We start from the raw sequence: 71,347 nt of genomic DNA, 5'->3' as shown, positions 1-71,347 counted from the left end.
GTTACATAAATTAGATTTTTTTTAGATACATTATTTCAATGGCAAAACAACCAATTTAAAAAGTGACGTATGTTGGTGGTTGTTTAGTAGTGGAAATGCAGAAAATTTGTACTCGGACAAACAAAACACCAATGTTATAAGCGAATCCGATTACCGCTACTAGGAAAACTAATTATTTAAGGTTCATTATCACAACAAGAACAAAGTTTAAATAATGTTTGGATATTTTTGTATACAGTGACGTCGAATAAACAGTGGGGATCGAACATATCGTTTTGGCGCACCGAGTAAAATTTTGTTAGTCCTTTCGTGGCACGGTATCAGCAGACAGCTGATAAGTACCGACGGTATTCGGTACCTGCTGCTATTTTTGCCGGTACAATTTCTTTGATATAGGAACAGTGAAGATTTAGCTGGTTTGTGCTGGTTTGGTAATCCAGAATTTGTTCCTTCCGGAATCATTAATAGGACACAATGACAGGTATTAACTAGTATAATTTTTAATCTACACCGAGTTTCAATTTAATTAATTATGGAAAAAATGTTGATTGTCAGGAGAATTCACTGTCATGCATAATATTTACTATTCTTCAGGCTTGGTGAATGACACACACATAATAATGCAGAAGCTTTTGAATATTCATACAGTTTGTGTGTTATCATTTATTAAACCAGGTAAATAAATACTAAATTTTTTTTTTTTTTGTATATCGTTAGAATTAAATCTATTTCAGTTTTAAAAAACTCTGTTATTAACATTTTTAAGTGACATATATTATGAAATGGTTCATATAAAATGTGATTGTATAGTATTACCAGTACAGAGTAATAAGCACGTTCTAATCTAGATTGGCCACTAATTTCACTCATTATGTTTTGTGGTTTGACTTTAGTGCAAATCATTCGATATGAATTATTTTACATGGACTTAACAACAATACAAAATTTTTAAAAATAATTTTCTGAGCACAGTTAAATTACAATTGAGGTCTTAAATAAGTAATTAAATGTTTAATTAGTTAATAATTACCTATGGTCTTAATTAGTTACACTGTTTGCTTAAGTTTAAATTTTAATGGAAACGAGGACAACCAATATTAGTCCAAAGTAAATTTGTATACGACAATATAATGATGTAACATAACCACTACGATCATAATAATTACAAAAATTTGTCGGGAAGCTTCATCCTACTTGGGTTAATGCAATAACTGACTGGAACAAATATCAAAACTGTAAAAAAAAACAATTTTTAATTAATCATAATACACTTCGTGTTACTGATCGTAAATTGCTCATTTATTATTTTCCTCGCCTACAGATGGTTTAAAATTCAATAAATCCAAATCAAAATCATTCCCCAATTCGAATCAGGTATGAAATTGAAACACTAGTAAAAAAGATGAGACCACCTTGAAGAGCCTTTGTTTTTATTATTACAGACCGTGTTTACCAGACACGTGCTTTATAACTGGAGTAATAAGCACCTTGAATTCTTACGTAATTATGACTTTTGTTACCTGCAGAATATAAATTATAGGGATAAAACTTTATCTGACTTTATCTACTCTATATGCCGGGGGCTTGTATGTCTAGATTTTTGATAACCTATTTAGTTCAGTTATCTAAGTTAATTTGCGTGCGCGTATCCAAAAACTTTCCGTTCTGTGGGTTCCATGAAAATTTAATGAGATTATGTGTAATTACCTTTAACGACGAAAAGCGAAACCTAATTCAGTATTAACCGGTAGTTATTGCTTGGAACGGATACATTTATGTATGAGTACAAATGTGGCTGAAACATTCATGTATTAAACTAGTGTGCTTATATTTGTCAATAAGTAGGGAACAATGTTATTAACACTAAATTCTCGTCAAGTTTTGAAATCCTATAAAAAAGTTGTGACTACTAGGTCTGAATTATAACCACCATTAGCTATTTGAAAACACACACATAAAATTTAAGTACCTACTACTAAAAATCACACACATCTTTAAGGAATGTTGTTTAAATATTAAATCAATCCTTAAATTTTTCCATCTAAACATTAAACTACATTTTTGTCCATCCAGTAGAAATTATTACAAAGTGTGAATCAAGCAAACTAATCGCATAGGTTTGCTTTAATGTCAGATCACAGTCTCAAAAAGTATGTCATTAACTTGTTTACATATTACAAGTGAATTCCAAACAGAAGCGCTGTAGTACTATCAACAAATCCCGGCTGACTGAAATTAACCATTAATCATCAGTTTTAATATTGTTGCAGCAGCATTTTTGTTACGGTGGCACAAATCTAAATGTTTATATTGACTGGCAGTGCACAACTAGAAATTCGTTACGAACTTTTGCTTTTTTCTCCTTTTACAGTCAAAAAACCCAATAGTTTTAAAATAAATTTTGATGCCCATGCTATTTTATTTATACTTTGTGATGATATAGTTCAAAGGTTTCTTTAACGTGGCTTCTTGTATAATTTTTGCTTTTGAGTTCTACAAACGACAAACTTTGTACTATTAACCTCCTTTATCTGTCTGTCAAGAGAAATGGCCAATAAAGGAAGTAAAAAGATTTTTAGTACAAACACAAATGTCTATAATCCTTAAAGCGTTAATGATTCTTATTTTATGGTGGTAAATGTAGATATTCTGGTTAAGCAAATACATTACCTTTTCACTTACACCTAGGTACTCTCTTATGCATGTCAAAATTCTAATTTGAAGTGAAATTCTGTTAATAAAAACTGTTGGAGGATAATCGAGTATGTTTTTGTTTGCCTATACATTAGAAACAGATGCTGTTTGGTTAATTATCTGTTTTACTACCATTAACCTTTTGTTTAGATGACACATTTTTAAATATTTTTATTAACTAGCAGCAACACAAATATATTTATTTTATAAACTTTACGATAATTATTGCTTCTTGATTAACAGTTAAACATTGAATCTGAGTTTTGGTCAAATTCAAAATTATTTCTTAATGTCTGGCAAGTGATATGGCACAATGTATCACAATGTTTTACAATAAAAACACGTAATCAATCTGGCTTAGGTAAAAATAAATTGAATTTTCATTAGATCTCATGTTTGTTTAATAAATAAACGTTGACCTATTGAGAAAATCCATTTTATATGGAAACCTAACCGACAGAAGTCGTATTGAATTAATAATTTAATTTAAATTCAACAGGAAATTGTAAAACAGGAAAGTCATTTTGAATTACTATGGGTTTGTATAGACTGATTGTTGAAATGTCTTGAAAAAATCATTTTCTATGGCAACTCAAAACAAAACCCTTGTGTTGATTTAATATATGAAACGAAGAGAAAAACTGCTGTTCAAAAAAAATTACATTGACGAACTGAAGAAAGGTTATTTTTCAATTTTAAGTGTTTCCTTAGACCTAGATCTGAATTTGACGAAGGTTAAATACTATGATCAACCAAAAATTTCCGGAAAAGAAAGACTATATGCTAAACAACTTATTAAACCTTGCCATAACTATTAACCTTTTGCTCAACACATCCTACTATAATAATATGAGAACCAATGCGTAATTTACCTTCACGTGTAGGATTTTGCAAACTAGTTTTTGTTTTTATTGGCGTTTAAATATAAAACTACCATTTAATTTGTTTAAGGTTTTTAGGACTACCTGATTAATTCAAGTTATCAATATCGTGTTTATTAAAATTGACAAAAAAAGTACATTTCACCTGTCTTAATAACTGACCATCTAAAATACTGTTTTAATGACTTTATTAACGTTAATTAAAGTTGACTCCAAAGCCAGATATAACTGTTACATTTCTCTGTATTTCAAATACGAATTCTAGTTCTAGTTAAAAATCTCTCGATAACTCGACTATAATGATTATCCATTAAGCAAGTTTTAACAATAAACAAGACAAAAGTCCTTTCTTGGTGACCCGTAAACAATATTGACTGTACAATTTAAATTGTAAGTATTTGTGGTAATGCATCTATTTCCATATAAGCATCCGAGTTTAAAGGCATCATCAATATTTCCCAACAAATTCTAATCAAAATTCCTTCAATGGCTCAATGTCAGCAAGTGGCACATATACACACATACAGATGATTGGACAAAATCATGATTCAGGTGTGACGAGGCAGTAAAATTACATAACGTCGTTTTTTTTGCTAAATTACACTTATTCTAGGCCAGGGTCAGCAACGATGAGGCAGCAGGTCGCAAAGGTTGCGGTCAGTTTTACATGTGTAACGAAAAACAAAAATATACGTAAAATCAAAGGTATATTTAGTTCCTAAATGTGTTTGGTTATTGTGGGAAGTTAGCACTAATTTAGATTTATACCTCCTACTGGAATTAGAATTATACCCGGAATAGTCATGATTAACAATCTAAACTTTGGAAACCAGTAGGTGTGTATACCGTACATTTCAAAGTATATTATATCTTTGGTTCGTATTGTATTAGCATTGTAGAGTTAATAAAAGTTGGCAATAAAACTGATTCATTTCTTAACCATAAGAGCACTTTACTTGCAGCAGAATATTAAAATCTTTACATTGGCAAATCCACAGCAGTATCAGAAATCGTTGGAATTCTGCCAAATCGCCTGTCAACAATTTGGCAAAAGTTTTAATAGCCCATTTAGTAAATTGATACTTTTATGACCACATTCTGTCGAAAATCAGAAAGAAAAATCATTGATTACTGACGACTGTTTTTCAAATGGTCATCAAAATGCAAATCATTTTAACGAGAAATTGCAACTTATATTTCAATCAAAAAGACAAACATTTATTCTAGTCATTAGCGTAAAATTCCAGCTTTCTAATTGATGACATCAATTAAAAAATAATTATACCTTAACTGTGTATTTGACCTAATGTTTCCATGTAGGTATTTATTATTACTTTAGAAAATTGTTATTGTTGTCCTATATTTTTTATATCTCAAAAAAGCTACGATTATTTTAATTATTTAACCAAAAACACTAATTTAAAGATATTTGCCTTTATGACTGTTATTAAATAGTTTTAATTTTTAGGCAATAAATTTTCTTTTTTATTTTCTTTTAACATTAAATAATAGCAATAAAACAATGTTATAGTTACAATAACTTTAAATAATTTGACTGTTACAAATGACATACACACAATATCATTCATTATTAAATAACAATCGTCAAACAAGGAAAGTCTCGTGCACATATTATGAATTAAAAATTAGTTAAAATGTGGTGCTATAATTATGGTGAACAAGTACACCTGTCCGTTTTATGTATTTTATTAAAACGACATATTTGATCTATTAATTATACAGAAAAAACTTTCTTGTTTAGCAAGTGTTCATTATGATGATTTTCGAGTTTTATTCCAAGCACACGTGGCCTAGGTGTTTCTCATTTCACGATCTACTACAAAAATGCTAGGTCAAGTTAATTAATTTACCAGTAAATTTTCGTAATCTTCGACATGTATTACCCATTGTAGATTGAATTTGGCTTCCTTGCCTTAGACGTTTTGAAGGTAGGTCAACAATAGTATTGCGCCTAACGTCGCCGACCTTCACTGATTTCATATACCTATTATTCTAATTTGTCTTTAGAATCTCTAACTGCTGATTAATTTTTGTTTATGGGAAATAACAACTTATTTATGATATTAATTTGAATTAAAATACTGATTTATCACTGGTGGTAGCATAAATAAGTTCTCTCTTTGAGATGTAGTAATTCTGTAGTAGTGTCAACACTACTGATTTAGGAATATATCCATTAAGCATACATGTATACCTAAAGTGTTTGTGCCATGTGAGTCATGAAGCAAATCATTGTGAAATCAATGATTATTATTTCACTATACAAAGACAGTGATGAAATATTCACACATCTTCAATAATACTACACTATAGTAGATAATAAAAGTAATTTGAATCTTTGTAAAGAAAAACCCAGTGTCAGTTAACTTCTGGGATTTTATTAGCACTTAAAATTCCTCTACTTACAGCAAACAAAAAGCTTTTTCACCTGAACAAGTCTTTGTAATTCTCTAAACACTTCGATGGGGATTTTCAGTACGTGCGGTCAATATATTCAGTTGTCCACCAGACATTTGGTCAATATACATACCCATTAGCTGCTCATAAATGTGTGCTATTAGAGCATTAAGTACTGGTCATTAAAACCAGACGGACACAAATAAGTTCTTACAACTTGGATACTGAAGAAGTGATTTACATAAAACTTGCGACACGTTACCATCAACAAAAGGAAAAGTACTTGAAGATCCATTAATTTTTAACGGAATTTCAGTTTCACAAGTCTGATCCAAATTCCTATTAAATGATATAATAATGAACGGCTTGGTTGATCCAAACAAGTTGTTAGTGAAAAATGGGTCGACGAAATATTTATTACGAGCTTGATATAGATTGCGTGCACATTCAGACAAAAGTAAAAAAAGTTGGAATTGACCAAAGTGTAAGCAACTTTTTATTATTTAATAAGTCATTTCCAAATAAGTTTTTTTCTTATATTACATTTAATGAAAACATAACAATATTATTGCAAAAAACTCAGTTTATCTTTTCTTTCTTATTTTTTTTTTCTGTTTCAGATATACACAACATGACTGCCGCAACTAGTAACTTCTCAAATAGTGGACTTTTCAATCTTAAGCCAGGTATAAACGATATAAGAAAATAAGTCATCATGTCTGAATCTTGAATTTTATAAATATAATCGAGATTTAGGTATTAACTTGACAATTAAAACTTCGTATTGTAAAAATCCTATACTAACTGATCATCGTTCAATTTCAGATTCTAGAACTGCTGATTGGCCTTTAGTAGCAAATCCATTGTACACATTAGGATTATGTCTTTCATATGTATATATAGCAAAGGTAAGTTGTTGTAGTTTCTATTGTACTTGTATTCTTCTGTTGTACTTGTATTGTCATGTCAAAAACGTTCTCACAAACTAAAGAAAAAAAGAAATATTTGCTCAATAAATTTGCGTCCTTTCCCATATATTCGTGATTTTCGTGCTGTTTATATTTATGCGGGTGTATTTCCGCTTGAATATCATACATTTTTATGCCGAATACTGGAAAAAAGGCAATATGTTAATTCCGGTTTAATTTATGACCATGACAAGATCAGTACGTGTCAGTACCTACATGTTTAGAAACGTTTATTTGCTAATAAATAACATCAAAACGGCACTAGAAACTTTCCACCATTCATGCGAAATTCGTATCAAAAAAATGTTGAGCTTAACTGGTTATTATCATGCAAAATTGTTTGTTTACCTGTAGATAGGTGATTTATTATCGATACATTTTCTGTATCTAAAGTTCAATAAAGCACGATGGGTGTCATAAATTAATTCTCAATTACATTAATTTTAAAGGAATAGTTAAATTTGACTAATGATTGATTTTTTTGCAGTTCCTAGGTCCAAAAATAATGGAGAACAGAAAACCATTCCAATTGAAAAACACATTAATTTTCTACAATCTCTTCCAAGTAATTTTTAGTGTCTGGTTATTTTATGAAGTAAGTATATTTTATTATTTGTTGCTTAATTTATAATTATTATTATAAACTTAAACTCTAGATTGGTATGAGTGGTTGGTTTACCGGAGAATATAGTTTCAAATGTCAGCCAGTGGATTATTCAAATAAACCTTCAACGATACGAGTAAGTTACTTCGCAAAAATTAAATTTAAACTCAATTCAAGTAAACTATATTTACAGATGGTTAATGCATCATGGTGGTACTTTTTCTCAAAATTCACTGAGTTTGCTGATACTGTAAGTCTTCACATACACTATAATTAATTAAATTATTTAATTTGAATTATTATTTGCAGCTATTTTTCGTCTTAAGAAAAAAGTTTGATCATATCAGCACTTTGCATGTGATCCATCACGGAATTATGCCCATGTCAGTATGGTTCGGAGTAAAATACTGTCCAGGTAGGAATGCGGATTTGCATTTATATTCACGTAAACAAAACAGTTGAAATGAATTTGGTTAAAGAACACATTAAAATATTGAAAATAACTAATAATTTTCGTTCTGTATTTATACATATACTAATGTTTCCATTAAAATTACACTCACATCATTTTGTTTTTGTTTAAAAGAGTGTCCTAGACCGTCACGCAACTTGGTAATTTTCATACATATAATTTTATAAAAGTGTTTTTTTTTATTGAAGGACAATAATTTTGATATTATGCACAATACCTGATTTGGTTTCCTCTTTTAGGTGGGCATAGCACATTCTTTGGTTTGCTGAACACGTTTGTTCATATTGTGATGTACTTCTATTACTTCCTCACTGCCCTTGGGCCTCAAGTACAAAAATACTTATGGTGGAAGAAGTATCTTACCACCCTTCAAATGGTAAGTTACTACTTTAGTTTGAATTCAATACCTAATAATTCACTTTTTCTACATATCAGCATTTTTTACGTTCAGGCACTATAATCAATTTATGACTGCAATACAGTAATCTATACATAAATTTATCACAGATTACCTGACTTTAAGGTATTAAAGCCACATATACAACTGCCACCTGTATCAACGCTACTGCTTTCATATTGCATAATCCAAATATTAATCAATTAATTGCTGTGAATATTCTACAATTTTTTTCTAGTCCTAATTTTCTGAATTGAATTTTTCAGGTCCAATTCGTTGCAATCATGGTCCACGCATTCCAACTACTTTTCATCGACTGCAACTATCCCAAAGTGTTCGCTTGGTGGATCGGATCTCACGCCGTTCTCTTCTTCTTCCTCTTCAAAGACTTCTACCAAAAGTCCTACAAGAACGCACAGAAAGCTTTAAAAGAAAAAGCTCGGGCTAAGGAAGCCAACAGACTAAATGGCGCTCTTCCCCAGCAAAACGGAGGCTCAAAGTTAAACGGGGTAGTAAAAGATGCTAGCGATTACTATGTGAATGGTGTGAACGGATCCAGTCAGCTACATCAGCGATTAAAAGACCAATGACCTGGTGTTTCGTATTCTTAGCGATCAAAGACTATACGTTTAAATTATATGGGTGGTTATAAGCTAATTAGGGAATCCATATAAGTACCTGCGATATAGGGGTGTAAGTTGCAAAAAGTGCAATAGTAATGCTGCTGAGCTATTTTTAAGCAGCGAAAGAGTCGTTTTTATATTTGTTAGTACTTCCTAGATTGTCACACTTAAGCTTGGGAGAGAAACTTGTAAATCACATGCCGGAATTACAACAAGCAGATGAACTTGAACAATCTAAAAATTACATACAACGATTATTATAAATCTCGGTCAAGGGCGAACCAGGCATGACCTCGACAAACGTATCAAAATTGCACCTTGAAACTCTAATATTAATTACCCTGGACCTTAAGCCCCCTTGGCAATCCAGTCATGAGTAATAATGTATCAAATTCCATAAATCCAAACACTTAGTAACATATGCGGAAATGAATCTAGTCTAGTAATTACTTATTACCCTTGTTTTTAAGATGTTAAATCGCTATTATGGAATCCTTATAGACACGGACGGTGTAGGTGGTTTTTATTGAGGCCAAACTATTTTGGGAGTAGAAAGTAAAGCCATTGCTCAATTTTTGTATTTATTAGGAAGCAATATGAGATATTGTTGTATTAAAAAAATTGTTTATTATCGGACAAAGTAGCTCGAAAATACCATTGTAGGTGTATAAACAAGTTTCGGTTAGCTAATTAATGAATTAATATTAGTGTTCGGTACCGGTGCCTTTTAAAGTTTTCATACTTCTGAAACTTTATGTTTTTTTTTAATAAGTAATTAACACCTGTAAATAATTAAAATAAAACCAACACAAACTAGACATGTAACAAAAAGTACACTTTATTAGAAGAAAGTGTAAATATGCGATTTTTAGGGATATTCCAAGATTTTAGATTGTTTTTGCATTCATGTAAAATTTTAGCACACCAAAACATTGGTTCAGTATTAACTTAAAATTCACAAATCTGAATGCCAGTAGTACTGTAGGCTTACCGATGCATTTGGACGTCAAAACTTTTGATACCGAAAGCCAATTATAGATCTGATTACCAATCAGATTAATATGTATCAGAAATGCTGTGATAGTTTACGTCTGAATGCAATCAAAACTTAGATCGCGTTTTAAAAACTGTAAAGTTCTATGAACGTTAAGTTACATAAATAATATATTTCCAAAATTATTGTCATTGCGACCGTGACACTAACAAAGTTATGTTGTTACATTTTTTAACTATTTTTAATAAATAAAAATTATTAAAGAAGTGTATGATATTTTTATTTAAAATTGTGTTTATTAAGATACCTCTAAAGAGTCACACTCATAATCATCAAGGGAAAATGATGACCCAAAATAAGTCTTGATAAAGTATATATTTACATAAAACATCCACCAAATACCATCTTCCTAGTAAAGCCAATATACATATTACAAATTAGATCACAGACGAGCACCTATGGCAAAAATCATTGACATAATAATGTAGGTATAATAGAAAAATTGAGTGAATTGTTACCTCACCCATTTTACTTTGAGTTTTGCCATATATCATAACTATTTATTTATAGTATTGTGGTATTACCAGTAATTTGTAACGTAAAAATAAGCAAGTAATAAAATATGTTTTATTAGAAGGCTTTCTATTATTCACATAAAAATACTTTCCAAATTGGTGATAGGAAATCTGACTTACCTACATTTCATTGTTGCAACAATATTCATTACCAACTTGAAATAATAAACTAAATAAATAAGACATATAATGTAAATGCTTGGCTTATGGTCAACTCTCTTAGTACAGTAGAAAATTAAAACTGTGCAAACTCAAACATTCAGGAATGAGACTTAACAACTTTAGAGTAAAAGAAGGCACACACAGACCCTCTAATATTCTCCCAATCCCCGGTATATCTAGCCGTTCTTTCATCGTTTAATTCGGCCCAGGTACCATTCAAATTGCCGTGAGCAAAATAATGACCATGCTCCATAGTGCCACGATGTTCTGCCACTGAATATAACGTGTACTCACAGTTTCCAAAAACAAAATTAAAGTCAAAAACTACACAAACGTTATTTTTTCTAGATTCTTGGTACTCATCTTGATAGTACCGTTTCAGTACTATAACAAGAATTTCTGGAGCAACAACTACTTCTTTTATGTTTACCACACCCAAGTTTTGACATTTAGAACATTTATAGTCCAGGATTTGATTATCTTCCATATACTCATTAATTAAATTTTTTAGGTAAACCGTTCTTAATCCTGGTCGATATGGTACAGGTAGCATCAAAGTGTTATCAGTTTCATATGAATCAGCAGTAGAATGACAAGTCTGGCATATTTTAGTTGATTTAAACTGGTGATAAAACAAATCTACCCAAAGTGATGTACGACCTTGCAACTGATTGTACCACGCCTTCTCCCTTTCGATCATTACCGATGTTTTTTTAATATCGTAGGCAAAATCATCGTTCAAGTGACTGAAAAGAAACAGAAAGAATTCCATGCAATCTTCATGGTTTCCTTTTTTGTACACAGGTTCCAGCTTGCATACAACGTCATAGAATTCACTAGGTCTGTACACTTTCTTGTCCATTTCAGTGCCTTCGCACAATGTTTTAATTACTGAAGCAAATTCATTAATTATTTGCGGAGTTTTTCTAGTTATACGATTAGTGTAGTTAGAGTGGAGGAAGTTTCTGATGCCTGGAATACACTTAAGGCATTGCAGGATTGTGTTCATGTAGCAGGTGTTTTTTATATTTACTAAACCACACCATCCACCAAAAGTGTATGAAACCTAAAACAAAAACATAACAGATTAAAAAAAGATTATAAAACTTGAACTTATTACAAACTACTGTCAAATAAAATACCTTCAAAGGTTTGATATCCCTTCTAATTGTTGGTGGTCTAGGTAAAACACTCCTCTTCAGATCATACTCTGGCTTATACCCAATATTGTCTCCAATGAAATTCTCCTTATTTTCACTTGAAATCGCCATATTCTTTTTATTCCTTGCCTCCATAAGCAGCTTAAGTCGTTCCTCCTCAATTTTACTTTTAAAATCATATGTTGGTTCTTCTTTATAGAAGTTTACAGAAGATGTACTTAAATCGGCACCTCCACCTTTAGGGGATATTGGCCTGAGATCATCTGATGAAGATGTACTGCTAGAAATTTCGTCTTCTTGGAATTTTCCGCTTTCCGGCTCCTCCTCCATGATTTCCTCATTATTAGTTGACTCTTCCAGTTGTTCTAAAGTGAACTGTTTTAGTGGCATTATAGACACATTTTCCTCAGGTTCTGGATAACTGATATTATCAAGTTCTAACAGTTCATCAATGTCTTCATTGCTCCTTATAAAGTTAACATGAACATTTGTTACAGATCCTGGGTAACTCTCCAAAAATTCTTTAAACCCTCCATTAATTATTACAGGATGTTGCTTGTATTTGCGTAGGCAATCCCATTCAACAACAGAATCTTTTAAATATTTTAACTTTGAACTAGTAATATTTTCGGTACTGGAATTCCAGTCAATAAATACTATAGCATCAAAGCTATCACGTTTGTTCCAAATTTTTTGAGTTTCATCTTTCAGTTTCTGTCCCAAAACATTTGCAGACAGCCCTGGTACTATAAGATCCTCTGGAATGTTTATAATATTTTCAAACTTTATCTTAGATTCTGAGTATTCATTAGCAGGGCGTATATCAACAATTAGGATGTTGGCATTTTCTTGAATTGCTAAATACAATTCCTTTACATATACAAACTCTGTTGGAAACAGTTGTTGTTTTTCAGGAATTATGTCAGACTTAATCAGCTCAGTTGAAGGCTTTGCTGAGACTCCATTATTATCAAATGATTTCTTCAGAGCCCTTAAGTTTTCAAGCTCATATCTTTTTTCTAGAATTTGTTCCAATTCCTCAAATTTATTATTGACTCTGGACTGTTCAGATAAAAACATAATTTTGTAGAATCTTTCATCTCCAATAGAACATAGAGTTTTAATAACAAACAAGAAACGTAAACAAAAAATGTAACATTTCTCTTGATCAGAATTTTCGCGCAATATTTGATGATATAAATTTTTTACAGCCTTTTCTAGCAGTTTTGGGTTTTTACCCAAATAATCAAATTTGGCAACACGTTTCAGGTCTTCTAGATTTTTAGCTATATGTAAGTCAGTGACTCCTTCCATTGTGATTGAGTTGCAGAACTAAAAACAAAGAAAATGTACTAGTGACTGCTGGACAGTGGATCTTGCAAAGTAAAACTGAAAGTGTCAATGTAAATATACAAAAGTTGTATAAATGAGTTGTAAGTACCACTTAAGTTTCTGACATACAAAACAAAGTACTGAAGATGACTCAGTATGGTTTCAGAGACTAATAAAACAATGTCAAAGACCTCAGAAGTTACAACTTCTGAGACTGCTATCTGCAAGAATCTATTTCTACATGCTCAGAGATAATTAAAGGAATAACTGACCAGGTATTTCTGAACTATAGGTTATCATGTTAGAACTGATATCAGTGCAGAAACTTGCCAGTTTTTAACATTTAACTACTAGCTGGAAAGGTATTCAAACAAGAGCTATGGAGTATTAAATACATTATCAAACATTCTTCGGTCCCTACCTGATTTTATTAGAGTTGCAGGCTAGTCTATGATAAATGTTTCATTAAATCTCTGGCTCAAAACTTTATAAAACTGAAAAACAATCCAGTTTTCACTATATGAGAATTTGTTTTTATTTTTTACATTGATGACATGGGAAAAAGTAAGGTTAGATTCATTGGTTGTAAAATGAAAATGACATTGACAAGTTATTAAATATCATTTGGGTAATAAGACTGAACGTTCGTGCTTTATCATGTGACACGGGTCTTCAACGCTATATAGTGTCACGTGATAAATTGTAAGTTAAATAGTTGACGATTTTGACATTTTAGTAACCAATCAAAACGAGTCCGACTGTGCGATTCGGATTCCGACCAAAACCAAACCAAAACCAACCGACGTTCTTTTGTTTTTGCGCAAGGAAGCTTGTTGCCGCGTGAGGAATTTGCCCCAAAAATTTTTTCAAAACTAATTTTTGCGGCATGGCCGAATCCATTGAGGATCTGTTTGATTGTTTCGATCAGGCCGAAGAATCGAGCCCCACAAAGGATGAAGACAAATCTACAGATAATGGCGAAGCGGAGGAAAGGTTGGTACAAAGGTTCCTAACCTCAAGCGCGTTAATATGGTGGTTTTTTTTGCACAGAATTTCAGAGGTCAACGTAAAAAGTGTTAAACGAGAGAACGAGGAAACTGATCCAGTAGCAACCAAAAGAGTGAAACACGATGATGTGAATGTGGAGGACATCAAGTAAGTTGTTTTTTCTTCATTTTTAGTAGCAATAAATTCCATAATATCCAATCACCATTGTCCTTCTCACCTCTTCACCTTCTCTTTGTATTTATTATTGTTAATGTAAAATGCAAATGATTTCCTTTGCAATGTCACTGAAGATTCTGAGTGTTTACTAATGTCAGGAGTATACAAAAAAGTTAGTAGATTAAGTCCAGAATGTGAGGCAGAAAAGTAACATTGTGGGCCTGCATTCTAACTTTGTTTTTTGGTTTTAAGGCTACCAAATAGTCTATTCAATTTTGGCACAAATATTTAAGCCAATGCCATTCCACAAAGTTCCTCATTTTTCAAAGGAAATTAACTATTTGAAATGAGATGACTCCAAGCACTAAATGTACCAATGAAAAACATTATGAAATCTATATTATTTAAGTTAAAGTATTTTGGTAATAATATACTAATAAATCCCATAAACACATTGAAAATAAAAAAAGAGGTAAATGGTTCTTACACATTTAAATTAATACCAAAATTATGACATACATTTATCTTAACTAAGTATAATATATTTACTATATAATGCAAATGATGAGATATAAAAGATGGTATGTTCAATTCTTCAATATAATTGTCTAAACATTAATAATGAAAACTTAATCTATGACTTCACCTTTATGTGTGTACTGTTTATAATTATAACTCCAAAAAATCTTTATGGCTAATAAAATAATATTGCTGTTAAGTGTACAAATACAAATAATGTTAATTTTTGGATGAACTGAATGTAACAATAAATTATTATACCATTTACTAGCAGGTTGAAGTTTTGATGCCATTTTATGGTATTTTTCCTTAAAGGGACTGTAATGGTTTTGTTCACAGCATTTCCACGAATGTTTATTATTTATATATTTTCATGATAAGATCAAGTAACAATAAAGTGTTGGTATAAAATATCAATGACTAATTTGGGGAGAACTATGATACATATTTTTGAGTACAGTAAATTAATTGTATTGAGACAATTAATTGATTGTAATATGAACAATTCCATTCTTAGTATGTCAAGCCAAGCTTATTAAGGAATCAGCAATTTTGTGTAACTATGATTAACTGGACTATACCTGCTCCTATTTTGTTATATTCTTTTGCTTTTGTGACTGTCCTATTCACACAAATGAGTTGTTTAATTTTACATCTCTAAATTCTCCTAAAAGTGACTTTGGTGTCTTTTCACAGTTTTGAGGAACTAAAAAATCGTATAGTGGTTCACAGTATTGATACCCTTGGTTCTTGTACTCATGAGGTGGCTTGTCCACCAGGACAGGCTTATAGGCCATTGCAACCCAGAGAAGGAGAACCAGCTAAAGTGTATCCATTTACTTTAGATCCTTTTCAAACAGAGTCTATTTTATGTGTGGACAATAACCAGTCAGTTTTAGTGTCTGCACATACTTCAGCTGGAAAAACTGTAATTGCTGAGTAAGTATTCATTTATACAGTAATTGTCAGAGTTATTCAATGCTGTGTGTTGTCAATGCTACTACTAATATATTTATTTTGTTGAATATGTTAAATAAGCAAAATTTAATGGTGGTGATATACATATTTTAGATATGCTGTAGCTAAATCTTTAAAAAATAAACAAAGAGTAATTTACACCACTCCCATTAAAGCCTTATCAAACCAGAAATATCGTGAATTTCTTGAGGAATTTAAAGACGTAGGTTTGGTAACTGGAGATGTGACCATCAATCCTAGTGCCTCATGTCTCATAATGACTACTGAGGTTTGTTTTACTTCAATATCACCATTTGTAAACTACAAGCTTTTTGGTAATTTTAGATTCTAAGAAACATGTTGTATAGAGGATCAGAAATTATGAGAGAAGTTGGTTGGGTAGTATTTGATGAAATCCATTATATGCGCGATAAAGAGAGAGGAGTTGTGTGGGAAGAAACGTTGATTTTGTTGCCTCATAATGTTCATTTTGTTTTTCTCTCTGCTACAATTCCAAATGCTAGACAATTTGTAGAATGGGTAGCACATTTACATCAACAACCTTGTCATGTGGTTTATACTGATTACAGGCCTACTCCTCTACAACATTTTATTTATCCTGCTGGGGGAAGTGGTATTCACATGGTTGTTGATGAATCGGTAAGAAAAACATTAATAAAGTCTATGTTTTAATAGTGTTTAAATGGTCAATGCAAATATGTTATCATTTATTTTGTTTTTCACATTTTTTGCAGTTAGTAATTGTTTGTTTTTTAAGAACAAGTCACTGAACTCAGACAAATGTCATTATTTTTGTTATGAATAACTTACAAAAAAAAATATTGTGTACTATACTAAATGTAAATGAGCTGTTGAAATTTTTGATTTGTTTAAGGGAGTATTTAAAGACGACAGTTTTAATGCTGCAATGGCAGTTTTACAAAACTCAGGCGATGCCGCCAAAGGTGATTTAAAAGGACGAAAAGGGGGAATTGCGGGCAAAGATCCTACCCAATCTGACATTTTTAAAGTTGTTAAAATGGTTATGGAAAGAAACTTCGCTCCGGTCATTGTTTTTAGTTTCAGTAAAAAAGAATGTGAATTGTATGCCATGCAAATGACAAAACTTGATTTTAATACGAGTGAGTTGGTCTTTGAAGTAATTTCTGAGCAAAATTTACGGATTGTTTGAACTTCAGCTGCGGAAAAACAATTGGTTGACGAAGTTTTTAATAACGCAATGGACGTACTGTCCGATGAAGATCGACATTTACCTCAAGTTGAAAATATACTCCCGCTTCTTAGGCGAGGTATTGGAATTCATCATGGAGGTTTACTGCCAATTTTAAAAGAAACTATAGAAATTATGTTTGGAGAGGGACTGATTAAAGCATTGTTTGCCACTGAAACTTTTGCTATGGGGTTAAATATGCCTGCTAGAACTGTGTTATTCACTGGGATGAAAAAATTTGATGGGCGCGAATTACGATGGGTTAGTTAAGTAGTTTTGACAATCAAGTCAAAATATAACTGATTTAATTTAAAGATTACTTCTGGAGAATATATTCAAATGTCTGGTCGAGCTGGTAGGAGAGGTTTGGACGACAAGGGTATTGTAATCTTAATGGTTGATGAAAAAGTACCCCCTTCCATTGGTAGAGATATTGTAAAAGGTCTACCAGATCCCATAAATTCAGCTTTCCACTTAACATACAACATGGTTTTGAATTTATTAAGAGTGGAAGAAATTAATCCTGAATACATGCTTGAAAGATCATTCTATCAGTTTCAAAACCAGACAAGTATTCCACATTTACACGAAGGTAATGGTTTTTTTAAACTCTGTAAAACAAGCTAATTTAAATGTCACTTTTAGATTATCTTAAAAAACTAGCATTTTATAACACATTTGATATCAAAAACGAGGAAGAACTCGCCAGTTATTACGCAATTAGACGAGAACTGGACGTTTTAGCGGTCGAGTTCAGAACTTACCTTACCAAGTCTCAATACTTGATACCGTATATGCAACCAGGTCGTCTGATTAAAGTAAGCTATTGACCACATTACTATTTAAAGAGTTGTTTATTGGGTTGTTCTTAGATTAAAACACAAGAAGCTGAATACGATTGGGGGGCAGTAGTAAATTTTAAAAAGACTCAGGAATTTCAAACCACTAGGAGAGGAGGCAAAACGAAAACTAAAGCAATTACCAAAGTTTTATTGGACGTTTTGTTGAATGTGATTCCTGAAGGCGGTGAAAATGATAACATTATACCCAAACCCTGTTTAGATGGGCAAGTAAGTCAGTATTTTTACTTCAATGCCATTTCAAGTAGATTTCTAGTTAAAATAACGATTATTTCGGTTGTTATTAAAACGTAAAACGTTAAACGTTTGTTTATAAAATTATAAAAACAAATGTTTTTGTTTGTTTTAGAAAGGAGAAGTTGAAATAGTATGCGTTGATTCAAAATTCGTTACGCATATATCGCAGGTTCGTTTGTTCTGTCCTCCAGATTTGCGATCGAAAGATGCTAGAAAAGGCATGTTTAAAGCTATAAAAGAAGTAAAAAAGCGTTTCCCAGAAGGTCCTCCATTATTGGACCCTGTTAAAGACATGAAAATTGAGGAACCCAGTTTCTTGGGCTTAGTAAAACGAATTGAATCGTTGGAAAAAAGGTACGAGGTAATTTTAAAACCCAACGTAATAGTAATTGTATTATTTCTCATTAGGTTATATGAGCATCCTCTACACGGCAGCGAAATTTTGGACACAGAATACGAAAAGTATGACAGAAAATTGTTAGCAGAAACAGACTTGGCTGACGCAAAAAGAAAATTATTGGAAGCCAAATCAATTTTACAATTAGACGAATTGAAGTGTCGTAAACGTGTTTTGAGACGTTTAGAGTACTGCACGAACACTGACGTAATCCAAGTGAAAGGAAGAGTAGCCTGCGAACTAAGCAGGTAAGTTTTAAAACTATTTTTTGCGTTCGTTTTAAGTGAAAAAGTTGAGAAAACCATAACCAAACATTACGGGATTTTATTGTAGCGCGGACGAATTACTTATCACAGAAATGTTGTGTAATGGTCTTTTCGGTAATTTAACTCCTCAACAGGCGTGCGCTTTGTTGAGTTGTTTTGTTTGTGATGAACGAAGTAACGAAAGTCCAAAATTATCAGAAGAGTTATCCGGTCCGTTAAGACAAATGCAGGTATGTTGATTATTTTTTGTTGGAACAGAAATCCTTGCTACTTTCGATCAGAAATTAACAATCGACCTTTTTATTAGGATTTGGCACGAAGAATAGCTAAAGTAAGCAACGAAGCGCGTTTATCAATTGACGAAGACCAATACGTCGAACAATTTAAGCCGTTTTTAATGGACATAGTATTCGCGTGGTGTAACGGCGCGAGTTTTGCCAATTTATGTCAGATGACTGACATATTTGAAGGTTCGATAGTGCGCTGTATGAGACGATTGGAAGAGTTGTTAAGACAAATGGTGCAAGCGTCCAAAACTATCGGTAATATCGAACTCGAAGATAAATTCAGTCAGGCCATAAAGATCATTAAGAGAGATATCGTGTTCTCTTCCAGTTTGTACCTGTAATTTATTACAATTATTTATTTTCAGTTTTATTCAAAATTACAATATATTTTTACTGCCTGTTGATTTATTAAAAATAATATTTGTTTGGAGCTACAAAATTGTATGTTTTTTTGAGTATACTTAAAAAACCTGGACTAATGTTGAATAAAATAAGAAGTATTTTGAAATTACTTTATTTCCTACAGGTAGTTTTACTGTTTTGTTTGGCTAATTGGTGCAAAATTGTTTGTTGAAAATTAAGAATAATAAGAAAAAATATTTTATTTATTCATTTTTTAATTTGTTCTTCAACGGCAAGTGATACTTGAATGGATTTTTAGTTTTTAATCCAACTAACAGTGCATTCAGTTAAATAATGACAAATTTTCACTCATAAACCTTGTACAGCGGTGTTTGATCTGGATTTTCTTAAAATGAGTGTATTGTAAATATTGCATAACTTTCCGTTTTGGAGATAACAATAATGGGTTTAACCAACCGATTTGACAAAATAAGTAATACAAATAACAATAAATTTAATAATATTCTGTGTAAAACCTAATTAGCACGAAATGTTTGATACTGAGTAATTTGAAAACCACGCCTCTTGGGCAATACCTACCTAGGCCGTAAAATAGTATTTTTTCGGCCGAAAGAAAGTTTGACAATCTTGAGGAGGAAACAATTATTTCACGGCCGAGGTGTACACACGATATTTATTTAGAAATTCTTAATTTTTGATAAATAAAGAAGGGTCTAGCAATCACGGTGACGTTCATTGTTATGTTTGCTGATTATGCATTGTTGATGTCACGTTAAAGTGCATTTCACGGCCGCTAAACGGAACGTGAAGTGAGTTCACTTCACATCCGTTTGAACAAAAAAAGTTATGATGGTTTTTGTCATAAAATAGTCTCCAGATTCACCTCTTGTTTAGAACACTAAGAAATCTCCCTGTATAAGTAGCTAAAAAGTAAAGATGTTTTAATAAGAGTTTAATCAATCAACTTTTAACTTTTAATATACCTACATGCAGTATGCCTGAGTATTTAAGAAACAATTCTTTAATCAGCCTGGAATCCAGTATCATATTATATTTGACAGGGGTGATATACAGGGTATTCCAAATGTTTCAAAACGGTCTACCTTTTTCTGCAAGGTGAATGCTACAAATATGGAATTTTGGAATATCACGTAAGGTTTAAAAAATTCATCTCTTGATGATAGTTTCGAAATTTTAGGACCTAGGTCTTCAGACTAGCGACCATCATTTTTCTAAATGGTACCGATCCATTTAAGAACCGATCCTTTGTTTTTAATCAATTTCTACATTTTACCAAAATTTCTATAATTAGCTGTTAAGGTTTAACAAAGTTTTATCCAGCCAGTGTTGGTAAATCTGAGTTTAAATTATGAAGAAATAACAACAGAAGGCGAACTCTCTAACGAATAGCAAGGAAATTTCTTTGTTATCATAGAAAACCCTTCTCTATCGTAATATATGGTACTCTCTACGTTTCAATTGGCGAAGATCGGCACTCAACGTAGCTATTCGGGTTGTGTAAAATAGAAAGACCAAATGAGGTCTTGCTATGATTTTATCTCTCTTGCGGCTATGAAATTTTGTATTTGTCAATCTTTCTTTTCCGTCGTCTTCTAAAATTCAAATGTTTTGTTTTTTAACCTTTATGCCCGTCAGTGTCAACATTGTGTCAATAAGGTTCTGTTGGGGACCAATTGATTGTGTTTGCACCCCCCTTTCTTTGTTTTTGAGTTTTTAGTTAAAGGGTTAATGCATCTATTAGTTATTGTTTTTGACGTGTAAGCTGTTCATGATGGAATGGTTGTGTTATGGCTATATGGGTTCCATCAACACATCCTAAAGTCCCATCCTACTTTCTTCACAAAATGCATAAAAATTGGTAGCATGTTTACAAGCAACTGAAAAATATTAATGGTCTTACAAGAAAATAAGAAACTGATGAGACAGAACTACAATAAATAAAACCAACAACTAAAATGGCAACAAAACGGATTATTTTAGAATGTAAACTTTGAAATATATGATTAATTACTGAAAAAGAAAGTAAAAAACGTAGAATTATTCAAATTATTGTCATTGATACTTGTCATTAACCCTGAATACGACGAAACAAGTAAAAGCCCTAGATTTATTACTAGAAATTAGTCAATGTTTTTAGGACCGATAAGTTTCCGTTTTCTGTTGACGGTGTCAGCCGAATGTGATAGAAAACAGCTTAGAGAGTACCAACAGTTAATAGAAAGAAATTTTCTTTCTTGTCTATTTCTATGCGTTTTCTATTTCCTACATCGTTACGGAGTTCGCCTTCAGGATTGTTGACTAAAAAACCTGTTAATATGAAATTAGAAGGTGGTTTAGGGATGACTTTTTGATCTTTCAAAACAGGTTGACATTATATGGCAAACATTTTTAATGTGTTAAGTTTGACATTGCAAATTGAATAGAAAATGATTCAATTAAATAAAAAGAACGACTAACATTACTTGTAATGGTCATATATGATGACAGCAGACGTTCACATCTCCAAAAATAAGACATATTCAATAATAAATTCCACGATCGAAAACTGATATCTCTATCTACCGTATACATTTCTCATCCCTAATCCACCTTCTAATTTGACGTTATCAAAGGTACTTTAGTCAACAATTAAACTTGTTCTTTGTTCAAAGTTAAAACTCAGATTTCTCGAAACTGAATAAAACTTTGCACAACCTTATTTGCTGATCTTAGGAATTTTAAAAGAACAAAAAAAATGATTAAAATTATTACAGATTCATTTAAAAAAAAATTGGTGGATGTCGCTTCACCTTATGGAAAAAAGTAGACCGTTTCGAAACATTTGGAATACCCTGTATTTTACATAGGTGTAGGCCATTTTTATTGATCTCGTTTAAACCACGACCTTTCACAATACATTGGGTCTAACAAAAATGGTTTTAGCCAGTTGGTATGAACATTCTAAAACTTTTTATCAGTAATTTTTAAACGCATTCTTGAGCGATAACTGCGTTAAAAGTACTGTAGTTGCTGTAAAACTTGGCATGGTGTAGGTGTTCAGCTTATATTCTGTATGATAGGAGTAGGTGAGTTTTACATTTGTTTTAGAATAGTAGACTGAGTTCAGTTAGTAATAGTAGTAAGTAAATGATGAATAATAGAATAATGTCACGATTTTCCATTGTTGGTTTTTATTTGCTACATTGCTTTCAATTTTTAAATAGTTAAATTTGGTAGTTAATAGTAAGTTGTCACAGTCTTTCATGTAACTATTCTTATTAAGTAACCACGTGTATTTTTGAGAGAATACCCAAAAAGTTGTTCAACTTCAACATTTTTGTTCAAAGCGTCATTGAGAAGAAAATTTATTTTGACGACTAAAATAAGAAGGTCATCCGTACTTTCTTTCATTGTAAACCCCTTGAAAAACCAATATTGTACCTGTGCAAAATAGGTAAAGATACCTTTTTTGCATTTTTGCCCACCCGCCGTTAGAAAGTTCCAGTACCTAAACCCTTAGTTTCCTTATTGCCCTCATAAAGTTTACCTGCATTTTGGATATTTCTAGGAATCTATAACTTGCACTAGCCCCTCGGCGTCAGTAATTGCACTTATTTCCCTTGGCAACTAGAAGTTTTGCTACCTGGGTTTCATTCTTTTGCATTGAAGGCAGAGGATGTATACCCGAACTATTTTGCTTCGACACTTTCGCATGGTCCATCAGTTCAGTTCCTTCCAAACCTTTCTACAGTTAAAATGTGGGTGCTTGGTTTTTTCTTGTTAGTGCTTTTTGTATTAGATTTTTAGTTGCAAGTACAAGCTTTGTGATGCTAGTTTACGTGCGTGATGATATTTTACTTTGGTTTTTGGTGAAAGAAAAACGTGTGGTGAACATGTGCGGTTAACCGATTCTAAGAATTTGGCGGGAGATAATTTCGTGTCCACTGTAATTTTATAACCAGTAGTACGGAATTATCTCACGCCTAAAGCTTAGAATGTTTTTTCAACTAGATCAATCGTCTTTATTCCTTTGTCCTTGTATATGTGTAACCAACCCTAACCGTCCATCTTTGGTGATCTAGCCCTGTGATGTTAATGATACTTCACTTGGTTAGTTTACCAAGCTAGACTGTTAGCGGAAACTTCGACTATCAAACATTGTGACGGCCTTTGCTGCTACGAGGAAGGAACTACTGGTGTGATTTGTAGTTTTGAAAGCATATCACAGCCTTTAGTTACTTTCTTGTGGTATGGCAAAATGCATCATTTTACTAAAATTGTCTCCATTCTTTTGTATTATGTTTGTTTCAAAGTATAAAGCCTTCGAACATCTTTAATAGTTTCATATTTTTTACGGGTGTTCGATTTTAGTCACATGGATTTGAGTTGCGACTAGATCGAACATTCGGACGGAATATGATCGATTCATCGTTTTTATTTCAGGGATTTGTAGAAGTGAAAATGTCTTTTTAGTTGTTGATGTGGCCTTAATGGTATAATGCATCCATAAAGCTATGTCAGCAATTAATAATGCATTTTGATGTCGTCGAGATGTGTAGTATTATACTTATACTCGTAATTTATATTTTAGTAATGTCTGAGTGGGTTAAAGCATGAGGTACAAAAGTAATGTATACTTTTAGTTAAACTACAGATTTGAAGAACATTTTAGTGCATTAATAACAAGTGTTTGAACTGTTTAAATAAAGAAATTACTTAAATTTTGTGTTGTTTATTTTATTCATTCTCCATTTTTTTCGAAAATGTGTAAAGAATTTGCTATAAAATAACTACTCTGATTTTACTCTCCGTATTTTGTGTAGATACACTAATGATATTCAAGTCAACTATCCTCAAACCTGGCAAATTGGTTAGTATGTTTTTTGTTTTGATATTTAATTTGGCTAGTGTAGTAAAATCCTTATTATCGCATATTATTTATTTGAAGACTTGGTATGGTATTAATGTATTTATTTTTAATGAAGAGGGCGTTCCACAGAGCAGAGTTTAATCGTATTATTTTTTTACCTTTGTAAGAATAATTTTCAAACAACACATTTAGATAATTACTATGCAGTCCAGTTTGACAAGTTCTGGCAATTGGTTGGACGACTTTTATTGTAACTTATGTACCGATAAGGACGTTATAGAGAATATACAACCTTTTAAAAACAAGAATAAACTAAGAGTTACGGAAATTTGATTCATTGCAGTTATTTGTATTCTAACTAACTTAAACGTGAGTTAAATTCGTTTCTAAGGTATTGTGTATAATTATAACACTATTTTAATTGCAAACTACTAAAAACAAAATTTTGCATTTGCCTTGTACCTACATGTTTTAAGATTTGAGATGTTTGACTTGGATGAATTAAAGAAAAATGCAACTGTTACAAATAGCTACATCAATAAATCATTTCCTCCCAATTTACATATTTTGAGACTCATTTTAAGAATCAACGAGCCGTACTGCACAGGAAATGGTGATGGAATGGAAGAACAGATGATCGCTATGTTTAGTGAACGTTTAAACATCACCATAAATATAACATATTTAAGTGCAGGGGTCAGTATTTTACAGAAGTTAATTTATATCTACTTGTTGATTTTTTTCAGCTGTCTGCAGTGCCTTATACGAAACAAAAGGAAGCATTATTATCTGGAAATGCTGACGTTTTTGGAGGTTACGTTACTCCAGTTTCAAGTGATATTTGGAATTTCGACGTTACTCCTTCGTACTACAATGATACATTAAATTTCATTTGTCCAGTAGCTTCTCAAGTGTCCATTTGGACTAGGTTGCTGTCAATATTCCCATGTAATTTTTGGGTGAAATTGTTCAGTCTGATGATAGTTTCAGCTTTAATTGGAAAACTGTTCTATAAATTACCATTTGTAAAAAGTGTCTTAGAAGTCTTGGCAATATTGACTGAGAATAATATTCCACCAACAGGATTTCGTATTTGTTCCGCAAGAATTCTGCACGTTTCTTGGTTATTTCTTGCTATGATAGCGATGACCGGATTTAAAAGTCACTTGTCACTAATAATGGAGACAGTTGATTTTGCCAAGCCTCTGGATAGTTTGGACGACATTATAAATTCCGGATTACCTATACATTCTATGATTGATTTAAGGCCATATTACGGCATTCCGGAAGAAAAGCGGAAGCTAAACCTCAGCGATGTTAAACCGTGTACTTCTTTCATAGATTGTCATAAAAGAGTGTCTGAATATCAAAATTTAGTATCGGTAGGTGGTTCTGGATTGCTAAAGTACTACTATATACCGAGATTTTACATGAAAAATGGCGAATCCACTGTTCATATATCAAGTGAAGCCGTTTACTCATTTCGTTTCCATTTGCTGTTCCGTAAAGGACATCCACTGTTTGAGCCTTGTAGTAAAATAATATTGCTCAGCATGTCTAACGGATGGTTTGCCAAAAAGTTTAGCGATATGAAACATCTTCTGAATTTAAAAACAGCGGGCAAGCCTAGGATTAGAAGTAAAATAATTACCCTTTCTGAATTAAGCTTTGTCTTTGTTATGTGGTTTATGGGGCTAATGATTTCAATTTTTGTGTTCGTTTGCGAACAAATTATGTTTTCGTTATCCAAACACTGAAGATCTGAATTTTGGAATAAATTCTTTAAAAATAGTTCATAGATGACCTATTAATTGGTACAGCTGTAGCTACTCTCTATTTAAAACTCTTTTGTTTGCTAAAACTATACCTTGTACTTTACTTAAATAACATGGGAAAAGGTATTTTATTTCTCATAATTATTATTATTATTTGTGTGTATAAGACCAAGAAAGCACTTAGAAAAATGCGTTTTTATTGACTTAGTTGAATATAAAAAATGTTGTAAGTATATGCAGACCTACAATTAGCTTGTGGCACAGCCCAAAATGTAATGTAATAGTAGAGTTGCTATAGATTGAATATCATATTAAAGAAAGTATGAAGAGTTATTTCTCTAAACTTGTAGTAATATCATTATTAATTAGTGTAAATCAATGCAAACTTTTGGGTGAGCCTGAGAAATTTTACGAAGACACACTTTTTAATTGTTTGAGTGTAGTTGTCAGTACATTTTTGAACAACTCAGTCAACTTGCTTATAACCAATTTAAGAACAGTATCAATCAGATGGGTGCCGTTGATACAAACAGAAAATCTCAGAAATTACGTTCAATATTCTTCGGTTGTGCAAAATAGCATGCAACTGTACATTCTGGAAGTGAACAGTACAATCTTTGCAGAAACATTGCAGCATATCTGTACTGCTGGCATACTGAATCCTTCTGCCACTTTTGTACTAGTTACACAACACCCAGTAATTTTGGATATCAATGTTTTCAAAAATGGTTTTGCTTCTAACATATTTTTGATTGAGCGTGGGGTTGATGTTTTCCATTACTCGATTTATAACGATCAGCACAAAAAAAAATTTGCGAATAAAGGTTTATGTGTAGATTTTGATCGCATTTTACAGAAAATTATGCACAGTAATCTAAATGATTGGAGTAATACAACTGTTAAGGCTCTACTTAGAATAGCCCAACCTTATGTCACCGGACGTGGAGATGGATTGGAGGAAAGGTTGCTACAAGTTCTCCATAAGTTGTTGAAGTTTCGTTTGATTGTCGACTATCTGGAACCTGGAGTAAGTATAATTTTAGGAAATTTTAAACATTAATAATTAAAATTATTTTTAGGTCACAGCTTTTCCATATACAAAACAGAAGAACCGACTTAAGTCTGGCGATGTTGACATATTTGGAGGTTACATCAATATTATTCCAAACGACTTATCAGACTTTGATATTTCTCCTCCATATTTTTATGACTCGCTGCATTTTATTTGTCCGGTTCCAAAACCTTTGTCAACTAACTTAAGACTATTTTTGATATTTTCATCCCAATTTTGGCTGGTTTGGGGTTTATTTACAGTAACTACTGGAACGGTGATTGTAAAATACTGCAACACTCCCATTATTGAAGCATATTTATTGATCACTGCTTTATTAACAGATCAAAGCTATTTACTGAATCGTACTAGACTGAACTCTCACAGAATTATTTTAGCATCGTGGTTCTTTTTCACTTTAGTTACCTCAACCCTTTTTAAAAGCAATTTGATCATTTTAATGGCTACGGTGGAAAGGAAACACGCTCTGGACACTTTAGATGATATCATAGCATCCAAGTTACCCATTAACTCAATGATTGATCTCAGACCTTACTACGATTCTCCAGACGAACCTAGAAAACTGGATTTTGCTTCTATTGGAAAATGCTCCGGTTTCACACAGTGCCAAATGGACACTTCTATTAATCAAAACTCAATTTCCATAGGAGGACGAAGTATACTTGAAGAATTCTTCATTCCAAAGCATTTTATTAAAAACGGCGAGTTAACAGTGCATATTTCTAAGGAAGTGATATACGCATTTCATTTTCATTTGTTGTTTCGCAAGGGACATCCGGTGTATAAGCAATGCAGCAAAAAAATACGGGCATTACGAGTAAACGGTTGGTTTGCTAAGGTAATACGAGATATGAGACATCAGTTATATTTGCAAACTTTCAAAGTGAGACGAATTAAGAGTAAAGTAGTCAGTTTGAGCGATATTATGTATGTTTTTAAAATTTGGTTGCTTGGTATTTTTGTGGCTTTAGGTGCTTTCGCATTTGAGCTTATTTTTAATTATATTTGTTCTCAATGAGTAAGAGAGGGTTAGTAATGTAATAAGAAAAACGTGTATTTTACTGATAACCAGTGGTTTTAATAGGATTATTCATGTTTTACTACTAAATTTAGTAAGTAAAAAATCTAAATTTATATTTTTAATTATTTAATTAACAGCAATAATAACACAGGTTTGTGATTTTTACATCTTATAGTGCATAAAAAGCAATAACATTCTAGGGACAAACATTTATATGCATTTTTATGTAAGGCTAATTCAAACATAAACACTATTGCAGCCATACTTAACCCTATACCCCACAAAATAAACACAAATCCGAATTTACTCAATCCGAGTTTCTCAGCTTCGAAAACTAGATGGTTAGTAGCTCTTTTAATTCTAATGCGCATTTCCAGATAAACATGGTCGAACCAACCGTGATCTCTCAATTTAGCTAGAATGTCGTTGATTTGCTCGTAAAGTGGATAACCCTTCCTGAATATTATATTTATATAAATCGGTTTAATTGTAGTGCTACTTGCTTTAACCAGAACCTCCCCATAGTCAGTTATAAAATGTTTTGGAATCCAATTGTACCACAAGATACTTCTGGGTGCGGTAGTTATGGAGTTTTTTTCAAACGCTGTACGGTTTACACAAACCAACACTGAAGAACAATTTTCGATATGGTAAATATCAGTTATTGGTGTTATGTGGTCGATGTAGAATGTGGACAAGTCGCTGTGAGATGATATGTTAAAGTTTAATTTTAATAAATCCTGAATAGTTAAGAACTCTGGAAGTTTTTTCCCAGTTCCCAAAATTATTAGAAGTGAATTTTTGAACATGGTTGAGATAATCAAAAAAGCCATTATCCAGGCGGAGAATAACAACTTCAAAGCTCTTCGATTTCTGAATAAACTTTTTGATACAGCGTTTTCAAACAGAACTTGATAGACTACGAAAAATAACTGGTGTAGACAAATTCCTGTTTCTATGTAGTAGACCAATGATATCCAAATTATTATTGCAAATAGTAGGAAAAACCACAGTTCTCCAGAGAAAATGTGAAATATTCTTTTCCAGTGGCTCATTTTCTGTGCATTTGGGTATACCCATGTAAGAACATCGTAGTAGTACAGTTCGCTAACATCAAAATGTCTAAATGTGATTTCAGTGGGACTGTTGTAACCTATAAGTAAATCAGCTTCTCCTTTTATGAGCATGTCGATTCCTTGTTTGCTGACTGATTCGTCTCTAATGAAATTAACCTAAAATGTTTGTAATAAAAAAAGTTGAAACACTGAATTGTTCAGCTTTACCGACTCATTCTCATAGTTATACAGTTGTATTCCTATCAGTTTTGTTTTTAGGATCTGTTGCACTTGGATCAAAAATGTATTCTCCAGTCCGTCCCTATTCTTCGTTGTGTACGGTTCTACAACCCTATAACCAACTTTTATCGTGGTGTTTCTCCATAACATGTTGCAGTTTTCTGGAACTTTGATGTAGGGTGAATGACATTCTCCAATTTTTATTGGAGTGGTGTCTGGATTATCCACATTCTCGTATCTGTATGGGTGATAACTGTATATTGATAAATTGCCATCCAGGATATAAGCAGATTTTAGGAAATGTTTTGCTAAGATTTGGAATGGTTTGCTAGAGATATTTTCACTTAAAAATATGTAGGTGGCTTTTGGATTAAAGTATTCTTTTTGACGATTCCAAGACAAGAATTCTTCAACACTCAACAGACTGGTGTTGATGATCACAACATCAAAACGAACTTTATTTTGAAACTCAGTGAGATTATTTACGATGACGACAGGATACTTTAATCCAATTTCAAAATTTGTTACTATTTGACTCATCCATTGGGGCTGTATGGTATTAAGTATATACTCTATACAAGTTTTAACAAGCAAATTTCCTTGATTATTTATAACTTTCTGAAGCACTAGACACGTGAATAACCATTTACCGATATTCATTGTAGAAGTATTCACGTAGTTATGCAAGTATTCCAAATTTGGGGTGGTGTTTTTATAAGTTGTAATTGCATTTCCGAACAAACTGAAACACGTTTAATGAGCTAAAAGTAAATAGTGTTTCTGTGGTGTGTTTGTTCAGATCCTGTTTTTTTGTTGGAAATATGTACAAACTGTGAAAACATCTGATAATTATATACAGTTTATAGGGATATGTAAACCTAATTTGAATCAATTTAACTGAGATTTTTTTTTATAATTAAGTAAAATAGTGGAAAACTTACCGTACAGAAAAACTACAGCTTGTGTGTTAAATACAATAATCAATAACGTCCCTACATTATGATTGTTTAAACATGTTCGTTTGACTAACGTGAGCGTTTCAACGTTTTTAGGCTTAATTGTATACAATATGTAATAGAAGGGTAACACCATAATGGTAGTGCAAACTAATACAACTGATACATACAAAGCGCTAACGATGTAGTTTTAGCGCTGTTACTTTATCTCTCAACTTTTCCTCAGAATATTAAAATCTATATAATTATTTAATTCTCAAACCTTTTTATGATAACGGATTTGTCTCATTAGGTTCAATTTCTTAGTATCTAATACTTTGTGCTCAGTTTGTCAATAACTTCTGTTCTTTCTCAACGATACTCAAATATAAAAATGTCTTTTCTAAACTATTCATTCATGAATTAATCACTAACACTATTGAGAAAATATATACCTTACATAATATTTTTTACTGGTATAGTACCAAACGTGTTCACCTAGAAGCGCCAAACAAGCTATGAGTACTCCAGAAAACCACAATATCGAAATATCTTTAAAATCTTTAAGAGTAAACGTTTTGCTACTGATTCTATATTTTTGGTAGGTTTTAAGGAATAATTCGTATTTCAATCTAGCGAAAACATTAACAAACCAACCACTAGCCAGACTGTATGAAATAATTTTGCTACATTGGTCGTACAAAGGATGTCCTCTAGAGAATAGAAACGATATGTGAAAAGAGTAAATTGCTTCATCAGCAATGTGGACCAGCAATTCTCCATTGTTAATAAAATATTTCGGTACTGTGTAGTAGCGAAGAATTTCTCTACCTCCTGTTGTTATAGATTTCTGGTTTTTCGCTATATCATCCAAACATTCCAGATAGTTATGACATCTTTGAATAGTAATTGAATCGAAATTCTTTATTTCTCTTTCTGAGTGGTAGTACAAAGACAAATTTAGTGTTGGGTAAATGGGCAGTTTGGACTCTATAATATCCGTCAAGGTATCTATAGCCGGTTCCTTTCTTATCGTCTCTGTGATGATCAGTAAACAATTTTTAAAAATCGTCGACATAATCATGAAGGACAGAAACCATGAAGCTAGAGTTATTCGTTTATATGTTATTTTGGTTTCGGCTTCGACTGTGGGTGATTCGACTAAAATTTGAAACATCGCTAGTAGCAGTTTCTCTTGCTGGATGTTCAGGAATATTTTTGCTAACACTGTTTGAGTTGTCATTAAAATTAAAAATATGATCCAGTAACTCATGGGTAAAATTTTCAGTAATCTTCTCCACATGGGTCGGTTTAAGGGCCTGGGGCATACAAATCTCATCGTGTCGTGGAGATAAGCTGGAGTAATTGAAAAGTACCAGGCGTCATCTCCCGATATTGTCAAATGACCACCAAATAGGTCGGCTTTTCGAGTCTTAATTTCGTGTTTTTGCTTTAAATATGGCGCAAAAGTTTGCTGAAAATGTTTATTTTAGTTTCACCTTTATGATATACCACTGATTTACCCCAAATTCTAGATATTCATAGGACATATTGAATTTCAACTGATTTTGGAACAACTGGAGTAACTTTTCTTCTACTCCATTTCCATCTCCATTAACGTAAGGCGTTGTGACTCTAAGGATTGCTCTTAAAGTCGAGTTTTCCCAGTTTTTTGTTTCTTTCTTTGTAATGGATACACCGTTAGTATTGTGACAAGATCCTATTTGAATTGCTTTTAAATCTGGGTCTTTAATGTTTCCAAACTTATAAGGAAAGTACGTAAATATTGATCCATTTTCTGTGAAAACCACCACATTTTCTATGTACTTTTCGGCCAAAAATTGAAGAGGAAGTTGCTCAGTATTGTTGACTACAAAGAAAAACTGTTTTTGAAGATAACAGTGGGGTATTAGGTCCAGGATTCCTCGAATTGTGCTATTATTGTTTGGAGGACGAAAATCTAAAATGTATAGTTTTACTTTTTGCCATATTCGGAAGGCTTCAGTATAGTTTTGAAAGTCACTAAACCGGATTCTCGTTAAAGGTATGTCATTACCCAGCAGCTTTTCTTCCATATTGGTTACTATCACTTCCAGGAATCTGGTAGGGTTGTATTTTTTAAAAATACTTCCAATACAGTTGTGAAGTTCTTCAGCCAATCTACTTTGTACTAGTAGTGGTTCACTTTTAGTTAACAGACACAAGACAATGAAAAAGCACAGTTTTGTAAGCAAATTCATGATAACCCTAGTCATCAGTATGAAAAAATACAATGTCTAATATGATTACGTTAAATTGTTTCAGTTGGAGCAAATATTAGTTGACTATAACATTTCATAATTACGACGGATGTAATTTTCTTAATGCATATGTATATGTTGGTTTAAAAAGTCGTAAGGCGAGTAAGCAGAACTAATTATCTATTTTTTATCTACGCAATAAGGAAATATAACATTATACGTCAATAAAGTTTGAATTATGTTTTCCGAGTTTATGTTAAATTATTCTGTATGCTAAACACCACTATTGTGAAACAGCCTTCCAACAGGTTAAGATTTCTGCTAGACTAAGTTCTTTTGAGGCATTGTTTTGAAAAAAAATTACTGAATGCTCTTTCAGCTATTTGTAGCGTAGAAAAAAAAAGTAATCAGACCATTGGCCTATTTAGGGGGTAATGTCCATTAGATGACACATTTGGCCACATGGTTATGCATATCCATTAAGGAAATTACAGTGTCGTCTATTAACTCTGTGTCACATGAACTACTGTTTTTGTCATAACTTAGTTTTATGCTGTTAATTTAATAAATACCATAATTTTAATTACGTTGCATTTATATTTGTAATCAGAAATCTATCGATTGTTCTACCAACTAAATACTGTCATGATAGAAGAAAATGTCTCTTAGACAACCCTCAAGTACAAGAATCATTCCAAGATTCTGTCTGCATTAGAAGTGTAAGAATGACTATTGCACATCAATTTTGTGTATTGATTTTACGTCTATTTAATTATGATTGTATTGGAAGTTAGTTACGTTTTTATTATACAGTAAGTTATGAGTTGTTTAGGTTAGGGAACTTATTTAATAAATTTAATGGTAGTGTTAACTGTGTGTTTTATTTCACGCTAAAACGAGATCTCAGGCAATAAGGTTGAATTCAATTCAACACGTCACGCTAGTCGTGACAATACTACATTAAGGGAAAGGATAAGATACTTTATCACTATTATCTCTAATTCCTGCTTCATGTTCCGCGTGTTCTTTAGTAATTTTTTATGGTTACTGACATTTTTTGGTAATTCGTCACTATGAAAACAATTAAGTTATTTGTTATTTTCGCTGTAACAAACCTCTCAGTGAAGTGCAAGTTAATTTATGACCAGACTGAAACACTTTATATAAATTTTACTTATGTAAAAAAGGTTTTCTCACTTGTTAAAGTGCCTACTACAGTTCTATTCATGAATGATGAAGAAGTTACACTTCCTCCAGGTCTACCCTCTTTACGAATCAACAACAGCAGCGAAAAATATTGTTTCAGATCATACTTTAAACCAGACTTGTATATTGTAGACCTAAGAACAATTACAATGGACAGAGTGATTCTAGCTTTACGTTCTAAATGTGTATTTAATCCTAGAACTCTCTTTTATTTTATTGTAAATTCAACTATTAACTTTGAAACTAACGATTTGGCTCAAAATTACATTAGTAATTTTATCATCACTGATATAAGAGGCCAAATGTTGACTTGCCTTAACTTCGATGCTAATACAAGAAAACAATTTTGTGCAAACAACACAAATAATATTTATTATTGGTATCCAAGCTCAACACGAACAAAATTAAATTTGACTGTAGTACTGAGAATCACGAATCCTTATGTAACTGGAAATGGAACAGGACTGGAAGAACAACTGCTAAAATACATCTACGATTGGCTGAAAATCAACGTTACTTTCATATATCTACCTTTTGGAGTATGAAAGCTGCTATAGGAACAATTTAAACTCATTTTAATTTCTTCATATTTAAGGCGACTGCAATTCCTTACAAGAATGAGAAAGAAGCACTTTGGAATCACTCTATGGATATATTTGGTGGGCATATTCTAGTTGTACCAGAAGATGTGGAAGAGTTTGACATATCACCAGCTTATTTATTTGATAGTGTACGTTTTATGTCTCCGAAACCACGAAACGTTTCTATAACAGAACGTCTCTTTCTGATATATTCTCCTCTTCATTGGACACTTATATCAACTGCAACGATATTGTCAGCGGTTTTCACAAAAATTTTCTTCAACATTAGATTCCAAGATAAACTGCTGGATTATATTGCTATATTTGTGGGTTTTCCAGTCAAACATTTTGAAACTAATAATTTATCACTAAAGGTAATATTTATGGTGTGGTTTTTCTCCTTAATGGTTTTATCTAAAATGTTCTCCAATATTCTATTCGTTTTATATGCTACAAATTTACAAACTAAGGTTATCAATAGTTTTGATGATGTTATTCAGTCGAATTTACCTGTATACTCATCAATGGATTTGAAGAAACATTATGTGCTGGCGGAAGAAATAGAAAAGCTCAATTCAGTGGATGTTCGTTTGTGCAACAACTATGTTACTTGTCTTTATAATGTTATTGAAAATCAAAATTGCATTACAGTTGGAGGGGCAGGCATAGCAAAATTTTATCACCTACCCAAACTGTATCGTCAGAGAGGTGAATTAATGTTCCATGTATCAGAAGAAAAAATACTCTCATTTCCCTTAATGTTTCTTTATCCAAAAGGACATCCCCTGTACAAACCAGCTTCAGAAATATTCCTGTTAAGTTTATCGAATGGTTGGTTGATCAATAAACTTAACACTATTAAATCTATTGAAAAACGACAAAAACTTAATAATCTTCAACATCGATTTCGAATATCACTGAAAGAGTTTGATATTTTGTGTTTGTGGATACTTGGAATAGCTCTATCTTTAGTGGTTTTTGTGGCAGAATTTCTTTTCAACTATTGTATTAATCGGTTGGTCAAAAAAACTTAATTGTTTTTGTCTTTGACTATAAAAAATTAGAAAACTGTGAATGGAAGTAGTTAATTTGTCAGTGAAAAAATTATGAAAGTTATTGGATGGGTTGCACTATTAAAATGCTGTTAACTTTTGTTAATATACTTGCACGTTTTGCGTTAACTACTTTGTTTCATTATCCTCATTTTAGCCAAGCTCGAATAATTATTTTCCTGTAGCTTCGAATTTACATGTGTTTAAGAGAAAAAGCTATTCGAAGATAAAAAACTCAACAAAATAACAGTCATAATTTCAAAAACCACTTTAACTATTGTTTTTTAATCCCAATTGCATTGTATATAAAAAGGTACTTGATTGATTTATGATCTCAATACAAATTGAAACATTTTAGATCAAAGATAGGAAAGCTATTTTTGTAAACATAGAGTAGAACTCTACAATTTAACACTAATAAGCTCTATTTTTTTCTGGTGTAACAATGAATGACATTCAAAGTAATTGTTCCATTACCAAAATTACAGTATTTAAAACTGTTATACTTACGTTTTGTTGTTTTAGTAATCAATCTTATGTGCATCATTTAACTTGCATATCATATGCTTATTCTTTAATATGTTAATAGTGAAAGTTGTTGTTACTTTGGGTATATACAGTTTTGTAAACTGTAAATTACTTCCTCAACATTCAGAATCTGTAGGGGTTAAGTTTAAATGTTTGAATACATTTTTAAACAGTTTGAGTGATAATAAGGTCATAGTGACCAATGTTCCAGAATTAAAATATGATGGAACACTGGTACGAATTTCTAACAAAACCAAATCCAGATGTTTGCGATCACTGCCTGAACCTTACATGTATATTTTAGATCTGTGTTCTATTACTGTTGATAGTACCATAAAGTGGTTCAGAGATATACATTTGTTTAACCCTAGGGCAATATTCTACCTCATTATTCCACAGTTGGGAAAAATTCAAGTCACAAAGTTCCTTAACAACTACATTTTTAAGGTGTGGTTTGTTGACATTTTTACAGGACACGTTTATACTTGGTTGAATTATAATAAATCAAGTGTGACAAAATTGCATAAATTCACTGATGAATGTGGCAATATAAAAGATTTCATTTGGAATGAAGAGCAATTTTGGGAAAACAAAACAGTAACCGTTGGTTTAAGAATTGGTGCTCCTTTTGTAACTGGACAGGAAACAGGTTTGGAAGAGATGATGTTTAAGTATATTCAAGATTGGTTGAAACTTAATATATCTTTCTGGTATTTACCAACGGAAGTAATAAATAATACAATTGTTATTTTTAAGGCTTTTTAAATTTTTCCTTTTGTGTGTTTAAGTTGACTGCACCGTATACAGAAGCCAAACAATCAATTCTTAATCGGTCATTCGATATTTTCGGGGGACATGTCATTATAAACGCAGAAGATGTACGGCAATTTGATTTTTCTCCAACGTACTTGTTTGATAGTACTCGTTTTCTTTCACCAAAACCATTAAATATGTCAAGGTGGGAGAGGCTTTTTAAGGTATATTCGTTACTTTTTTGGATATTGTTACTGATTGCTTGCCTTATATCTTTATTTCTTACAAAGATCTGCCACGAAATCGGGTTTCAAGACAGTTTGTTTGCATTGATTGCCATGTATGTAGGAGAGTCAGTCAAATACTTGTCCACCAATGTATTATCGCAAAAAATTATTTTTACAATTTGGATATTCGCTTTTGCAATTTTATCAAAAACATTTTCGAACATCTTAATCGTGCTATCTGCTACAACCTTAAAATCGCAACACTTGATTGAGACATTAGATGATGTAGTTAAATCAGGACTACCGGTATATTCAGTTGGAAACTTGACGTCATTTTATTATCTACCTTCAGAACGGGAAAAATTGAATTTATTTGAACGTCGTCATTGCAAAGACTATCGTATTTGCCTTCGTAGTCTGATAGAGAACCAAAACTCTATTTTAGTAGGTGGTGGAGAAGTATTCAAGTTTAATTATTTTCCTTTAATGCAAGCTCCAAAAGGAGAACCAATGTTTCATATGTCTAAAGAACGGCTTAATTCATTTCCATTACTGTTTCTATTCGCAAAAGGACATCCACTTTATCAGTCGTTTTCAAAAATATTTCATATAAGTCAAGAAAATGGTTGGGTACAGCATAAGCTTAAAATTATGACCTCGTTAGAGAAAGACTATACCCAAAATCAGTTAGAGTGGAATCCGATATTTTTGAAAGATTTGTCGGATCTTTTTGCATTTTGGATAATAGGGACAATTATATCATTGATAGTGTTTTTAGTTGAAGTATTGTATTATTATGTTAGACTATACATTTAATAAAAAAATATAGGGTTTGTAATGGTTAATTTTTTTATTAATGTTTTGTCCTCCATCATTCATAAGATATCCTAATTTTTATGTTTAAATGATAATATAAGCCAGGTAAATACTCCATACTCCTCTTAAAAAAATCCATTTTGCAACTCTATTGTTGTGTGGGTGTCATGTTAGGTAATTTTACCATTTAGAAACCATTTAGATAATCACCCCTTTCCGTATATAATTATTTAGCTTGCTTTTTGTGTCATGTACCATAAATCATATTTCCTGGTTCTTTGCAGTTCACGTGTTCAACCATGATATTGTCGTGGACAATCATATTGTGTGTAAGTCTTTCAATTACATGCGAATTGCTTCCTCATAAAATTGAGAACTTTTCAATTGCTAAACTTCAATGTATTACTTCACTTCTTAGAAAAATGTTAATCACCAATAAAGTTGTAGTAACCAATGTTGATGAAGAGAGATTTTCCAAAGGAGTAGCATTGGTAAAAATTTCCAGCAGGGGTCAGACAAGAAGTTTTCGAAAAATACCAGAACCTTCACTGTATATTTTGGATTTGCGTTCAGTTTCTTTAAGTGAAATCATTGACTTGTTAAAATCAATGATTATCTTCAATCCGAAAGCCTTGTTCTATTTAATCATATCAGAAATTGGTGATATTCAAGTATCCAGTCTAATGAGAAACTATATTCATAAAGTAGTGCTGGTAACTGTGAAGGGTCACACTTACACCTTTTTCCCTTACAATAGTACTAATGTTGGACAATTGGAATTGCCAAAGAACATTAGTCAATGTCACACTAGTCAACTGGAAACAATTCCACCACCATTAAAATATTTAAGGAGCTTTAAATTAAACGTAGTTTTAAAAATTAATTCTCCTTATGTCACTGGTAACGGAACTGGATTTGAAGAATCAATGATCAAATACATTCAAACCTGGCTGAAGATCAATGTATCTTTCTCTTATAGGGAGATGGGGGTAATGTTATATTCCATATTTTTTTCCCTAAAAAGTTTTGATTTTCAGGTAGTCACTGTCCCTTACACGGAAATCAAGAGAGCACTTAAAAACAACACAATTGATTTATTCGGAGGTCATATTTTGACAACTCACACAGATGTAAGAAACTTTGAACTTACTCCGACGTATTTTTTCGACAGTTTACGATTCATCTCGCCTAAATCGGAATCTATATCACGATGGGAAAGACTTTTTAACGCATGTTCTCCAATTGTTTGGATACTATTGCTAGTCTCAAGTGTGTTGTCTGCAATAATTGCAAAACTCTTTTACAACATTGGATTTGTAGATAATCTCTTTGCTTACATTGCTGTGTTTGTTGGCAGTCCTCTTAAATACTTTTCAACCAATGTACTTTCACAAAAAATCCTTTTTGCAATGTGGATTCTTTGTTTTATGATTTTATCAAAACTGTTTTCAAATTTTTTAATTGTTTTATCGGCTACTACGTTGAAATCCACAAAATTTATTAACACTTTTGATGACGTTATTAAATCCGGACTGCCTGTGTATTCATTTGCCAACTTATCGCATTTTTATACTGATTCTATCGAATTAGAAAAAATGAAATCTCTGGATATGCGAAAATGCAAAAGTTACGTGGATTGCATTCCTCACGTGATCAGTAAACAAAACTGTATCACTCTGTGTGGCACTGGAATTGCAAAGTTTTATTACTTACCATTGAATTACCTTCAAAAAGGCGAGATAATGTTTCATATATCAAAAGAGAAAATTCATTCGCTTCCTTTGATGTTGTTTTTTGCAAAGGGACATCCATTGTATGAGCCTTTTTGCAGACTTTTTCTTTTAAGTCTTTCAAATGGGTGGTTGTTTAATAATGGTAAGACAGTGAGGGAAACCGAGAAAAGGTACATGCAGTTTGAATTGGTCAGTAAAAAAATGGCACTTAAAGATTTGGCTGATGTGTTTGCTTTATGGGTTATTGGAGTGCATTTGTCGTCTATGGTTTTTGTTTTTGAAGTAATTTGTTATGTAGTGAGAAGATGTTTTTTGAAGAGAGAACAGTATATATAAACTTGTTAAGTAATAAAACTTTATTTATGAAAACATTCAAAAACAAAATACATTTTGGCAATACATTTTCTGCGCTCAAAAATAATAAATTTTTGTTAATAACGTTACCCTACTTATGGCTATATTATTAACTAATATGTACATATCTGTAAGATGTTATGAGGATCAGTACATTAAAGGTTATATTAACATAACAAACCAACCAAGTTTAATACATACTAACCCTCATAATTACGGCAGTTAAAAGAGTTAAAAAGTATCACGACTGTAAGAATATTATGTTTTGTAACTGTAACAGTGGACTGGTGCTTTAAAATTAACAATTTCAAAAATCAGCATCTAAAACTGTAGATAGTGAGGTAGGTACTTTATATGCTTAACTTATTAAATATAAGCTGTGGGTTAGCACAATAAAATAATAAATAAACATATTGAAGATGATTGCGGTGTTTTATACAAGTTGTTACACCCTGTACTATTGAGAGAGAGTATAGTCATAGCACTACCTCAATCAGAATAAAACTTCTCACAATCATCCACTCATTTAGATCACACTTGTATCCTATCTAATCATTTTATTAAACGTCAGTGAAACGTTATTGGTGGCAAGTGGTTTCCACATTTCGGGAAGTTAGGTGGTACTGGTGGTAGTTCTGACTGGGTACCAACGTGGAATATTAAATCCATTCCTATGACTATATGGAAGAGGAAATGACAGTGGAATAACCAGTAACCTGTAAATATAAAGTGTATTAGTGTAAGGTTTGGCTAAATAAATCAACCGAGAAAAATACCTGGATTGTCAGCTTTAAATCTAAAAATAACGTATCCATTATTTGGCACTGCTAGAGTATCTTTGGCAGGTGGTAAGTTAAATTGTCTATGCAACAACCCTCTTCGATCCAAATCAAGGGCGTGTTTCAAGTTGATTTTCTTTACATTGGTATCCGGGGATCTGCCTATACCTACTACATTAAACGAGTAACCATGCAAATGGAAGGGATGACTTAAATTTGGAGATTGGACTGTAAAACAATAACATTCCTAAGTAAGCAATAAAACAAGTCAAAAGAGTGTTACCTTCATCAACTAAAACTACTTCCACAATGGCATCTTTTGGGATGTCAACTTGATGAACACATTCACAATTAGGACCGCAATTTGGAGGTCGATTATCACCATTACAAAACATTTCTTGGGGAATATCGTCGATTTGGGAAAGTGGTGGTGCGGGGGGGAAAACAAACGAAATTTCATCAATCAAACTAATAACGTGATCACCACCAACAGCAGCTGCAAATACATTAATTAACTGACATCACCACAAAAATTTCTAAGTTTACCTAAAAACCTATTGTAAGTATTGGGTTTAAACAAATCGGCTGGTTTCCAGAAAAAGAATCGGAATGGTAAGAAAATCTTAACGTCTGGTCTTTCTTGTAAAATGGCTTTGTCCACACTCTTGGCGTTTTGCAGCTGGCTGATGCAAATTGCATCGTTTCGTGGTTTGTTACATATAGCGTCCAGTGGATTAAGAACCTATTAAAAATAGGAAAAGTGGTAGTTCAAGACTGAACAATTGTTGTTTAAGTCCTTTCGTTCAAAGTGGAAGTTACCTACTACCGATAGCAAATTTCACAATAAAAAAATTACGTGTACCTACCTGTTCACTTTATATACACACTATAAGTAATGCAAAATATACAGCAGCACTGTTTTTAACGCAAAATCAAAGCTGATTTATTTACACCACCTGAATAAAACCAAAAATGTCTTCCATTTGATACAATATGTATATACAGATTGGAGTGTTTTTTTAATTATTATGCGTGTAATCAAAACCAACACCTACTTTATTTACATTAATAGCACTGAATTTATTTTTACAAGACTACCTATACATGTAATTCACATTTACTATATAAATTTATCATGTCATTTGGCAGGGTAACTTAAGATTGCATTAGACTAGTTCTGGTCTTAAGTTACAACGCGATACTCATCTAAAGTAATATGGTAACACCTTGAATACTGTGGGTACATTGTCAATAAGCTAATTCTCTATACAAGTTTAATACTAAGACTTATCGAATGGTAATAATTTACATGTTACACTGCATCTTATTTAAAAAAAAAGCTGTACAAACGAGAGGACCTACTCTATGCAGCCTTACACATATTCACATCCTTAAAAACGTAACGCTAAAGGAAAAGCACCAAACGAAGAGAAGAATTATAGAATAAATACGAAGGAGGTAGGACACTTAAAATTAAAAATATGGCGATAAAGACCATTTGGTACGGTACAGATAAATATTAGAATCTATATTATCTTAATCAAAGGTCAGCCTAGTTTTGCAAATTCCAAGAAAAATCAAATTGGCAAGAGTGATTTGAAAAATTTTTGTTTACAGATTAAAACTATTTTACTTACCACAATAAACTTTGTGCTGGCAGGATAATTCGCACCAATTTCAAAATTTGCTGACTATACGTTAAAAATAAAACTATATTGTGTTAGGATCCATATTAATTGGAGGCCTGTGATCACCACAAGTAGGGAAGTTTGGTGGAACTGGAGGCAAATCAGCTAATGTGCCCACTTGCAAAACGAGATTCATTCCAATCACAATGTGAAACAGGAAGTGACAGTGGAACAACCAGAAACCTGGATTATCTGCCCTAAATCTGTTGGGAAAAAAGTTTTATTAGATTACAACCATAAGAAATTAGTACAGACCTGAAGATGACATATCCATTATTTGGCACTGCAATAGTGTCCTTGCCAGGTGGCAAGTCAAAGTGTCTGTGAAGAAGACCTCTTCGATCCAGGTCTAGAGCGTGTTTTAAGTTGATTTTCTTCACATTTTGGTCAGGTGATCGACCAATACCAACCACATTGAAGGCGTAACCGTGAAGATGGAATGGATGAGACAAGTTTGGTTGTTGGACTAAAATGTATAATAATTTGGTCTAAGCATGTGTGTGTTACACAAGAAAAAGGGTGAGCCATGCAATTTTATTGGCTAACTAGGTCAGTATTTACTAGTAAAAACTAGACTTTATCGTAGACGGTGCTATATATGGAAAATTAAACGTGACTATAAGTCAGAAGAATCTTTTGTTCATTGACATCAACTCATTTATATTGAAAACTGACTCTTTCCTCATGCTTGAATATGTTTTTACTAATTTGTATCACCGTTGTATAGTTGGATCTATCTTATAAAATTTACATAATTTAGATTGAAGTTTACTCGAACTATTAATACTAACAGAGGTTTGAAGAGAGTTAGAATTGTCTTTCAGACATGCTTTTCTTCTAAGATGGAATTCTTCCTATAAACTGTCGGACATGATGAATGAGATTTGTGCCCACTATCAATGAAGTAAACTAAAACAATGAAGAACACAGAAAATGCTCAGCCCAACCTATTTGTTGACAATTTACTGTATCTTTCTTCTAATAGCTTTTAATTGTAATTTAATGGGTTTATCTTGTTCCCAGTTAAGTCAGAGAAAATACATTTGCCTTTTAACTTGTCTGTTAGCTTTATGCATTAACATTTTTCAGCATAAGGCGACTTATTTAGTAACAAACGTGATAAACTAGATAAACTTACCTTCATCTACTAACACCACTTCTACAATGGCGTTTAAAGGAATATCAATTTTGTGAGTGCACATGCAATTAGGTCCACAATTTGGAGGTCTGTTGTCACCGTTGCAAAATTGCGAAGGATCAATGTCGTCGTACTGAGAAAGTAGAGGAGCTGGAGGCGACATGTGGGAAATTTCGTCGATTAAACTGATAACGTGATCACCGTTTGGAGCAACTGAAAAAACCATCACTTTCAATTAATTAAGTGTTAAACTGACCGGATTTTTGTTATTGTAGACGCTTTTCTTCCTGATTTAAATAAATCATAAGTAAAGTGTTTTAATCGATAAAAATTGCTTTCCGTTTAATGAAACTTAATTATACAGTCCGCACTACTTTTTCTTATTATTTTTAAATAATTTGCAAATTGTTCAGTATGTGAATGAAAGCAGTCTCGTTTAAACCTACACTAATTGCTTTATTATGGAAATTCACTTGCGTAGATATAATTCAGCCCCACATTAATTCTGTCACTGCACCAAAGGTGTGTTTAGATAGGTATCTTAATAAAACGGTATCAGAGGCTATACTTATGACAAATCGTAGTTAGCAGTTATGAAATCTGTGATTAATAATGTAGTAACTTGAATGAAATGATACCTTTCTAAATTTTGTACACTAGAGAAGAAAGCGAAAATGAAGCTATTAGGTTTTATTTTTCGATATCCTATAAAAGGCGGGATGTTTAAAGTAAATTCTCATTAAAATTCCGCAACTGAAGTGAAACCATTAAGAGGCAATTACTTTGATACTTATTTGAAAAAAAAGTTAGTTTCTTTTTTGCTGCCAACCAATAAAACTGCATAATTTCCGTTTTATGTTAACTATATTTAATAAGCAAAAAAAAAACAGAATTTCTATTAACGGGTAAAAATGTCATATTCGAGAGTATATGAAAATATGTTTTAGAGTTTTTTTAACTTTCTCTAACTAAACGATCAGATGAAGCGTAGTTTGTAGTGAGTGATGAACTAAAAAAAAAACAAGAAAACAAAGTAATAACTTATAAGTTCTGAAAACAATAATTTAAAATGTAAATCCTGGGTATCTGAAATTTTGTACCTAGTTTGTTACTTAAATGTGGTCAAACCAAAACCACATATACCTAAACATAAAAAACATCTACTGTTTCAACCTTAACTGAATAGGTTTTGCCGTTAAGGCTGGTATGTGGCAATAATTGAAAGTATAGAAATATCTACGGGCAATAGAGATTAATTAATTAAGTCTAGATAAGTATGTAGGATAAAATTCCTCTTTGGCGAAAATACGCCGCCTTCATATTAATTAACAAGAGATTATCGACCCAGCGTGAGAATGATACATGATCGTGTTTGAAGAAAGTTTCATCTAGTCGTTCCGGCAGTGATTTGACAAATAACTGATACGAATCAAACAAATTTTGAACAAGATTGGACATAATAACCTATCCCGAGCATTTTGTTCTACTCTCGTTATGTCTTAGTAGGATAATTAATTGATACATGCCAATTGTGAAAGTAAGTACGGTTTGTAAATATGAAAACAAATCGTGACTGCTTCTAGTGTAGTATCCTTGGATATGTTGTAGTTCAGAGTTATTATCTAATTAGTAACATAACCAGTTCAAATAGGTCTTACCTAAATGTCTGTTATACGTGTTGGGGTTGAACAAATCTTGAGGAGTGTACACATGGAACCTGAATGGCAGGAAGATTTTTACATTCGGTCTTTCAGTGAGAATCGCTCTGTCCACTTCTCTGGCATTCTTCAGCTGGCTAATGCAAACTGCATCTACTCGAGATGTGTTGCAAACGGCGTCAAGAGGATTCAGTACCTATGTGGCAATGACATTCGTCTATTTACAACATTTACAGTATTTACACAATCATTTACATCTCATAAAAACCCAATCTCTGCTATTATCTCGCCGATTAATTCAAAATTATATTTACATTTAAAACTGGTATTGAGCTTCAATTTTATCTTAAAAGCAGGTGCATTATTGCTTTCTACACAGCAAATTTATAAATATGTTTCTTTTACTATAAATATTCAAACACCATCAATGCTCAACAGCTTTTGCGAATTGATATTTACATATTTGACATTTTTGTACATTTATTATGTAAATTCAATAAATCCCCACTTAAAAACTCACTTAAGATACGTTTGACCGAAAGCAACTTAAGTATAGTGCTTTTATTGAAACAACGCAAATATCATTATTTACAATACTCACCACACCCTGAGGAATACCATAGTCGTATGTGGGTGCTTGACTGAATGGTGTGTAAGGACCTTTGTAGTACCTCAATACGGCCAATTGTTGAACTCTTCTAATACCACATTCTCCTAAACCTCTAAATTGGATCCAGTAAGCTCCTACTGGTTGATCGGCGTTTATGACGAAATCGTATCTTTCACCTAAAATTTGCAAATTAAGAGTGTCACATTTTTTAATTCTTTGTTAAAGCAATTTATTTCAATAATCACACCTGCATAAAAACAATTGCGAAATACAAACTGAAGCGTGAATTGGCAATTTACTCTGCAAATGTCTAATGCGCAATACTATCAATCTTGAATTGATATATACACCAGTTTTGTGTTTAGGTTAATACTACTTAAAACACCATAACGGTACAAAGTATTTAGAACAAGTATTGAACTTGTGCTAAACCTTAATGCGTTCAAGTTCACTCGTAATTATACTTGCAAAATCTTGCCCGGCATAACAAAGAAAGAAGTAGTATAAAGATATAGTTATATGGTTTGTATTGTACTTAATTCATTTACGATATGATATCTTCAATTTTAATTAATGAAGAGTTTTCTATGAGGGTAATTATTTTTGTTTGTAATTTTGGATTGTAGTGAAGTTTTATTCTATGACCAGTATATTATTAGTTGTTAATGAAAACTTTCCGAAATAGATTACAGAGCTTTCATGAAGACTGTGAAGAAGATGAAATCATTCTGTTTTTACTACTAACTAATACATTATTAATTTTGCAACAACAAAACAATCTCACTAGACTTGAAGATGACTTTCTAGATAGCTATTTTGTATACCAAAAAAATTTGCATAACATAATACGGTAGGTAAAACTGATCAACCATTAATTACGTTCTAATTCTAATTGCGGTCATTAATTGATATTTATATTTATCACTAAAACCTTGAAGGTTGCATTTAAAAATTGTTATAATTTTTACCGTGATTGAATACGTAATAATTGCATCTAGCTGTTACGGTGCATTTAATAAACCCGACTGTTATTAGTCACCTAATAACCGTAAAAATTTCTGCAATTGACTTACCAGAGAATGAAATGATTGTGTTTACATTGACTGGATGAACAGGTTCGCCATCTGTAGCAATTAAAGTCAAAGTATGACCCTGGAAGGTAAGTTGGGCGGGACATACTGAAGCCAACGAGTTAATCATACGGAATCTGTAACGTTTTCCTGGAGTCATAGTAAAGATTTCTAGAGGAGTGTTGGTCATAAATCCAGTGTTGGGATCACGGAATTGTCCTTTGCCGTTAATCAGTACATTTTCAGGATCTTGTCCTGAGATTTGTTTTCAGTGAGTTAACTTCCAAAAATTTGCTGGAAGAATTACGTACCAGTATTGACAGCAAGTCTTCCAGGGAACCTTTCAGCAGCACCTTCGTGCATCCAATCAGACAACAATATTACATGCGTGGTTAAATCAAAATCGTACAAGTGGCTGTTTGGATCTCGATTGGGCGGTTGTCTGATTACAATACTACCGTAAATACCGTCCATTTTCTGTAATCCTGTATGGGCGTGCCAAAAGTGGGTTCCTGCGTTACCAGCAATCCATTGGTACCTGCGACAAGTGCGAAGGTTTCAAATATGTAAAACAAACAATCATATGAAGCTGTCATACAGAGGTGCCTTATATTGTTTCAACTACTTTATGGACATGAATTTAAACTGTCGCATTAAAAGATTTTGGGGCTTTTTGCATAAACCGACTATAATGCGAATGTAGATTAAGTCGTTACCATTCTTTTACGAGTGTATAGCATATAGTTGAGTTTTTGAGTTCCGCCTTTGAAGTAGATACAATCTTGCATTTTAATCTAATTTTTAGTTCTGGTTCAGTTAACACCAAAACGTGGTGAAAACTGAAGAAAGTGCTTTATCTCGTTGTTTTTTAAATATTTTAAAAAACATTGAAGAAGTTTCTCCTTACACGAGAAAATACTTATTGCAACAGCATAAAATTTACCTACTGTAATCCTTGACTTGGTAATGATAGTTCAAATGAAGTGATAAGAAACTGGTTAAAATTACCATATATCAGTAAGATTTCTGGTTTTGTAATTTCTACAATCTACACCAACTATATTGTGATTTAATTGCTTTATGCTGTAACTAGGTATTAAATTAATTAATTTTACAAACCTGACACATTTATGAGTTAAGCATTTCTGTTTCACACGTTTTCCTGCTAAATTTACTTTAAAACTCCAAACTACATACTACTGTGTTTCTAATTAATTTATGTGCACTGTTAATATATTTATGTCATTTAATTGGTCGTATTTCCCAGTTTTTAAACTAATACAGTCCTCATTAACTTGCTTCATATTACGCTCGTACCAGGTAAAGAAACATAAATACGAACAACTTAATCGCTATTACATTTTGCAATTTATATGAAATACGCAATTTCCGGAAACCGCATTATTGCAATCAGAACTTCACCTTTATGCATAAAACCGATTGAAAAAAATCAATCAATCATCGAACCTGATTTTAGAGGTGAAGGACGAATTGCATGTGTTCTCAGGAATTGAACTGCGTTTTGGAACCGCTGCATTTCACGCTTCCCATTCATACAGATTAATTTAAAGTCACTTCCATTATCGACAATGACTGTAGTAAATCAAGTTTAAATCTGTGTGAACCGGGGAATTTGTTAGACTTAAAACTGTTCACAGAATTCCAATATATTGCATGATGTTGACAAAAATCGGGAAGCTACTCACCTAAAGGCGTTTCCTTCCTGAATTGGACACTGAGTTACAAATGGCACACCGTCGTAATATTGAGATCCTCTTTGCCAAACACCGTGCCAATGAATGGTTACTTCAATTCCTTCCATGTGGTTTTCGACATCAATTACTACTTTATCTCCTTCACAAACCTGTATTATGTAATTTCTTTTAAAAATTGTTCAGTGTCGTTATGATGGAAGGAAAGTACCTGTATACTAGGACCTGGTAACATCCTGTTTACCGACAACATGGCTCTTTCTACTCCATCAGCTAGAATACATTGGCAAGTTGATGTGATGTGATTGGTAGCGTTAGGAGTGCATACTTGGCAAGCTCTAAAAAAATTGTCAAAAATATGTTTTTTTGAATGGTGTTATCAGTAAATTGCATGAAACTAACCCAAAATCACATTTTAAGAACATTTTTGTTTGTGTTTATTCGGGGGTAATATCCCTAGTGCATTTAATTTTTCCGGAAAAATTAGATGCACGAGGGATATTTGGTAAGATTATTTCCTGAGTTAAATAAACATTTTATTTTAATTAAAACAATAAGAACAATAACTTTGAAGCTAGAAAGGGTAACACTATTCTTTATGTTGCTGTCAGGAATGTGAAATTGTTTCGAATTTTTTTCCGGAAAAACTGCTGACAGCTAAGTTGACAGTTGTTAAGTGATTTTTCCACTTAAAATTTACATTTGTTATACTAATTCTTGATAGCGATTGGTCAAAATTGATAGGAAGGAAATAATCAACAATAAAGCTGAGGAAAAATCTAATTTCTCAGGAGTTAATCAAATCTCTTCCTCATTTGTATTTATGATAAAATATGAACATATGATCAACATGTTTTTTAACAGCCATCTGATTACTTACTGTATTACACGCATTAATAATTCAGTACATAATTTTCGAGGCGTGTTAAGTTGACAAACCCACGTGCCATGTTGAGAGAATTTGAAATAGCTAATTATGTTGTCGTTGTAGGATTATTGTCAATTCATCGAGCAAAACCAAATAGGTATATGATAGATTGGCTATAATATCTGGATCATTTCAGATAATAGCTTTCGCTTTTTGATTATCATTTTTACATCTAGATAAACAAGAATATATAAGCAACTGTCTAAAGTAATTAGATTGGGAATTAGGCCAAATATCACTCCATTAACCTTAACAAACCAAAATTCAATAATTAGATCGATAGCCGCTGTTCTTTGCACATTGTGTCGAAACGTGGGAAATCTAAATCAATAGAAATAAATTAGCTTTCTCCTGTTACGAACATTCGCGTTTATATTTTGACTGTTGGTTTCATTCATTTTTGCTCTTAACGTATGCTGGTGAATGACTTTTCCCTAATTGAATCCGGTTTTGCGTTAATAACCGCCCAGCTTTTATCGGCCAGTGTCTATGAACTCCTGGGAACCAAACAGCGTTTTGCAGTTATTGTTATTAGTTCACCACATTGTTTATCATTATCTGATTTCTGTTGCAAAACTGGTAATTTTCAAACCTTGTAGTTTATTGCATTTTCCATTTTCTTAAAAATTTTCACAACTCAAGAATAATTATTACCGTTGTTTTTTCATAAAAATTACTTACGCTCCGAGTACCGTGTAGTGTTCCAAGGTAAAGTGGTAGTAACATATTCTTGGTGGTTCTCCTTCTCGACAAGCTCTAGCGCATTCTTCTGGTCTAGAAAGACTTGGATTTCTTTTCAGTTCTGATGTGGGCGATGTCCTGAAAATTATTACTTGACAATAGGTTTTTAAATATGTGGGGACTTAAGTAACCTGAAGTCTTCATGTCTGACTTTGAAACCATTAGTGCCTGGACTGTAACTTATAGGACCACCACCTCTAGTTGGATGAGTTTGTAGGATATCTTGCTGACTAAAGAATTCTGAATCTACATCCCAATTGTTCCAGGACGCTGACGCCTGCTGATCAGCTGCTGCAAAAAAAACCGTTAAAATTCACTAAACTATATTATTTGCATAGCTTACGATAACAAATTATATAAATTTCTAGGGGTATTGTCGGTTTCTGGGTGTTGCCCCAACTGATTACGCGCTTTTAGAGCAGAACAACAATTTGGTATTATTATAACAAAATTACGCATATTCAACACGATTTTACCACGCATAGCATGTGATTACTTTCTTTGCTGTTACATTACGACGTTTACTCTTCATTTTCTGCTTTCTAATTCAATGTTAACGTAATATCGGGTGTTGTCTATTTACGCAAAATCTTGCACACCTCCCGTCAATCTTATATGAGTGATATTCATTTTTAATGGGTTTGCTTTCGCTTCAAACGTTTTGATTTTGTTTGCTTCAGGCTAGAATTTATATGTACACTCATAAATTCATTATAATTATTATCAATATTTGGTTTTATTGCTTTAATTTTCATTAAATTGATTATACCACCAGTAGCTGAATTAGAATTATAATATATTAATTTACACACCAACGCAATCAGTAAGAATGATAATTATGCATATTAAAAAATACCTTGAGTGACTAAAGTTGTAGTTATATAACATTCAGTATTATTTATACGTGCTTATATGTTGTTTATGTTGTTACAGCTGATAAGCTAAAGATCTTTTTAAAGGAAAAAATATGCTTCCTTATTATAGGTATTTATTACATTTAAAAAATTGTTATTTGCTAAAACTGTAATCATTTGTAAATTTTTATCTAATACGCGTTGTTGGATTATTAAATACATGCAAAACTGTGTTTTTTACCAAACGATTACTACCATCTGTAATTTTGTGGTATACACTGCGTTAAAACAATTAATAAACAGCGAGATAATGACTGTCATTTTGTATATGAGTGAATGTAAAAAAAGGTCACTTATCTGACCATAAAATATAAATTTCAGTAATAATTGTAGCTGGTTGATGTTTTTTTCTGTTAAACGTTTAAAAAGTAAAATATGATTGCGAATGTCAAGGTTTTTTAATATTTGTGGAAAACTTGCACTAAAATTCTGTTTTGCGCAAAAGTTACGTAAACTGTGTTTCGATTCTTTGGAAAAAATGTGTTAAATTTATTTCTTAGAATCGGCAAATTGTAAAATGTCAATGCTTATTATCTAGTATATTGGTTTTGCAAATTGCGGTTAATTTACATTACAAAATAGTACTCAAATAGTATTATGACTATTTTACTTTCCATATGCCAACTGAATATACAGTTGTAATATAATTAGATACCTGGTGGTTTGAAACTGCAATTTGGATTTTTACTATTTTTTGTTTGTTTTAAATGTGGTGTAAATATCAACTTTCACTTATAGTGAACAATTTAATTGACACAGAATAAATTTGTGTGTTTTTAATTTGTCTCTTGAACAACTTGACATGAAGAAAATATGCTCCACTTAACTTTTACTTAAAAAAGTCACTTACTTTCCCATCTAGTGTTAGTTATCTTATTTCAATATCGATTAGCCTATTTAATAGAACATTCTAGAATGTCAGCCACGTCAAAAGTTTGATAGGTCACACCGATATCTTCTTATCTTAGATTAATATATCGGTAACTAGACTGGCAGCTTAAATCAATTTATCAGGCAGCAAACCTTCACTCGATAGTTACAATAATTAAAACAAAAGAAACACAAGCCTATATAAAACATGGGTTTAGCGTAATTCACGGTCTAGTGGATTTATAACTTGATTCTAGTTTAATTGCCATGATTAAGTTAATATGAGGAGAGTAAAATCAATTATTTCATTTATATGTTATTTATACAATGTAAGAGAATGATGATGATTTATTAACTTTAGTTAAATGAACAATTAACCAAATGTTTTATACTATATTATTAGTTACGGTTGTTATCAATTTGTTGTATAATTAAAATAATATGGTAGACTACTAAACAGGTTAATGATTATTACTGACACTCACAAAATAATACACGAACTTGGGCCAAAGTATATCAGAAAAAGGATCTAACCTAGTAACTTATTGAGAAATCAAAATTTTAATCTAGCACTAAGGCAATCAGCATTTGGGAACCGCGATTTTATTAATTATTACAAAAGATTTGTCAGTAAAACAAAGGATTAATTGAGCAGTAATTTCGCTTGATTTCTTTAGCGCTTTAATGACCGATTGTTCAATATTACAAATGTGAATTACTTCTTTCTCAACAGCTACTAAATTGGATTGATAATTATAAAACTGATTAGAGTCTCTAAGGCTATCCATAAAATTTTTTTAAATAATTCCTATGTGTAAATCGGGTAATTAAAATAACACACCATAAATGCACATACCACACCTGACCGATTTATTGGTCCTAAAATAGTTTTGAGCCAAGAAACGCTATTAATAAGTACTTAGATGTTTCCCAAAATGTTGAAATTAACATTAAGGATTGGCATAGTTAGTTTAATGGGCTCCCAGGAAATTATTTGAAAAAACCTTGCATTGTGTTGACCGTGTTAGTGGTTCAAGAAAAAAAAAATGTTGCATAAAATTGTACGTAATTTATTTTTGCCTCAATTAACTTTGAAATTAAGCCATACTTGGTTTGGAGGACAGATTGAGTGATATTATAATTGTTTTTTAATTTGTAGTTACAAGTGTTTGTGCGAAACACATTTCGACATTTTGTTAGCAAGTTGTTAATCTGTGTGACTAGATTTTTAGTTGTGATTATACAAATACTAGTTTTGGGATTTGCAAGCCTTGTAACCTAAGAAAAATGATACAATTTGTCTTATACCAATAAATTTGTCTTTAATAACATAGTACTGTTTGGTGGATAAGCGAAAGGTTACAAATTGACCTTTTATTTGTGCCGCATATTAAATATATATTTCATGTACCTGATATCAATTCTGTCAGATATTTCAATAAATAATTGTGTTGCATTGTAACACTTGGTCCAATAAAAGAACAAGCAATGGGTTGTACTCTTGTTGCTGCTAAAAGGTTAGAAGCTAAAACGTGCAGTAAATTTAAAGCCCAAAATGGTAAATATACACTATAATTAACTTCATACTTGGTCTATTTAGTTGATTGAGGATATCAGACAATGCGTGGTCTACTACACGCACTAAATCTTCAGTCAGAAGTTCAAGAGTAAATTACAAGGAAGTCTGCGAACATCATTCACTGTAATTATCTTTATTACCTGTTAATGAGATTGTATTGTGACAATAACGTTGCTACACTATAATAAACACCGGAAACGTAGGTAATCTTCAAATAATTAATTCAAGTAAATGCAAGGATACTGATCCCACAGGACATCCCTTGTCAAAAATCATCATAATTTGATTGATTAACAGAACTATTCCGTAAAATTAGACTTGTGAAAAGATAACTGTTTCTAAATCAGGCATTCTACAAAAAATTTGAAATGGTAATTACCCGTAAAAGAACATTAACTGAATAGTTTTTGTTTTGGAATTGCCAAAAATTTCTCGCTTCGGAATGCGAACAAAGTAAAACGAAAGTCATTGCCGTACCACTTTTAGGGACGATCTGCTCTAGTTCCTTGGTTTTTGTGAGCAATATGGACCGACGACCACTGAAATCGTGCCCACAATGATCTTCAGGGACACAGCTTGTTAAAAATGACTGGTAACTGACTTTAGTTGTTGGTTAATCGGCTGGTAAATTGTGGTTTATCGTAACCAAATCACGTACCTAGAAGATATTTCAAATTTCGTTCGTTCCATGTTAAAACCCTAGGAATAAGATAATTTTTGGTCACGCCGATAGAGAAAAAGTAGACATATCGAAACGCTATTAACTTTGTCCTTGGTAAGTTTAACACAACGACCACAGTACAAAGAAAATCATAATCATAATAAAATTAAAAAAATGTGGCAATGAATTGCAGAAATTTCGATTGACACTTCCTCGATTTGTTTTAGTAAGACATGAACACTTGTTGTAGTTGTATTCAGATCAGCACACAACATATGTTTTTAAGATGTGTCAGGTTGAAGAGAAATTTTTCTGCTTAATGGTTTTGAGAGACTCATTGAGCAGATGTCTCTTAAATGTAAAATAATTTATCTGGTACAATCGTATGTGACTTTATTGTTACTGCCTGACCTCAAAAAGACGGAATTATATTTTCCAACGCAGATAGATTTATTTTCACTTAACAAAACTTGCTAAACGTAAACAAAAAACGATTATGTGGTAATAAATCAACGTATCATCATATAACTTTTTGAATTAAACTATCGTAATATTGTTACTAAATCATGTTATTTCCGTGTAGTATCGTGAAAGTCTCGTGATTTTCCCCGTTAATTATCTTTTAGCCATCGTAGGTTTTAATGACATTAGAATAAAGTTTGTTAGCAATTAAGCGCAATACACTCCGCTGAATTAATGATTCAAATCTTGGTCTTGTGCGTTTAGATACTTATTGGTAAAGGTATTAACGGATGTTGATGGTTCTAAAGTCAATAATTTCTGTGCAAACACTTCCTTGTTTGTTTTGTACTACACCTACAACTGGAATAGGTTGTTAAGTGTAGTTTCTTAGTCGTAGGTTGAATAATTGACGTGTTAATATTAAAAAGATGGTTATTTTAATAACAAACGTTCAAACTTTACCAAACATCATAAAAACTGCTAGAAGTTTCATAGATTAGAACTGAAACTACCAAAAAAATATTAGTCAACACATTATTTTCTTCTAAAATATTTTCAGTGTTTTTTTCAAAAATCTCATTAAATAACCATGTTCTTAGTGAAACATTACCCAATTATTCATTGCCTGATATTCAAACTGTACACCAGAAACTATTACCTGTTAAGTGGAATAAATAATACCGCTATTAGTGTTTTGTTTAAACAAATTACGTTTAAGTATTCACCGTTGAGTAGACACGTTATAATAAACAATTTTTTTCCTGTATTTTTGTCAGTACACGGATGAATAGCCTAAGAGTCACTATAAGGTGATAAAACACTAATGATTATTGAAAGAAAGTAAATTAAATAGATCGTAACTTATTGTATAGATTGGGAAAAGTTACGGTGCATAATGTTCCAATAAGTGTCTAATCAACACTTTTACTTCATTAGTTATTATTAAATATTATTTGAAATGATAGCTACAGATAAATTGCAATACTTCCGTTTCTTGTAGTAACATGTTCTTATTGTTTTGAACGATTTATGGTGCGTGTAAACCGCATCGTATTACCCACTTACTTTTCCTAACCGATGGTGAGATAAAAGCCAAAATGTGAGTAATGGGAACAGTTATGCCCGATTAATATTGTTCAATAAACAAAACCGTAATACAGGTCAAGGTGTTTACATTACGCCTTAGAGTAAATGGTTTTGCGTAATGTCCGTTCTTTGTCCAATCGTTGTATCAAAATCACATTAAAATCATTCAAATATTTCCGCGGGTTAAGCAAAAAGCTAAGGAAATTGATTTAAGCCGAGTAGGAAAATGTTGGGTAACTGATCTTGCAGCTATTTTCTACGCTTTTTAGGTATGTAACTATTGCCCAAGCTTTAATTATCCGGATAGTGTCACTTGAAAATTCCATTCTCTAGTAGGAGTCTGAAACAAGATTATAACTGTTTGGACGTTTTAAGAAGATAAAGTACCACTTTTTCCTATAGGAAATCAAATTACGTTCTTAAGATAATTTCTAATTTCTAATTAATAACGACCAATTTAATACAAGTTAAAATAGCGGATCAAGAAGAGAAATTCTTTTTTCTTGTATTTAGAACGGCCAATTAAAACTTAATGGATGACAGTATAATGATATTATTAAATGTACAGGACTGATATGTTTATTTTGCTGATTGATGATGATGATGTTAAGCTGGAATTTACTATTTTGTATCAAGTGTAAGGTTAGCTAAAAGTTAGCTAAAAGACTTTACTAATAAAAATGTACTATTTTCCAAATATATTTTTTTAAATCTCGTAAACGATACCATTTGTTGAAAATTTGTATTCATATCAACGTTCATATGCATAACAAATTAAAAACATTAATAGTACTGAAATTGAAATTCATTATAGATGCACATCATGTAAGTAAGAAGTATAAAAAACTGAACACGTTAATCTGATAAATCTGAACTTAAAACAATTTGAAAGCGCAGTATTTCAAGAAGCTAAAAGGTTAATCTGCCTAAAAATAAGATTCTTCTGGACTATTAGCAAATAGAATAATGTAGATTTGGGCTTAATATTTTGAAAAACACATGTGAAGTAAAAACACTCATTACCAATTTCAGATATTTCTGTAAAAATGAAAAAACACTCTAAACTAATTTTTTTGTTTAACAATTTATGGATCAACATGCTTTTTTATTATACTAAGCCAATAAATCTTTACAATTTTATGACGTTTTCAAGCTTAATCCGAAGCAAAAGAAAAGCCTTTTAAAGTGTTATCTACATCATTATATAAGCGTCTCGTGCCATGAATAACACCTGAAGATTTATTTGCTTCAAGGCGTTAATTAAGAGCTCGTATAAGTTGAATTTAAAGTAATTCCCGGAAGGTTTAGTGTGTAGAATTATGTGCCTAGAATCTAACGTAATTCCTAATTTGTATTGTAATGCAATCTGTGATCTGTCAGAAATGTCTGGTGTCATGAATGAGACGAGATTTATAGGTTTTTAAACGCTAATTAAGAAACTGTCATTTAACTCGTGTATTGACTGTGAATTTCTTGATCGAGCGTATGTTGCACATATGATGGCTGTACAACTGTGTAAAGTGGTTGTAGTAATTACCGGTGTGATTAGTTTTGCAACATGAACTTGAAAAATTGTTCCCATTTGCCTGTATGTTTTTCAATGATGACGTACTATACCAGCAGGTTGTTAAAACAATCCAATATCAATGAACACAACCGTCCACATATTTTAGCATATTGGATTATTATTCGCATAATAATTTATGAGTATAGGAAGGTTGCAGTTTTCACACACATTTATCATAAATATCAGCATACTTCAGGTTTTCCTTTCGAAATGTTATTAAAATAATTAATGGACTGATATCCCGGAACTTATTTGATCTTATCTTTTGAACAGTAAAAGTTTAATTTTGTTGTATAAATTTAGCAATGGAAACTTGTTTTGCTTCTGACATAGTTTTGGCATATCCTCATGCTTTTTTAAAGAATTTTACTTACAATTTCTTGTAAATTTTTCAGTGAAATACCCTGTATGCATAGCTGAAACCTTTATTAACTTAACGAACTAATTAAGCGGCATACCTAGGTCAGTTTTGCGTAACTAATGCAAAACCAATATATTGCATCTTTATCTATTGGATAACATGCAATGGAGTGAAAAATATTGTTATACGTATATGCTTCGAAGCATTGAATTACAAGAATTTTACTACAAAATATTTCATAAGATTTAGTAAATGGGATTGTTAACTTTTGTAAATTCCAAAACTTGTTACAATAATTTAAGACAATAGACACTTGCAAGTCAGATCGATATAGCGATATTATTACGTATGCACAAAGAACCATGCCCACTTATTGCAAATCACGGTGTTCTTAAAAGCATTTCAAATAAAATGGAGCTGTTACAGGTCAAGATCATCACGACCCGTACACTGTATGACCTTTTAAGTCGACTAAATCATTTTTAAATTAAATTGTTCTGCTCGACGAAAAAAAGTTTACATAAACTGGCAGGACAAAGACACTAGCTAAAAATCTGATTGAAATAATGCGATAAACGGCGGACATACCAAAAATTGACAATAGCCGTATTGTTCACGTTCTAACACTGATTTTGCATGTGTGATTTAAACCACATATTCTCATGCTGACAGGTGCCCTTGTTGAACTTAATAATCAGGACAAACATTCACTCATTAATAACGTCAAACCAATAGGTATTTCAAGTTATTACCAGTGTGAACGGTTTAGTAATGACATTTTATACGCTTTCTGCTCAGGAAACTGAAGACTCCTGAGATCAAAACACTCTATCACTGATGCGGTAAAGGAAGTAGAAAACGAAACTATTAGTTGCTTGTTCGTGCGTTTGAATGTAAATGCGGGTGTGAAATTGACCCTGGGGTAAATTTGTAAAAGGACGAATTATACTGATTAATGTACATCGAAAACGAAAGTTTTGCAGTGGAAACTATTTTATGATTTTGTGGTTTTCTTTAATGTTTTTGGTATGGTTCGTACAGTTTATTTAACTCGTGGGTTTTGGGCTAAGTTATTGTCTTCAGTCTCAATGTGAGATTTTTGTTAACATTTTCGGTAAACTTTCAGAGAAAGATTAGAATAACTATATTCCATTCATTTTTTCTTTATGTCCTCAAAAATTGTTATCTTGCCCTTGGAAAGGTATTCTTTGGTAAAACTGCACCTCATAACCTCAATATTTAACCATTTACCTTTTTCTCGCCCATTATACTACCAACTAACCTTTGTTTAACATGTTTGACCTTAGTGGAACGTTTTTAGAAATGGGGCGTTAACGTTATTATAGTTAACATAGTAAATTCATTTCATAAATTTCCTACTCAAACTGCATTTAATAATGACTTGATCAAAGTTTGTGTTTGGTTACTGCCTTGGACAGGTTCAAAACAAAGAAGAAATACAAAAAAAGATACACGTAACTTAAGCATTTTGTAATTAATTAACAAAATAGTTATTCTACTGTTATTAAAGATTAATATTAGTGTTAATTACTTTCAAGTTACTTTCACTATGTTTTCAAAGTTACAGGGTTCTGAATCCAAACCTAGTAGTAATGAAAATAAAACGTGACGATATGGGTTATTAGCGAAACAAATATCAAATTAACAAATTATTTTCAAAATTGACATTGAAAATTATCAGGTCACAGTATCATGTAATTATAGTATAGTACTGCATTTAAACAAATGGTCATTATGAAAATGATTGTGCTCTATAAAATGAGAATAAATAGCAATAAATCACAAAATAATGGGAGTCAGTGTTATCAAAATGTTTTTGCTGGTATGATTAATGGTGGCCAAGGTAAAATACTTTTTTGGTAACTCAAACAATTATTATTATCTTTATTAATGTTTAAGCAAATGGTCATAATAATAAAAAAAAATTCAGCTGATATTAGTCAAAATAATCAACCAAATGATGAACAGTACAAAATGATAATAAATCGCAATAAACAATATAGGTCAAGGACACTATAGTAATATTTTTCTTATCCAATAAAAATAATATAACACTTTTTTTCTCGGAGTATCAGGAAGACAAATATTGTCTTTATCTAATTGGCACCTATCTAGTAAAGGCAGCCAAATAAAATATTACCTATTCAATTTTGCATACTAAATCACTGAGACCAACCCTAATGAAACCAACTATTATTTTATGTAAATGCGTTTATATAATAATTGGATTATAGAATGAAAAAAAAAAGTAAAAGCTGCTCTCATACATTATAGTCAATGATGTCAGTTAGGATTAAGAAAAAATCAATCTTCAAGTGCCGCTAGTAACACAAAATTAAAATTTATTACTTAGTACAACTTTCATGTTAATCTTTAATAACAAAGTACAACAAAGAATTGGCATTTTTCAAGTAGCTCGAAGCAGAAGCAAATTAACCGGTACTTCGTACTATCTCATGCTACTTAACATAGATTCGACAAGATAGCGGTTGTGTCCATATAAAGACAGTATTTTACTTACATAAATCAAGAACTAATTTAAAGAAACCAAGAATAGGCATGGCCGATAAGGAAGTTAGTAGCAAGATTCTCGGATGTTTCCTGATCAATTTGAGGATAGGCAATAAAGCAATGGCAAATGATTAATTACGACACCGCAATTATCTATCAGACCAGTTCAGTGCGTATAAAATGTCGTGATGGTGACAAAAAAGGTGTTCAAGTGAATTTTTTATAATCTGAATTTCTTACTTTGCTTGATTAGGCAGTCGGTATGCTAAATACCGCTTTAAAGAATGTGCTTACGTTTAGGTAACACATATATAGAAAAATTTGTTTAAAAAAAAACAAGCCTCTCTCCTTATATTTATTACTCTTACTTTCCTCTTTCATCAACCAAATTACACGCAATCGATCAAAAAATTCTACTGAAATAAATCTAATCACTTGACTTTAACAAGAAAGCACAAACTAGTTAAATGTTTTTGATTGTCTTTTATGTTTTGCTGCTGCTAAAACTGGTCAGATTTTTTTCACATATTCTCTATACGTATCAAAGGCTTTCTCCAGCAATATTTTCAATTGTCATAGTTCTTTTTGTCATAACACATTTAAATGAAGATGAATGAATGAAAAAGCTCGAGTGGTTGTGAAAAAGTGTCAAATCAAGTTCTAACAGTAAATCACTACCTAAAAAAACAAATGAAAAAAAAGTCTAGGATTAACCTTCTTAATGTGGCTAATAAAAGATAATTCTATAATAAAATAATAAGTAATAAACATATTAGTGAATAACACAACAATTTGTCGGTTTAACTAAATCATGTCAAAAGATTACTCATTTGTGTGTAGTAATAATCAAATAGTAATTAAGATACCAAGGGCATTATAAGGACAATAATGCATGAGGTCGATAGAGTAGAACACAATAATGTCCGACTTTCATTCTGTAGATATGTATTTAAAAAAGGGTCAGAGGGCATTATAAAAAATAATGCCCTCACCTGAGGCCATTATGATAAATAACGCACTAAGGCATTATTTCTTAGATAATTTATCTTAATAGGTGATATTATTGATGAAATAATAGTCCTGTCGGTCATTAATAAAAAAAAATCAAACTCGCTTCTTGTTAGCACCAAATTACCACTATAAAACGTCGATTAGAACCGATTGAAACCTTTCAATGGTTGTGACTTGGTAGCTGATTTGAAAGAATGGTAATTTTGTATTGACCTAGGGGTAATTTGTGTAGTGTTTCAGAAGACCGTCTGTTCGAAACTTTCGCCAATCATATGTGCGAACATCAATGAGTAGTGACATCAATTTTAATTATTGCCGGTCATTAAGTCATTCTTAAATTTTTATTCATACACTTGAAAGCGTAAGACAAACTAAAATTAATTTTTCAAACAGTTTTGTATAAGAAACTAATTAACTTTTTCTGCCACTTTCGTTTAGTTTCCCTTATTTCTTTTATACGGTTTCAGTTCATCATTAACGTCCTTGTAAAAGAGTACAAAACCACCAAACATCTTATTATTCACATTCAACCATCAAAGAAGACCATTGTCAGGGTTATGTTAAACAATGTCAAAGAAACACATTCAGAATAAGAATCGATGTAATGACGATCACTTGAGCAGAACGGTAATGGTATTATTACTCGAATACAATCCGAAAAGTAGGAACTAAATACCAGCAGGAATAATAATAATTCTTAGGGTTTGTGTTTCATAACTCCTGCTGCTTTCCTACTCTACTACCTTTCACGTTCGAATGTAATTATTTAATAAATTCTTGTAGTTGGTAACATTTTTATAATTCGATTATTCCAATCGCTATTGTAGCCATATAATGGCTGAATTGACAAATGTATATCTCTGGCCAATATCCGCCGTTTATTTGTGTAGCAATCGTATCGAGGCACGGTCTATTTCTGCTCCAAATATTTGGTGTCCTACTAGTTAATATGACCGGAATACAATTAAACTCTATTGACCAATAGTGGCAATAACTGAGGAAGATTGTTGGAACTGATTTGATTACGATAATAAGGTTCTCACGAAAGCTACTGGACCACCCAAAAATTATAATTGCATGGTGAAATATGGTTCAAATATTTCTTGGGATTGTGCTTTCTAGGTGGAGTTTTTTTTATCTACCAGTTACGATCAATTTTTGGTAAATTTTATCCAAAACACCTCTCTTTTTACATAATTCAATTATGTTGAAGTGGGTAGACAGTCATTGACCAGACCTATGCTGTGCTTCACAACAACTTCAGTAAATTTCCGTGAAAGTAAAAGCCTTCCTTAATTTTTTATTATCATAAATCTGAGATTAGATTCTATTAGCAAACATTTGTAGGCACATAATTTTTTCTGACTTTACAATTGTACATTGTCTTGTACTCAAAAACTTCCAATTAAAAGGCTCCGCTCTCCTGTTATGTTTTAGCATAAGTTTATGATCACATTCAGAGTGTGACATGTGAAAAGTGAAATCAAAGCAGTACATTACACGTCCTTCAAGGCCGTCAGTTGATTTGCCTTTGCACATGTTTTTAGTTCGAGCGGTAATTAGGATTTCCGCAACACGATAATTGTCACAGGTTACCGTTAAAACGACAAATTCAGATCGTTTTGCAAGACAATGACTTTGGTTCTGTTACAACATTTGACCGAAACAATAGTTTTTTGTCGACATGTAGACTTAGCTGGTTTTTTGTGTTTGTTTATTATTTTGCAGTTTTTATCATCTATGCTTTCAAAACGGAAACGTTTAGCATGTCAACTTGGTGATCTGAATGTTTATCCAATTTAGTTGCATTGTGGTTTTTCCACGAGTGATGATGGGAAATATGTTCAGGTCAATTGTGTTCTTCTTTTCCCTACTAAATCTTCTTATTAAGCTTCACATAATCTTCTATATTTAAGAAAAATGATGGTGCCTTTAAGGAATTTATTGACAATGCACTTGCTTTTGCGCTGTTGAGGTTTTCTTACTGAAGAACATCCTTATTTATTGTAGTTCCTTCAAGTTTCCTGTACCATCAAGTGCAAAGTTTTTAGATTAAAAACGATCTTTATTACTCTAATCAAATAACTCAACTACACCATTCATCTCTTCTATCTTTAATAACTTTTCTACATACTGGTCTCTGGACAGTAGTTCTGTTTCTACATACTGGATTTGTTGCTGCAAGATTTACACACTTATGGTTTAATACAAATATCCTCAAGTTGGAAAAACTGCTTTTCTACATGATTTTAATCTGATTGAACCTATCGTGTGTGCCCTACCCTGTAGTTATCGGCTAATCACGTAGCACAATTTATCTCAGATTACGTAAATCTGGGCTAATAAGACACAAAAGGAAAAAGGAAGTGGCATTGAAATTTCAAACTTCGTCAATAAAAGTTAATTTTGTTAAGGAAATTGTGCAGGCTTACATGTCTCAATCAAACGTTTATCGACGACGTCTGTTTGATGTTGTAACTAAAAAAACCGCTTACAACTTTCGCATTAAGGCTTCATTCACTTTTTTACAGCTTCACTCTTCTTTGACTTTGATATCGCTTTTAACCGTACAAGTTCACAAAGAGGATTTCCCCGAAAACTTTCACTATTAAATTGCCGCAATGTTATGGTTTTTCTATTCGTTTTATACTGGGCGTTTCCTATTTGAATATGATCATTTTGGGTTTGTTCTTAATTTTAATAGTACTCTAAAATAACCAAGACATACATGTTTTGCCCGATGAGTACCAGACCAAAAACGGTTTAATTGTATGTTGCTGTTAAGGATCTCATAATTATTAATGAAGAGATAGTAATTGAAAGCAAGCGTGTTAACACACTTGGTTACTTGGCCAAATTCCCCATAAAAAGTATCAGGCTAGTCAACATCAAGATGATTTAATGATATAGTTATAATTGTGTTATGATTGAACTTTTGCTAATATGTTCAGTGAATCCAATTAATCAAAAATGATTATAGGAAGTCAGCTAATTCAATCTACTTGAAAAAAATGTTAAAGTGAACTTCAGCTAAGTGGCTATAGTTTGGTAAGTGGGTTTAAGTACATGTAAAAGGTACTTAATGCTTTATAAGGCGACCGGAAAAAGGATTCAAAAGAGCAATTTTAGTCCTTCAATTTGATTGGGAAGTTTAGGAATATTATTCCACAAATAGAATTGTAGAACCGAATTTGAATTAAGTGGGTGTTAAAGCATTAAAAAAATATTAATAGCTAAACAAGAAGTGTGCTTTTTTTGGACCAAACTAATTTAAAACCTCAAATAAGAATAAGTTAATTAAAATCTTGAAGGAAGGTGTTTTTAATTACTAGATGTCATTCAAAACCTCAAATTATATTTATCTAGAATATTATGAGATTCAAGGTCTACTCTATCACACTTTTTCGATTATTGAATGAATATATGGAGTAAAACGTTAACAGCACAACACCAAAAAAACGAGTACATCCACGATTGATTGACATTTAATTTTAGATTGAATTCTATCTAAGAATTGTTTTTCTATTTTACTTAGCACCATGTGGATTAACAGGATGTAGTTCTTTCTAAAGAATATTTACTGTAAGTTTTGCCAAAATTTAATTTATATGTACGCATCAACAGGTATTCTGACAAAACATATTTTACAGCAATCAAGTGAGAGAAACTTAATTTTTTAAATCAGATATTTAAACTTTTACAACCTACTTGTTAAAAAATTCTATAAAAGATCAAAACTGGTCCAGTACAAGAGATGCAAAACACCTAACTTACCAAGAAAAACATCTCCTCTAACACCACATTTGTTAAGAAAAACATCTTAACCAGTTCAGTGAAAGTGACACCAAATAAAGATATCAATAATTATTAGACATTTTCTTTTCTGTGAATCTCAAAGCTGGTACTAGTAAACATTTCAAATTACTGTAAACCACAAAAAAAATGAAACCTACCCAAGTAGTCTTGGTGAAAAAAATGTTTACAGGCCGTGAAAAAGAAACTGGTCATATTTGTTCTCAAGAAAACCCAATTGTGGTTTTTTTGTCAAGCGTAACCCAAATTGCACCAGTCTTTTATATCAAGCTGAAATCGGCCTTGAGACGAAACCCCAAAAGAAATAATTGAAAGTGATAAAGCTAAAAATGCATCAAAATTTTCCCAGGTGTTAATGATGGGACACATTAACGTTACTATAAAAGCGTGGGTTATAAAAAAAGTGCAGATTGCATCAACAGACAATTCACTTTAATTACCGCCAACCTAGACTGCATTATTAGAGAGACAACAGTTATTGCATCTTTAGCAATTATTGTTACTGCATCTACCTTCAATATATTGTAACCTTCAATAAATAGTTCGAACAACTGTTACATTTGCCCCTATAGACGTGTTATTTAGAATTTAAAGCTATTATCTTTGCTAAGCGTAGGTAATACTTATCGGAAACGAGTATACCACTATTTTCTGGAGTCATTAGCGATTAACATTGCCCGGATTGTATTGAAATTCAAATTTTCAAACAAAGCAAAGTAAGTGATTTGTAAATTCTATAGATATGAGAAACAGTTATTTTTACGCCTTAGGAGAAAGATATTATATTGTTTCACACAACAATAACATTAGAATGGAAAACAAGACTTAATGCAAAGAAAAATAAAGCGTTATTGTATAAATAAAAATAAGATTAAATTAACACACTTCCCAAGTTCTCGGTTATTAAGGATTAAAATTTAAATAAACTTTTAAAAATAACACGTAACAAAGTAATGACATTACTGAGAAAAGTATGAGACAATACCGCAATGGTAAATTCACTTTCAATCAGGCCAACGCCGTTCATATAAAGTAGTGAGTCCAATTGATTGTATCTACAAAACGCGTTAAATCTGTCAAGAGACCACAGATCTTGGTTTCCGAAAGCGGGTTAGTTGAAGTTATACAATTTCTTTCTTCTAAAACACAGTTTTTAGCCGGCTTGGTAACGAAAATTAGTTTGGCCGCTTTTAAATCGATCAGAGCCAATCGATTTTGAATATTTAGGTTTTTTTTTTGGGAAAAGCAGAAAATCTCGTCACGTTAAACGATCAGAAATTGCAGCATCGTTTTGTGAAGACTGCCAATTGAAATTCAAACATAACGAACCGTGAAAATACTCCATTGTTTCTTAGTTGGGATTATCCGAAACAGTAATTGGATTATAAAAAATGACATTTTAAAATAACTAGGTACGGTAAGTTGTTCTTACCAGACGAAAATTGGTGTCTTTATGCTCTGTTAAAACTTGCATGTAGTTATTTACGGATCAAGGGCTTTAAGTATAGGTATTTACAATATGAAGGTGACAAGAACCAACCAGAAGATTCTGCTGTGATCATAAAAATAAATCAAGTAATGACATATCGACCTATGTCAGAGTTATATCAGGGAATATAACGAACTGGGTGCTTTAAAACCACAAAAAACATTGAGTAGTATTCAGTCACTTTTTTAGTCCCTAATTCTCAGAAAGTGTGGTTAAAATGTGTGGCACAGATAGCTTAACAAAACCAAATAATTTGGTTGCATTCAAGAAAAAAAAATCATATCAGTTAAATTGAGTAACATCACAGAATGTGAATAATATTCGAATGGCAATATTTATCAGGTTTTCTTTCTAAACATTTTCATGTAATTACCTAATATGTAAATATAAATTTATATTAAATAAATTACAATTTCCTTCATTATCTTGCACCTTGTACGATTCGTAATTTGATATGTGTGGGAAGTCTTATAATCTTTATACGCCCACTATACGCATATCTATGAAAGTAAGTAGCCACTTTTTGCTTTAGGCACATTATGATGCTACTCACTTTTTTCTGTTTATTAGTAGCTTTGCTATTGATATGTATACATTTGTAATTAAGTGCATACCGATTTATCAACATATATGGAAAGGAAAGAGTTATTTGCTATTTCATGAAAAACTAAAAAAAAACTCTTTTACAAATAATCCTTTCACACAACAAGGGAATTAGAAATTTCTGTGGTCATTCTTATCTTCGAAGCATTCTCATTCCTTACCAGACCACTTTACTAAAACTGGTTCGTAAATAATTATGGCTATTTAATTAGGTGAAATGAACAGTTTTTTGTATTATTTATTCACAATAACAGGCGATGGCATTGACTTTGAAGCTCGTTCATTAAACCAGCCTCCCAACGCAAATTTTCTGCATTCATCACTTTCTTTTACCGGCTTAAACGATTTTAAGGTTGATCTCCACTGCACGTAACCACCACATGTTCTTTCCTTAAATTAGTCTATACCTGGCAGTAATCTTTGCATATCACGCTTAAAACGAGGGCGCAATTTTACTTTCTTTCATTTTGAATGGCGTTTTCTTTTGACCACGCTTTTCTTTACCTACAAGAATGGGGTCGTATATATAAAAATAAAAATTGTAATTCAAGTGTAATGTGACTAAATTGCAGTCTACAACAGCAGAAAATGTAAATCAGCTTTCAGACGAAGAAATTGTGTACTTCAAATATCACTCTTAAATCGTAAATTTCTGCAGGAAATGAAATTTTAAACCTGAACAAGAAAAACGAACTCATGCACACTGTTCATTAATAACTGATTTTCTGATTTTTTCATGTTTACATTGTATAAATAAAATAATCACATACCACATAAAAAAATACCAGTATCACAAGCCTTTTAAATAAAAATTTTGAAATTTTAAATATTTTGAAACTACTATTCACGACATTAGCATGTTTCTAAAAGAATTCAGCAAAAACACTTTTTCCTGAAATAATTCTGGAAAGCTGTTGGAGGGTACGGACGTCTAGAAAAAAATTTAATTGACTGTGTTGTAAAAATATAAAAACAATTGTTAACGTAATTCAATAGCAGCAATTTCCTCAGAAACCTTAACTTACTTGAAAATACTGTTAGCGTTTTGAGTGAAAGTGAAAATTTTCAGCTGGACTTTAAGTCAGCTTTTTTTACAAAACTGACAGCAAGGGGATGATTATTTTTTAAAATCATGTGGGAAGAAAAGGTTGTTCTGTTTTTTGTATATGGTTTTTGGGCATATAATCTAATGATTTAACCGAAATTTGTAAAGAGGGTGTGTTTTGCAAAAAAAATCACAAAAGCACTTAATCCACATTTAAAGGTGGTTGAGCACTATCCTCACTATTCGACCACTCATTCACAAAATCCTGAGGGTATTAATCCAATAATAGGGAGTTTGTGCACCCTTGACTCACCTTTTCTATTAGGTTGGGAACCACCCCTAGATCCTCCTCCAACTCGTACCGCCCTAACTGTCACAGTACTCACGACCAAAAGTGCGATGGTCGTTACGGTGGTAGACGACCACATTTCCGCGCAAAAAAAATCGGAACTTCCTCAGTCCTCGAACCCGGTCTTCAAACGGACAGTCTTTTACACTACTGGCCCAATTTTTACGCGCGTCAACTAACGCGACCGGAGAATGTTGTCCGGACTTATAAAACCTTGCATTTCCACCACTATTATTTTGCGTTTACTTCTGTTCTGGTACTACGAAAGTACGCCATCTGGTTGTGCGCCATCGAACTGTTGTATGATAGTGACCGTCAAGGTCGTTCCTGAAGAAAGGGGTGAAGGGGTGGTGAGCCTTTGTGATTTCACTTTTCCTGGTTCAAGAAACCTAATCAAATTAAAAAAGAGGAATCCTAGCAATAGCTTTGTCTTAACACATGAAACGTATTTTATTAGCTTTCTTTTTCTTTTTCGCGTCATCTGCTTGATCATCATTTTACCTTATTTAGTAGCCAATTGTCCTAGTCGCCAAACTGTTTGAATGATATTTAAATAATAGCCTCTACGTTTATTAATCTCAAAATGTTGTATTCATACAAACAACAAATCGTTGTTTGGACATGACCATCACTTAGAGTAATTTCTAAAATTCAAAACAATGTTTGATATAAATGATAATGTTCAAACCAAAGAAGAATAACTACTGAATTTAATATCTTAACATATAAAATACAGCATCTTTCAGAGAGGATTTTTGGAACATCCTTCATGTATTGCATTTCTTTTACGATTCTTGCGAAAGTGCGTCATCTGGTTAAGAGCTACTGACTGAAACTAGTTTTAATAACCGCATTCTCATTAATTAATATATTCCACGACTTCTGATTTGAATAATAAAATAATTACATGGATTGTTTAAGTTTCAAATATTATTTTAAAAACATTATCACTTAACCAAAACTTTTACTACGTTGAAATTTACCACGAGAAATTTGGCTTTCTTTAACTTCCTGGTCAAAGTCTGGTCAATTTGAAATTTGGTAATGTTACTAATTATTTTCGGAGAAATCTGAAGGTTTTGTTACATTTTTCCAGTCGAATAATCCGTTTAAATTGACATGATGTAACAGACAAAAATATACTATTTGGAGGACATAAAATCATGTTTTTGTTGTGAAAAATTAAGAAAACAAGTTAAGGACTCTAACCTAAGTAGTATCAAGGTAGTATTTAGAATTACGTGTTGTAGGAATCCAGATTAGTTAACACAGTTTTCTATAACACACTTCTTCACTAGGAAATCACTCACACTTGGTAGCTTGGGAACTTGGTGACCTCAACTTTAGCCACCTTTACTAGTTTTAACTAAGGTTTTTGAAAACACACCGACTTTTCTACGAATTAGTGTGAAAAAACTGTAATAAACGAGGTTTGCCGCCTAATTGACTGTTGATGTCTCCAGCGTTGCACTCATTCCAGTTGCTTCAAATCGTAATTTAACTATAAAACTCACAAACTTTTTTCACATTTTCCAATGCATTAAAACTTTAGTAAAAACAATCATTGTAATTTAAGTGGGTTTTGATTTTTTTTTTTTTTTTTTTTCTTTCTCCATGGGTCTGTCGGCTGTCAGCTCCAGATAGCACGTAAGCCTAATGGCTTATTGTACTGTCCCCATGTTTGTGGTGCTTTAGTTACACCAGTCCATTATCCCTGTTTCCCGTACGAGGTGAAGAAGGTCCTTGCTTGGTGCTCTTTGTATCTCTTTCAGTACTAACTTAGTTTTCCCGAAGATTGTTTGTCGCCTTTGACCAAGTGCTTCACATTCACATATGATGTGTTCAAACGTTTCGATTTCCTCCCCGCATAGTCTGCAGTCCAGGTTATCATCGAATAGTTTCATGGTGAACAGGTGTTGTCTCACAGGTCCATGCCCTGTGAGAAGCGCTGTTAGGTCTTTCAGTTCTTTCCTGCTGTACTTTAGCAGTTCTTGAGCCTTATTTTTATTTGGTCCTGCAATAGCTTGCTTCCCATGCTTATTTCCTGGGTACGTCTTCCAGCGTTCCAGGTGTTTTGTGTTGATCCATTCTCCAGTGACCCGTCTTGTTGAGCATCTAGGTATGCCTACAGATGGTTCTGGTCCAATCATGTTTGCATTTGAGCCTTGCCTGGCAAGTTCATCTGCTTTTTCATTTCCAGGAATGCCTGAGTGACCTGGTACCCATACAAGTTTTACCCTGTTATGTTCTGCCAGTTCCGTAATTCTCTGTAGACACTCATCTACCAGTCTTGACGATGTTTTGCACGTAAGCAGTGCTTTCAAGGCCGCCTGGCTGTCAGTTATTATTAGAATTTGCTTATTTTTGTAAGTCCTTCTAATGTTTTCTTCTATGCACCATAACAGAGCATATATTTCCGTTTGAAAAACTGTGGCGTGTTTTCCTAGTGGTATGCTGATGCTTACCTTAGGTCTCTCGCCATAAACTCCTGCACCACTTCCCCTTTCCTGTCTAGATCCATCTGTGAACCATATTAGACAGTCCTGGGTCAGTTTTTTCGCATTATTTACCCAGAATTTTTGATCCAGTATTACCTCAAATTTCCTCTGAATGTGATATTTAGGACACATGTAATCCGATCTCATTTCAAGAATTGGATCCC

At 32.2% G+C, this 71,347-nt stretch overlaps 7 protein-coding genes across 10 annotated transcripts; 4 read left to right on the top strand and 3 right to left on the bottom strand.

Annotated features, from left to right (window-relative positions):
• Positions 1-289: 289 nt before the first annotated feature.
• Positions 290-10,318, top strand: LOC145727442 (very long chain fatty acid elongase AAEL008004-like). Its single transcript, XM_081977000.1, has 10 exons — positions 290-481; positions 595-675; positions 6,614-6,679; positions 6,819-6,901; positions 7,449-7,556; positions 7,618-7,701; positions 7,759-7,815; positions 7,875-7,980; positions 8,277-8,413; positions 8,701-10,318. The coding sequence occupies exons 1-10, from the start codon at positions 475-477 to the stop codon at positions 9,022-9,024; spliced, it is 1,053 nt and encodes a 350-aa protein (XP_081833126.1). The 5' UTR covers positions 290-474; the 3' UTR covers positions 9,025-10,318.
• An 89-nt stretch (positions 10,319-10,407) lies between these two features.
• LOC145727440 (uncharacterized) lies at positions 10,408-13,855 on the bottom strand. The gene is made up of 3 exons (XM_081976999.1): positions 13,702-13,855; positions 11,931-13,280; positions 10,408-11,854 (listed from the first exon to the last, which is right to left on the bottom strand). Exons 2-3 carry the CDS (start codon positions 13,260-13,262, stop codon positions 10,886-10,888), a joined length of 2,301 nt encoding a protein of 766 aa, XP_081833125.1. The 5' UTR covers positions 13,263-13,280; positions 13,702-13,855; the 3' UTR covers positions 10,408-10,885.
• Positions 13,856-14,064: 209 nt separating this feature from the next.
• On the top strand, positions 14,065-19,706 carry Mtr4 (exosome RNA helicase Mtr4). The gene is made up of 14 exons (XM_081977124.1): positions 14,065-14,273; positions 14,331-14,435; positions 15,660-15,902; positions 16,035-16,209; positions 16,266-16,580; positions 16,816-17,062; positions 17,120-17,412; positions 17,467-17,743; positions 17,797-17,969; positions 18,024-18,221; positions 18,361-18,602; positions 18,657-18,893; positions 18,979-19,141; positions 19,219-19,706. The coding sequence occupies exons 1-14, from the start codon at positions 14,167-14,169 to the stop codon at positions 19,537-19,539; spliced, it is 3,096 nt and encodes a 1,031-aa protein (XP_081833250.1). The 5' UTR covers positions 14,065-14,166; the 3' UTR covers positions 19,540-19,706.
• Positions 19,707-24,391: 4,685 nt separating this feature from the next.
• Positions 24,392-26,549, top strand: LOC145727526 (uncharacterized). 2 transcript variants are annotated; one of them, XM_081977127.1, is made up of 3 exons: positions 24,392-24,431; positions 25,016-25,127; positions 25,178-26,549. In XM_081977127.1, exons 2-3 carry the CDS (start codon positions 25,053-25,055, stop codon positions 26,186-26,188), a joined length of 1,086 nt encoding a protein of 361 aa, XP_081833253.1. In that variant the 5' UTR covers positions 24,392-24,431; positions 25,016-25,052; the 3' UTR covers positions 26,189-26,549. The 2 variants fall into 2 exon arrangements, with proteins under 2 accessions (XP_081833253.1, XP_081833252.1); XM_081977126.1 differs by lacking the exon at positions 24,392-24,431 and having other exon boundaries at positions 24,677-25,127.
• On the top strand, positions 26,529-28,470 carry LOC145727525 (uncharacterized). The gene is made up of 2 exons (XM_081977125.1): positions 26,529-27,233; positions 27,286-28,470. The coding sequence occupies exons 1-2, from the start codon at positions 26,529-26,531 to the stop codon at positions 28,294-28,296; spliced, it is 1,716 nt and encodes a 571-aa protein (XP_081833251.1). The 3' UTR covers positions 28,297-28,470.
• Positions 28,277-33,634, bottom strand: LOC145727789 (uncharacterized). Its single transcript, XM_081977610.1, has 4 exons — positions 32,029-33,634; positions 31,015-31,979; positions 29,583-30,345; positions 28,277-29,531 (listed from the first exon to the last, which is right to left on the bottom strand). The coding sequence occupies exons 1-4, from the start codon at positions 32,782-32,784 to the stop codon at positions 28,422-28,424; spliced, it is 3,594 nt and encodes a 1,197-aa protein (XP_081833736.1). The 5' UTR covers positions 32,785-33,634; the 3' UTR covers positions 28,277-28,421.
• A 6,364-nt stretch (positions 33,635-39,998) lies between these two features.
• Positions 39,999-68,875, bottom strand: LOC145727544 (multicopper oxidase 3-like). Of its 3 annotated transcripts, none has more exons than XM_081977160.1 (12): positions 68,650-68,875; positions 50,475-50,634; positions 50,284-50,421; positions 48,886-49,012; positions 48,669-48,826; positions 47,274-47,500; positions 46,966-47,217; positions 45,884-46,068; positions 41,345-41,540; positions 41,082-41,294; positions 40,796-41,026; positions 39,999-40,735 (listed from the first exon to the last, which is right to left on the bottom strand). In XM_081977160.1, exons 1-12 carry the CDS (start codon positions 68,762-68,764, stop codon positions 40,587-40,589), a joined length of 2,151 nt encoding a protein of 716 aa, XP_081833286.1. In that variant the 5' UTR covers positions 68,765-68,875; the 3' UTR covers positions 39,999-40,586. The 3 variants fall into 3 exon arrangements, with proteins under 3 accessions (XP_081833286.1, XP_081833284.1, XP_081833285.1); XM_081977158.1 differs by lacking the exons at positions 39,999-40,735; positions 40,796-41,026; positions 41,082-41,294; positions 41,345-41,540 and adding exons at positions 41,776-42,689; positions 42,742-42,952; positions 43,625-43,837; positions 45,283-45,478 and having other exon boundaries at positions 68,650-68,874; XM_081977159.1 differs by lacking the exons at positions 39,999-40,735; positions 40,796-41,026; positions 41,082-41,294; positions 41,345-41,540 and adding exons at positions 41,776-42,689; positions 42,742-42,952; positions 43,625-43,837; positions 45,283-45,478 and having other exon boundaries at positions 50,475-50,631; positions 68,650-68,874.
• Positions 68,876-71,347: the final 2,472 nt, after the last annotated feature.

The sequence above is a fragment of the Ips typographus genome, linkage group LG4 (assembly GCF_016097725.1).
Source record: "Ips typographus isolate SLU linkage group LG4, UJ_Ityp_2.0, whole genome shotgun sequence".
NCBI lineage: Eukaryota > Metazoa > Arthropoda > Insecta > Coleoptera > Curculionidae > Ips > Ips typographus.
The sequence above is the reverse complement of the archived record's forward strand: the minus strand, read 5'-3'. Positions and strand labels throughout refer to the sequence as shown.

What these genes read in the sequence shown, in the direction of transcription:
- LOC145727440 (XM_081976999.1), bottom strand. Translation starts at nt 13,262, where the DNA reads ATGGAAGGAGTCACTGACTTACATATAGCTAAAAATCTAGAAGACCTG. An exon ending in GGGATATCAAACCTTTGAAG is followed by an intron (nt 11,855 to 11,930) that starts GTATTTTATTTG and finishes TTTTTGTTTTAG; the next exon opens with GTTTCATACACTTTTGGTGG.
- Mtr4 (XM_081977124.1), top strand. Translation starts at nt 14,167, where the DNA reads ATGGCCGAATCCATTGAGGATCTGTTTGATTGTTTCGATCAGGCCGAA. An exon ending in AATGGCGAAGCGGAGGAAAG is followed by an intron (nt 14,274 to 14,330) that starts GTTGGTACAAAG and finishes TTTTTTGCACAG; the next exon opens with AATTTCAGAGGTCAACGTAA. An exon ending in GGAAAAACTGTAATTGCTGA is followed by an intron (nt 15,903 to 16,034) that starts GTAAGTATTCAT and finishes TACATATTTTAG; the next exon opens with ATATGCTGTAGCTAAATCTT.
- LOC145727789 (XM_081977610.1), bottom strand. Translation starts at nt 32,784, where the DNA reads ATGACTAGGGTTATCATGAATTTGCTTACAAAACTGTGCTTTTTCATT. An exon ending in CTTCTAGGTGAACACGTTTG is followed by an intron (nt 30,346 to 31,014) that starts GTACTATACCAG and finishes AGCTCATTAAAC; the next exon opens with GTGTTTCAGTTTGTTCGGAA. An exon ending in ATAACTATGAGAATGAGTCG is followed by an intron (nt 29,532 to 29,582) that starts GTAAAGCTGAAC and finishes CAAACATTTTAG; the next exon opens with GTTAATTTCATTAGAGACGA.
- LOC145727442 (XM_081977000.1), top strand. An exon ending in ACTTTTCAATCTTAAGCCAG is followed by an intron (nt 6,680 to 6,818) that starts GTATAAACGATA and finishes GTTCAATTTCAG; the next exon opens with ATTCTAGAACTGCTGATTGG. An exon ending in ATAAACCTTCAACGATACGA is followed by an intron (nt 7,702 to 7,758) that starts GTAAGTTACTTC and finishes CTATATTTACAG; the next exon opens with ATGGTTAATGCATCATGGTG.
- LOC145727525 (XM_081977125.1), top strand. Translation starts at nt 26,529, where the DNA reads ATGAAGAGTTATTTCTCTAAACTTGTAGTAATATCATTATTAATTAGT. An exon ending in TCGACTATCTGGAACCTGGA is followed by an intron (nt 27,234 to 27,285) that starts GTAAGTATAATT and finishes AATTATTTTTAG; the next exon opens with GTCACAGCTTTTCCATATAC.
- LOC145727526 (XM_081977126.1), top strand. Translation starts at nt 24,915, where the DNA reads ATGTTTGACTTGGATGAATTAAAGAAAAATGCAACTGTTACAAATAGC. An exon ending in TAACATATTTAAGTGCAGGG is followed by an intron (nt 25,128 to 25,177) that starts GTCAGTATTTTA and finishes GATTTTTTTCAG; the next exon opens with CTGTCTGCAGTGCCTTATAC.
- LOC145727544 (XM_081977158.1), bottom strand. Translation starts at nt 68,764, where the DNA reads ATGTGGTCGTCTACCACCGTAACGACCATCGCACTTTTGGTCGTGAGT. An exon ending in TACCAGGTCCTAGTATACAG is followed by an intron (nt 48,827 to 48,885) that starts GTACTTTCCTTC and finishes TACATAATACAG; the next exon opens with GTTTGTGAAGGAGATAAAGT. An exon ending in ATGGTATTCCTCAGGGTGTG is followed by an intron (nt 45,479 to 45,883) that starts GTGAGTATTGTA and finishes ATTGCCACATAG; the next exon opens with GTACTGAATCCTCTTGACGC.